Source organism: Wolffia australiana, chromosome 1 (assembly GCF_029677425.1).
Source record: "Wolffia australiana isolate 7733 chromosome 1, ASM2967742v1".
Taxonomy (NCBI): Eukaryota; Viridiplantae; Streptophyta; class Magnoliopsida; order Alismatales; family Araceae; genus Wolffia; species Wolffia australiana.
Window position 1 is genome coordinate 12,194,456 of NC_135835.1, and position 69,621 is coordinate 12,264,076.

The window sequence follows — 69,621 nt, forward strand, 5'->3', positions numbered from 1 at the left end:
GTTTGTAGAGCCGGCCCATCCTCAATCCTCCAACGAGTGGGCGATCCCACCTACGTCATCGACATCCCTCCCTTGTGGAGGACTAGCTCCACATGTAACTTGGCAGACCTGGTTCCGTAACGAGGCCCCTTTCTCCCCCCTTACCCGGCATTTCTAGACCAACTCAGTGTGAGGGAGTTGCCGCGACCACCCCCCGGTACTATCGCCCGATTGGCATGAGTCAGTCAAAGGTATACAGCAAGAGAGAGTTAACTATACAAGGGACGAGGCCTCGCGAAGACTCTTGTTGCAGGGATGAGAATGCACACGTGCATGATCTACGTGGAACCCCAAGGTCGACCTACAACGCCGGTCGTCAAATCTCCATCAGCTGCCGTCGCCTATGACCCCAACTCGTTGGAGCCGTGTTCTTTCGACCTCGGGAGGATTGATGGAGCAGAAGATCCCACTCCATCAAGGACAACGCCAAAGCCCATGGCGTCATTGGCAACAGCCGCCGGCTCGAGCCCCACCAAATCGGCAAGCCAAGTGGAAGGCGAAGGCACTTCATCACTCGTAAGTTTCGGGCCATATCCACTCGCGCGGCCCTTTTCGAACCTTTGTTTTTATATTTAGTATTTGTTTTTGGCTTTAAAAGGGGGGCCCCATGCTTATTGGGCCCCCCTTGTTGGACCTTTTTTAACGGCCCAATTACCATCCCTATATAACGGATGGACGGGTGCCCTAAAACTTAAGTCTAAGTTGAATTTTTGGAAAGACTCCCAATCGGGAAGAAGAAGAGAAAGAAGAAGAGGGAGAAGAAGAGAAGAGAGGAGGGAGAAGAGGAAGAAAGGAGAGGGGATAGGAGAGGGTGCTCGCCGCCGCCACTCGCTACGGCCACCGCCACAACTGCCACTGACCACGCCGCCGATGTCCTGCAGCCCGTGCCATTGACGCGCCGCCAATGTGCCGCCACCTGTGCCACCATCGCACCGCCGCCACCGCCGCCGCCGTCCTGCCCTTGTGATGCAACATGGACGGCCGGGATCGACGGCGCGCGTTGCAACACAGGGCAGAGACGAGGGTGCGGGAATGTCGATACGTAATGCGTGAATGCGCTTTATAAAGATAACAAGAAGTACAGCTATAACCGAAATAGGGCGGCGCCCTGGAAGGATTCCCGTACGCGTCACGTAAGATCCGACTCCTAATAACCCGTTCGATCAATCGATGGACGCCGATGATGCGGGTATCCTCGATCCAACTAACTACTCCTGGTAACGTGGGTGAACAGAATAATCAAGGCAAGTGCTCTACCCAAACCCCAGGGCACAGGTGACGTGTAGGTCGAGCTTCGGCTATGGGGCACGCGAGGATATATTGCAAGAAATAATAATACTCAATAGGGGTTGGGTGTAGCGTTGTGACCTGCCGACGAAGTCCGGTAGTGGCGGTGGGTCGCAGCCAAGTCCTTACTGGCGTAGCGGTCCGAAGCAGCGAGACGGAGGACGGGCCGTGGAGTTGGGCCGGTCGATGGCAGAGTGGTCGTTGACGTCCGAGTGGCGAGTAGACACGCCGGGCGGACGCGGCCGGGGCACGCTCGACTGGGGGCCAGAATGGCGATGGTGGCGACGAGTAGCAGGGGCGGCGGCGTCGGCGGGCGGCGTCGGTGACAGCGATTGGCGTCGGTGTAGGCAACATGTGACGGCGGCGGCGGGGGGCGTCAACGTTGGTAACGTGCGACGGCGACGGTGGCGGGCAACGGCGAACGGCGCAGGCGGCGATGTCCCTTGACAAGCTGCCGCGGGGCAGCGTCGGGCGGCGGCTTCGTCGTCGGCTGCGGGCGTTGCCGGCGGAGGAACAACGGAGGGTGGTGAAGAGCGGCCCTGGCGGCGGTGACGGCGTGTCCATGGAGGCGGCGGCAGCGCGGCGTCGCAGAAATGGGCTCGACGAGCGGCACGGGACGGCGTAGGCGGGCAGCACTGCAGTGGCGGGGTGGGCGGCAGGACCATAGAGGTGGCGCGCGACTGGGTGGCGGTATCGAGCGACTCAGGAGTGGTGCCGGCGGACGGCGCAACAGCGGCGGGGCAGGTAGCACAACCGCAGCGGTGGCGCGCGGCTGAACGGCGGCGGCGGCAGGTCGCCAGTGCGCGACCTAGGTCGTGCTAGCTCCGAACGGACGGAAATGCCCCTCCCGAGGCAGGTAATTACCGGGCGGACCCTTACTTAAATCCGGGTCGACTCAGTCCGATTGACCGAGTCGTGACTCGGTCGCGACGCGGACTGGACCGGGTCAAGTCAGGGCCAAGTTAAGTCACCTGTGACTCGGGGTGCCTCTTCCTCTTCCGGCAACGAAGCTCGACGGCGGCGCCCCGGGCCGCTCGGGAGTCTCCTGGGCGGCGGATGGCGTTCGGACAACGCGTCTACGACGAGGAGGATTGGTTCGTCGGACAGAGAGGCCGTGCGGTCGCACTGACGGATGAGGAGACCTCTCTCCCTGGAGAGGCGGAAGGAGAATGGCGGTGGCGTTGAGGCGTTGGCACTCTCCGGCGTCGGCGGTTTGATCGGCAGAACGACGACGACGGTTAGCAGCGACGGTGTGGCGGCGACGGCTCCTCCCCCTCGTCACTCTAGAAGCCCAGTCTCCACTTGGATGAGTCCTCTCTCCTTGCGATCTGCTAACGAAACTCACGGCAACCTTTCTCAAGAACAAGCGTTAACAACAAAATTCATTCTTCAAAAAACAACAACAACAACAACGTTTTTTCTAATCGGTAGTCGCTTCCCCTTATATAGGGGGGGAGAAAGGGGGAGGGTTACCCTAAGGGTAATCCCTGTAATTGTAGGGGAGGGTGTGGCCCAAAAAGGCCAATTCCCCCCCTAGTGGACCCTCAGAATGGGTCTGAGAATTACCAGGAGGGGCCCAAAAGCAACGGGGGCCCTCCCAAAACACGCACACGCGCACAAGTCTAGGGGAAATTAAAAATGCATAAAAGAAAGAACTCGCCGGGAGGACCGCGTCAGGCTGTATACTTGAATGCAGGGTCCTTCTCATCGGCTTGGGCTTCACGGCGTGGTCGTTGGCGTGCCGCCGCGGGTTGACCTTGTGCTTCGGCTCGCAGATGGTCCCCCATCACCTTGCGCCACCACCCATGCTACCGCAGTCACCTGCACCACCGCCGCTGTCCAACGCCCACTACTGGCGCCTGCGCTGCCAATGTCCTGCCGCCCGTGCCGCCACCGCCGCCCACACTGCCGACGTCCCGCCGCCGACGTTGCTGCATGCGCCTCCGCCGCCACCGCTGCCTGTGCTGTCGACGTCCCGCTGGCGCCACACCACAACCAATGTTGTTGCACGCCTTTGTCGTCACCACTGCTTATTGATAACATGCATTTTTAGTGCCTTTTATTATTATATTTATGCGTCTTTATGCATTAAATTACTCATATTTGCATGTTATCAAGCTTAAAATGATTAAATCTATTTTTAGAACAAATTTCTGAATTTTCTATATTTTTAGGATTTTTCTAATAGTATATTCTAAAAGAATATAATTTTTTGAGAATGAATATGATTTTTATGGAATTTTTGGATATTAAATTTGGAAAGATATGATTTTTCTGATTCAAAATATATATTTATACATATTTTTTGGGTTTTTATTTGATTTAATATGAAATTTTAAGTATTTTGGTTTTTTTATGGCATAGTGTGACGTGGCGTGCGGATGCGCCGCCACGTCAGCATCGAGAAAGATATTTTTTTCTTTGTTTTTTGTCTTTTTGTCATGTACATGTGGCATGGAATGCGAAAAGCCATGGAATACAAAAAGCCATGGAATGCGAAAAGCCACCGAATACAAAAAGCCATGGAATGTGAAAAGCCACGGAATACAAAAAGCCATGGAATACGAAAAGCCACAGAATACAAAAAGCCACGGAATATGAAAAGCCACAGAACACCAAGCGCTTTGACTTCTTAACTTCCAACAGCCATAACTTTTGATCTTCCCCTCCTCTTTCTATCCATACCCTCTCATCTATAAATAGAGGCATGGATCATTGTAAAAATCATCTTGAACTTGCTTCCTACTTTTGTAGGCTGATTGAAAGAGAGTGAGTTTTGAGATCCATCAAGAGTGGTCTTGGTGTCTTGGGTGTGTGGGAAGAGACAAAAGAGAAGAGGGGGAGCTTACCGGCACTCGCAAATCGCCGTGATCCTGGCAGAACGTAAGGATCTAAGGTAAGTGTCTTCACCTTACGTTGTTTCTCTCCCAACATCATCGTTATAATAGTTATATGTTTTCATCAACATTTCATTATCACTTCACTCACTTACGTCCCCATTCTCTCATCTCTCCATCCTTGCCATCGTACCACTCCATATCGAACCACTATCCTCGTTCATACCGTCGTTCATCATCATATCCATCACAATCACTTACTCTTTTCTTTAAGTGAAATTAGCTTATAATTACGTATCTTTTATCGATATCACTAGCTCACATCCTCAAATCTTGCTTTCGTCGATCCTCTCGTCCATCATCACTAGTATAAGAAAGTAATTCCTTAATCATCGCTCCCTGTGGAGACGATCCGTACTCATCACTAACTAAGTACTTTTAAGTACGGTTAAATATATTTTATTGAATAATATCAATCACCAACGACAAATTTTAACCCTAAAATTGAGATTATCACTTGTGTTGTCATCGTTGCCACCGCCGCCGCACCGACGTCGCGCCGCCGTCGTTGTGCCTCGCGCCTCGCTTCCCTTCCTCCTTCACTCCCATGTTACAACTCCTGAGCCAGGACAACACTGCCTATCAAGGGACGTCGTGCCCATCTCCGGCACAGCTCCAGCGACTCCGCCCACCGATTCCTGCATTGACAAGTACCACGACTTCGGGACGACGATACCACAGAGGTACCTTGCTCCCCTTGCCCGCTAGTTTAATTATCTTTTGTCGTATATCTTTTGAATGCACTTCACCGTGCTCGGGTTAGAATAAGTGAGAGGATAAACAGACACGAGAGAATCTACCAAGCATTTTCCCTAGGTTTGGGTCGAGCCCGTCATTATGTGAGAGCACCCATGGACTCAATCTGTTCCATGCCGTAGACATAATCATCGCTCCGACGAGGTTCAGGAGGTCACTGTCACCGTCATCGATCGCCTGCTCTAGAGCCCGGAGCTTGGCAAACCCCACGAGTCGGGGCCTGCACATACATCTGTGTTGGCAACTCCGTGGATCCATACCCGACGGACGACGTCTTTGACGACGTCCGCTATCACCCTGGTATCCAAGTATCAACTCCGTACCCTCGGGACGATGTCACCAACGTCGTCCTACATCAACCTTTCTGCTTTGAGGCAAATGGGAGTTTTGATTTCATAATTCTTATCGACTTTAAGAAAAAAATGAGTCAATAAGAACTTGTATACAGTTATTGTGGGGGTTTTGATTACTCATGTTGGAATCAATGAATTTCTGATTTGACTTATACTTGTATCTAGTGTACTCAATATTTAGTTACTAATTGGAAACTGGTTTTAAATTTTGTTTCATATAAGAAACATTCATCTTTTATATAGATTAGTATTGTCTTGTTTTATTCAATAGAAATGGTATTTTATACTTTTGTTGAAATATTAGGAGTAGGCCCTTCATGTTGAGTGACAATCACAAATAACATGTTAATCTATGTGTATATTCTCGTAGGCATTATCATAAATCCATGTTATGAGAGTTAAAAATGATTTATTTCACCTTTATAATGAATTTCCAAATTTTCTTTTTTTTATAATATTTTACCATAAATTTCTGACATTACTTTCATGAATAAAAATGATTTATTTTCAGACATGAGAAAGTAATTTCTCAAGTCTGAAAATATTTTTTTAAATATTTTAAACAGTTTATTACATTTATTAATATGATATTCTCATTTTTTGTATTTTCTATTATTTTTATTGAATTCTCTGAAGTTAAATTCATAATGCAAAAAATTAAAATTCAGAAAATATAATGGCGAGTTTATTTGAATATTTATAATGAATTAGTTGACTTTTTTCTGCTCCTAGAAGTTTGTGCCAGGCTGGTGATCTTCCATAGGGTTGGTCGTGCGGTTTGGTCCGAATTTTTCAGCTAGTGTGCAATTGTTTCGATTGCACGAAATCCCTGTTCGATGGCCTGTGCGAATTTGTGCAAACAAATTGCATTGCACATCGCACAAAAGATTGAGATCAGAGACAGAGGGGAGAGACAGAGCTAGCGAGAGAGAGAGAGAGAGAGAGAAATGATAAAGAAAGAGAGAATGAGAGAGGAACGAGAGCAAGAAATAAATGAGGGGGGAGAAGAGCGGGAGTGAGCGCTAGAGAGAAAGAGAGTATCCTAGAGGGGGAAGAACAAGCCGGAGAGAGTAGCGAGAAAGAGAGAGAGAGAGGGAGAGGGGGAGAGGGAGAGAGGGAGATAGAAGGGTGAGAGTGAGAGAGCAAGAGGATGAGAGATATGAGCGACAGAGAGTGAGAAAGGCAGAAGATCATGAGAGAGCGATAGAAGAGCAATAGAGAGAGAATAGAGATAGAGGGAGAGAGGGAGAGGGAGAGAGAGAGGGAGAGAAGGAGGGATAGAGAGGGAGAGAGAGGGAGAGAGGGAGAGGGAGAGAGAGAAGAGTGAGAGTGAGCAAGAAAGAGGATGAGAGTGATGAGCGACAGAGAGTGAGAAAGGGAGAAGAGCATTAGAGAGAGATAGGAGCAATATATAGATAGAGAGAGAGAGAGAGAGGAATGACAGAGAGAGACGAGCACGAGAGAAAAAGAGAGATAGAAGAGCGAGGAAGGAGAGAGAGACAGAGGAGATCACGAGAGAGAAAGAGGGAGAGATAGGAATGACAGAGAGACGAGCACGAGAGAAAAAAAGAGATACAAGAGCGAGGAAGGGGAGAGAGAGAGAGAGAGAGGAGACTGCAAGAGAGAAAGAGGGAGGGAGAGGAATTGCAGAGAGAGACGAGCGCGAGAAAGAAAAAGAGAGAGAGGAGACCGCGAGAAAGAGGGAGCGTGAGGAACGACAGAGAGAGACAAGCGCGAGAGAGAAAGAGAGATAGAAGAGTGAGGAATGAGAGAGAGAAAGAGAGAAAGAGGAAGGGGATAGAGAGAAAAGACCACAAGAGAGAAAGGTAGAGAGAGAAATGAGAGAGACACAAGAGAGCAATGAACGAGAGAGAAGACCACAAGAGGGAATGAGGGAGAGAAAGGAACAAGAGAGAAGACCGCGAGAGCAAGGAACAAGAGAGAAGACTGCGGGAGAGAGGAACGAGAGAGATAGAAGTGCAAGGAACAAGAGAGGAAGAGGGAGAGAGAGTCAGCCGTCGCATTTGAAAACCTTATTAAAAATCACGCATAATCACACAATTCGCACCGACCATGGCTGATGTGCGGTGCAAAGTACTGTAGAATTGTCTGATGTGCGGTCTGGAAAATCGAACCAGACTGCACATCAGACTCTTTTCGCACCGGTCGCACGAAAAGATCAATCTTATCTGCCATACAATTTGGAGGAGAGAGAATCAGATGGCCCAAATTGCTTCAAATTGAAACAATGATATCCAGAGATCTAGACGGTCGTTTCACATTTCCCTCCTCTATCCACCCACTATCTTGGATATATAAATAGAACCCCCATCATTGTAAAAAAGACACCCATGGATTGTGTTCCTAATTAAGATTAACATAGTGTTTTGCTCATTTAAAATCTCGTTTGGGTCCATTCTTTTACTACAATAGCAAAGTATTGCAGGAGTGAGGTTCAGATCAAGAAACTTGAGGAAAAAGCACCACTTAGCCTGTTGGGCACGTGACAACGAGGTTACTGTGATATTCGTCTTTTTCTTACTCACATCTTTGTCCTTTTTCCTAGATTATGTTGGGTTCTTTGCCTTGGTTAAACCATGAAAACATGGTTTCCATGATGCAGAAGCGTGTTATCAATTATAAATTGATCTATGAAATCATACAGCACATTTACCTTATGGGAAACATGTTCTACCATTGACCTGCTCATTTTGAGATCGTTCGTGTTTCCGGCCTCCAGAAGTATCTATGCGATCACGTTGCTCTTGGATCTCCACCTCTTTTTCTTCAACTCTCCTTGAAAATATTGAAGATATTATCACCATGAAGACACTCTCCTTGGTTGAGTAGAGAAGAGAGCAGAGTGGAGAAAGGGGGGATTCTAAATCCTTGGTTGGGTGCTTAAAATGAGTGCCCCATACCTATTTATATTTTACTAATATTTTTCTCAAAACCCCATATAGTAAAATATGTTCACCGATGCCCATATTATCTTATGTGTGTGACCCTATAAGCCCATGTATTGTTATAGTTAATAACTTTCGTGTCCCAGTAACAGTTATTAGCCAACCTTATTAATTAATAATATAAACATATAGATTAATTAATTGAACATTGATTTAATCGAATTGATAGGTTAAGTTTCCAGCCCATTGGTTGCCAAGCCACACCTCATGATCTAGAAGATACCGAGCAGTGTTGATTTTTTTCATGGAACCTTTACTATCATCGGTTACCGTATATGTATAATCCATCATCCGTAAAAGACTATTGAATGACTTATTGATGGCGCACTGCATCATGCACCATCGACGACATCGTCCATGCCACCGCCACCGTCGTTGACAGCCAGATGAGGATGCTCGTTTATCGCATTTTGATTTTCATCATCTTCTTTAGTCGAATTTTGTGTTTTTGTACTCGTCAATTTGTTTTTGTCACATTGCAATGCTTCCCGTATGTCCGTGTTTTCGTCGTCATGGGGAGGGTTCCTTAGTCATTTAGACCCCCCTCCCTTGTCTTTTCCCCTTTTCTTTTTATGTTTTAATTTTTCTCCTTTATTTTGTAATGGGGGCCCCATTACATAAAGGCCCCCAAATGGACCCCAATTCCCCCCCCCCCCTTTGATCCTTTAGGGGCCCATTAACCCCCCCTACTTAAGGGAAGAATGGGCACCCTAAGGAAGACTTAGATTTGTTTTCCTTGAAGTTGAGTTAAATTTTCCCAAGGAAGAAAGGTCTCCCACTCCCACATAGGAAGAAGGGAGGGTGAAGAAGGGAAGAGGAGGGCGGCGGAAGAAGGAATCGATAGGGGAATTGGGAGAGGTTTGGGTGACACCGGTTAGAAGGATCAAGCCGACTTGCCTTTTTCACCTCTCCCTTATCTCTTTGTTTCTTTCCTCCCTGCTCAGACACGGCCCTGCGATGGCTCACTGCCGATCACACGACGGACAGTCAACTGACCTTGGATGGCAAATTTACGATTCCCGTCCACACCGTTGAATCATCGCTGCAAAAGCCGATTGCGGCTGATAGACACGAACACCCAACAGACGGAGGATTTTGGGTCTGGTGTAAAATTCAGGCGGCAACTACAGCAATTTCATGGCTCCCGTCCACGGCGTCGATCCGCCACATGGATTGATTCACGGTCGAATTTGGGCGTTGAATTTGGGGCAGAGAATCGATGGGCGTCACTACCACTGCTCAGACTGACTTTTGGTAGACTCTCGAATCCCCAGTGAAGGCTTTCACGATCCCCTTTTGAGATGGGGAGATCCCCTCACGCGGAACGCGGATCGTGCACATCAGCTGTCGTTGATGTCCACGGATCACCGTCAACGATCTGGATCTTCGCTTCTCTTGCTGACGACAGTCAAGTTGAGCCAATCAACCCACCATTGACACAGTTCTCGCTAGATAAGACCAGCGCCAGGCAGGTTGGTGCCAACCCGCCGGTATCGGCCGACTCGACCCCTCCCACGGACGCCACACAAAGGAAGCTACCGTTCAACTCTGGCCGATAGTTGACTCTAGTCAACTCACGCTGGTCAAGCGCGTTGCCTATCGATCCAACGTCAGTCGATCTGAGTGTCGACCACCATGCAGTGTCCTCGCCTACTCGACTCACTCGACCATGCTAGTTGCTGCTGACGACTGCCTTGGCCCGCGTCCCACTTCTGAGACGATCCATCACTCGCGGCCGCCATTTGGACCCGTCCGCACCGCACTGGTCCTCCAGTCAACTCATGCTGCTAGCCGATTCCTTCGCCGCTTGAGCTGAAGCTTCACCTCGTGCCATCCTCCTCAGTCCCTCCTTCACTCTCAGCCGATTTCTCTCCGGCTCCTCTCCATCGCACTTGCTCCGGCCGCCACATCAACGAACAACCTGCACGACGAGCTGCCCGACGACTAGGTACACCCTGTCTCCGTCGCTTGTTATTTTACCTTCTTCAATATATTTTCCTCTTGATTCCACCACACTCAGGCTAGGTAGGTGAGAGAGGAAAGAATTGAGAGAAAACTACGAATGTAGTCGAGCGTCTTACCCATACGGACGAGTCCGTCCGTTACGTGCGAGGCCTACGGATAGATTCTGTTCGGCTGTTTTGACGTATTCGTCCCCCCGACGATGTTTGAGAGGCCACCGTCGCCATCACACGGTGACCCCGTCCAAGCTCGGAGCTCAGCGCTTCCCTCGAGTTAGAGCCTGCACATCTGACATGTAGGACATTCATTTTTCTCATCGTAGTTACATCAACCCAACTAGGTTTTAACCGTTGGATGACGACATTGTCGACGTTCGATACCACTATCTAGGTACCGAGCCATCATACTCATCACCGACTGGACGACGTCCCCGACGATGTCCGGCATCACTTAGGGCATGGTTTATTGTCAAAACCTAATCCATCATTTGATTAGTACTAATGTCTAACGGGGACCATTGGAGAATGTCCTCTCCCATATCCTCACTACCTTGACCAGGGATTTTCTGCATCGTCTTCCTTGAGGCAATCTTTGCTTATATTAAGGGTGGGTAATCTCGTCTTGACCATTCAATCTCCTCCTTGAGTTTCCTACTACATCTGAGATATGACTTGTTTGAATCTCATGATTAAAGGCTCGTAAGTCATAGTCAAAATGTAGTCGTCCACTCACAAGATGTCCTTGGTCTCTCAAGTAAATGGATCACTTACACAACCGTGACATGAATCAACCTGATTGACTTTTAGGTATAATACCATTCAGGGATTCTTAGGATAAATTCAGTGAACTCTTTCTACAAAGAGCATCGACTATCTTCCCTTAGTGTCACCACACTAATAGCCAAATGATCAGTTACACTTATCATATAATTAGGATCAGTTATTGATATTCTATTTGGATAATTCGAAGTCCATTTAGAACGTCCATCAAATAGGAATGTTTAGAATACATTCTTAAAGAGGAGTAATCACTCTATATTGATCGCATCACAAATCCCTATTTCATCCCCTTCCATACACTTCACTCCACTCACGACCATCTTCATCTACCATTGCCTGACTCTCAAAGGTATTTTAAATTAATTCATAATTTTTTACAATAAAATGATACTAAAATGATTTAAATTATTCTATAAAATATGAATAAATTAGGTTAAATAAGATTCATAGTTTCTGACTTTCCGACAAGTATTTTAATTACTCTTGCATAGTTTGTTTTCTTTAAATTAAATGAAATTACTAAAATAACTATAAACATCCTAAGAAAAATTAAAAATATAATTTATTAACTCAATACTTGCTCCATATGGATTCTACCCGTGCTCTATGCAGGTGAGGAAATTATAAATATTGTTGTATAAACTAGAAGCCTTCAATAACATATTTAACCCTAATTTGTGGTTCATCATTGAGTTTCTTTACAAATTTTTTTCATTCTGAAGAAAGGTTAAGGGCTGAACTTTCCACAAAGCCACTCAAATCTGCGCTTGTGATTTAATTTTAAAAGTGTCTGTGATAAAATATTTTCTAGAAATAAAGAACTCGTAGTTTCCTATATCTCAATTGTTTATAGACAAATTGGAGTAAATTTTTTTTTTGTAGGAGCATGGAAACTGGGTTAGTAGAATGATAGTTGGCTCCAATGTTTTCCATGGAAAGTAGTGTAATCAAAATTTACCTTTTTAATCAGTTCGTATAAAATATCAGAATTTTACGCAATATTTTTGTGTAATTAGACAAAGCTTTATCCCATATTTGGTTTATTTTGGGAAAATGACAATATAACTTTCTCCAAATTATCTTTAATGCACTAATAGATCTTTGATCAGGGATGGTTTCATATCAATCATCTGCACTTTAGACATTCAAAGGAAAAACATAAATATAGTATATCTTAAATCCAAATATAGTGCCTTTGAGATATTTTAGAAGGTGTTTGACGCAAGTCCAGTGTCTCAAAAATGGTTGGAGCATTTTATCCATCCATTTTTAAATGATAGGATATATCTGGATAAGTAATTGTTTGAATAAAAGATAGGAGTCCTTTACCCTCTCTCGTGATGTATATATTAAATTCTAGAATGATTTATTCAGATGATATAATGATTCAGTAAGGATTGATAAATAAAGATAAGATGCGGTTACATATATTTTGTTATATGAATTATCATGGATTAGTGCAATGTAGAAGTATAACAAGCAGATGATACACTTTTAGGTTAATGGACTGTAAGTAATTGATAATCGGTGATTTACAATAGCAGTACGTTTTTAAAAAAATATTAAAACCCCTCATTGTGATTAAGAATATTTTGAATTAGATAAGCTTTTAGTCTTTTGAGTATTCAATCTGCAGTGGATTTGAGGTTATGAACCTATTTTGGAGTTATTTCAAAATATTAATATATATAGTATGTATTGATGATTTGTATTATTAATTCATGACTTAAATCTGTTTGAGGTTTTTGAATGCCACGGTAAAGGAAAAGGTTTATGCATCAATTTTGGATGAATTATTATAAATATTTGCTTAACAAACATCCGGTTCAAGGTATAATCTACAGAAAAAGTGTTACTAGGAGAATATTTAGATATTAGAATGATTAAGTCTTGGCGATTGGAATAGAAGAAACTTGGGGTTTGGATCAGAGTTATTATTGGATCAGTCTAACTGATATTAGAATGATTAAGTCTTGGCGGTTGGAATAGTAGAAACTTAGGGTTTGGATCAGAGTTATTATTGGATCAGTCTAACTGATAATTTATATGGATAAAATTATGAGGTTTGAAGGTAAGACAAGTGAATCGAGTAATGGCTGAGATGGTGTGATGTAAGAAACTGATGTATTTTATTAGGAGAATATGGTGTGAATATAATGATTAAGTCTTGGTGATAATGACAATATTCTGCATGAAATCAGGTTTAAAAGTTTATGTGTGAGGTTTTTTAGAATTTATCATGTTCCAAGATTTTTTGGCATTTATTTCAGAAAGAAATGACTATGTAAATTTTAATATTCTTTAAAGATATTATTTATTGACTATAGGAATACAACACTAAGAAAATCCATGTATCGGGCTGTGGAGCTGACTAGTGAGGCAACAATAGAGGGTCAACATGTTGTAGAGGGGTCTGGTAGACTTGGTCATGGTCTATGGATGGAGCTATGCATCAGGCTGCAGAGCTGACTAGTGAGACAGCAATAGTGGATCAACATATTGTGGAGGGCCTTGATAGACTTGATCATGTTCTATGGACGGAGTGGTCAACTTGGCCTCATGCCAAGTGGACTGAACTGCTAGTGGAACAGGCTATTAGGCCACAAATGCAGGGCTGACATTGGTATGCTAGTGGGATTTTGGTCTACAGGCATGGATTGGGCTAATGGCCACACGAAGCAGTTGGACCAGATATGTTGGAATCATCTGTGTTGACTCAGAAGAGCTTCTCATCTGGATTCAAGTGAATGTGTTTAAGTGGTGGAGATTCATAAGATTATGATGACACAATTCGCTCGAGGAAATAACCAGTACTACCCATCTGGTCAAGATGAAAGACAAGCCCATTTTATGCAAAACAAATTTTCATTTCCACAGTGATGGTGGCTGTTTAACATTGTGTGGAAAATCTACACTGAGTCAGGGCGTGCTCTTGTAGTAATCAGATTAGCATGTGCTTTATCCTTCAATTTTGATTACATATACAACATTAAATAAAATATATTTGTAGATTAATACCATAAATTCACCTCATTTTCATTGCTTCAACCTCTCTTGATTTCAAGATATTAAACTCAATTAATCTTCTCGTCAAGTGAAGTTTATGAATTATTTTTTCTTGTACTAATTTCCACATTTTCCCACATATAAAATCATGAAAAAATTATTTTTTTTCAAATATCTTATGGAAAACTTTGTTTCAATACTTTATTTTCTAAAAGCAAGGGTAAGATTTTGGAGGCATGGAGTCATGACATTAGAGTGAAAAACATACTTATATAATATGTACATTATTGTGTTCAGTGGTTCCATTCTTTTGGGGGGTGTGTGAAAAAAGGAGTGTAGGAAAAATGTTTGTTATAAATGGTTTGATATATCTTGGACGCTCCTCAATCATATTCTAAGGCTAATTTTATGTAGATGTTTCCCTTTATCTTCTTTTTTAAAATTATAAAAAATTAAGTACATCAATTTGCATTTTGAAAGAAAACATTACTGTATATATCCAAATATCGTAAATGAAAAAGACAAAAATAGTCAAAATATAAATGTTGAGTCTCGTAAGCATCAGGGATAGCAGAAGATTATTCATAGGTGTCCCTCAATCTGGATACCACAATGCTACGTTTGGAATTTTAGATTGGACGAAGTATTTGCAAGAAAAAATGAGGTTCTTATTGCCCATATCTATATTTATTTTTTAAATATTTCGTATCATGAATTCGAGGTAAATACAGATACATAGAATCATTGACATGGTATCTGTATTTACCTCCAAGCTTTAATGTTTCTGTGTATTGATTCTACCTATATATGATGTGCCCAATATCCTTCTCCTTCATACTTGCGTGACGAAATTTAACTAGCATTCATTTATTGCAAGAGAGACTCAGTTGTCATATTTTTATCGTTGTTAAACAAACTCATCATGAGGTCTAATTTATGCAATAACAACCAAATGAATCCTAGGATCAATGCTGATGTAGAGGCAGTCAACGAGGAAATTGGAAGATTCAAGTCATGGTGATAAAATATGCGCTATAATTCCTCAATAATATAACCTCAATCCCAGTTCACCGCTAGTTGAGAGGATTTCTTGAATATAGTCTTTAGTTGAGATTCCTCCTTGTGATATATTTTGATGTTTTATGTAGTTTAATTATATTTATTTTTTTCGTGCACAACGGTTGCGTGCTAGCTTCTTCGGCATTAAAATTTCCAGCAACACAACGTTATACATTCTTTGATTAGGAGGATATAATTAGTATTGGGAAGTTCGGATCTTACTGCCACTAGATATCATTAATTATGGAAATAGCTGATATATCTTTTAAGTCCCTTTTGACAATTTACGACAGAAAGTTTTCATTCCTAGCTCAAATATAATATAAATAACCAATAGAGCTTTAGGTCACAATTCCACGATGGTCTGCGGCGCTCCTGGATCTGCCTCTGGATTTGTAGATGAATCTGACATGCTAATCAGAATCAATGGCTGCCAAGCAGGCCTTATAGTAGATACGTCAATGTGTTTACGGATTCCGCTTACATTTGTACTGATTTTATTTAGTCACTGTATTCTAGATTTAATTCGTAATTAATTCTATATCTTGATTTTTCAGTGATACTTAATCTTAGTTTTGATCAGTCTCGAGTTATGGGTGTAGAGCCGAACTAGCCTAGTTCAGTTGAGAGAATAGTCAAAAGAGTTGGGCTCATTTAAGAAGAACAAGACGGGGGAAAGAGGAAAATAAGAAACAGAAGATATAGAGACAGAGGGAGAGCCAACCAGACAGACAGAGAGAGAGAGAGAGAGATTTGGATGACCAGAAATTATGGAGTCCGTACTCATTTTGGAGCTGGAGTTAAATGGCCGTAACGGCTCTGGCGATGCTTTCTCAGTAGAGTTGCCACTACCCCAGTCTCGCCTGGAAATAGGTTTTTCGCTGTTCTTCACGTGCCATATTTGATGCTTGGCGCCCCAGTTTGATTGTTCCTTGTTAATTGTTGGATAAATAAGGTGCCGGACTGATGAATAAATCGGTGCATTATGAATGGATAGATATTTAAGTTGATAGTAGTTTAATAGGTAAGTAGGTAGTAGGTAGATAAGTAGATAGGTAAGTGTGTTGGTTGGTAGATAGATCGGCAATAGAAATACTGATGGCTAGATAATTGGATGGACGGATAGACAGAGACAGATAGATATATCGATTAGATAGATAGATAGATAGATAGATAGATAGATAGATAGATAGATAGATAGATAGATAGATAGATAGATATCAGGACCGGGAAGCCCGACGGTATATCTATACCACTGCACCTGTAAGTTTCTGGGACTACTAACCCAGTTTTTTCTTATTAAAAATAAATAAATGGATATATGGATGGATGGATGGTATGTGGGTATATGCATAATTATATAAATTCATCAAGCGATAGGTAGTTTCACAGAGTCATTCATAGACTGACAGGTCGACTGATGAAGAACATATGAATGAAGCCAGTCAGAGAGAAAGCTAGAGGTGTAAACAGAAAGGTTGACAGATGCAAAGACAGTCGAGAGAGGTGTATACTCTTGTGGAGTAATATACAGTTCATTTCTGAGACGGCCGAAGCGCGCGGAGTTTACGTCCCCAAGCGTCGAAAAAGGAAATATTCCTCAGTTCTCTACGGGAATCGATGGCCATTCCCGTCGAAAACGTGCCGATTTACATGTGGAAATTTCAAGATGGACTCCATTTTTCTGCTACTCACTACGCCGAAACTTTTCTCCGGCGATAGCTCTTGAGCAGCCCCGCAAAGCGAGAAACCTGTGACTGCGTGCACACCGTAGTCTCCTCTCGCTTTTCCAAAGACTTGGTCTGTTCTTTCGATCTGTTATGCTTTAAAAAAAGAACTACGACAGCGCAATCATCTACCCTTGATGTGGGATGCTTCATATCCCATGCTTCCACCGCCCTCTTCACCAGTTTCTTCGCCGCTTCTGAGCGTTTTCTGGCAGACGCTACCGTCTCTACGACCTCTTGGTTAGTCATCACGTCCCAGACCTGTTATCCATGACCAGAAAAACCTTCAGCCGACGACCCTAGATTCTGAGTTTTCTCCCCCCTTTCAGCAATTTTTCATCTTTGCTTCAACCGGAGTCAAGCTAAAGAAAAAAAACGAATTGGGTAATAATTATTGAGAAGATATGTTGTTTTCCCTCCCTACCCCATCAGTTGCGAGCACGACGAACTCGTCCTTGTCCGTGAGCCTTCGGTAAGAGACCTGAGGCGTGGAGATGATCCCGAACTCTTTGAGAATGAAGTCTCCGAAGGCCCTCGCCATCGCCAATCCTGGACAGTTCTCATTTGGGAGCCACACTCTCAGGACCTCTGGCTCTTCCTCAAGAGCAAAAACCCTGCCCCTGCACCTCGCGATCCTCGATGCTTCGCCTGCACCGTCAGATCTTCAGTCTAACGCGGACTTCACAACCAGGTTAGGACAGAAGACAACAGGAATAGCTACAAGGGAAGGAAACACCGGAGAAACTTGTAAAGATTTGAGTGCCTATCATTGTGCTGGAAACTATAGGTTATAGGTAAGATGTTGGGGAGATAAGTACGAGAAGATAGGGCTTATGGAAGACGAGCTATTTCTATTCTTAACGTTCAGGAAGGATGTTGATCTCCAACAAAACTCACTTGGCACGTTGGGCTTCAGATCGACAGTGAGCTGGATGGGAGCGAGCCGATTTGAGCCGTCTCGGGTGCAGAGAACTGCCCTTGAATCTCCCAAATTCGCGATCATCAGATGATCATTCTGATTAACCAACAAAAATATATCTTCAGCACACGATGAGAGAATGAGTTCAACTCGTGTTTGATAGCAGAGAACGAACCTGTTTGACCACGGAGACGGCGGTGGCGCCGCTGCGGATGCAATCGATGTCGGTGCCGTGGCGGAGGTGATCGTCCACCTCCTTGAACGCCTCCAAGATTCCCCCTTTCCACGAAAAGAGGAGCGGGTAAGCGCAGCCCACGTGATCCCCTTTCTCTTCTTCGTCTCCGTCTTCTTCATCCAAGCTCCCGGCGGCAGCCATGGCGTCGTCCCCCTCCCACCCCTGTCGTTGCAGCGAGCAATATTTTTCGTGGAGCTTCTCTGGCAGAACATTGCGGACGCAGTGAGCGACTCGGTGGCCGTGAGGGCCGTGACCGTCGAACACGCCGCAGAAAACCGTGCCCTTTTCGCCGGCAAAATTCTGTTCAGCCACTATCATATCTTTAATCAATCTGTTGGTTTTAATCATCTCGTTAATCGACGCAGATAGGCAAAATCATCTCTTTTATCGACCCTCTAGCCAAGATCATGTCCTTAATCGATCTCTTAGCATAGATCATGTCGACCCGCTACCAAAGTTTTTATCTTTAGTCGAGCCATAGCCAAGATCATATCCTTAATCGACCCAAAAGAAGAATTATCGTGTCTATCGTAGAAAAAGAATGCACTACCTTCCACAGAGTCATGGCGTCCTGATTGGCCCCCTTCTCGCCTTGTCGCGTGTACATAGAGGCTAACCGGCACGACCCTTCAATTCTCGCCTTGCCGTCCGCAGCTCTTCTTCTTCCTGCCTTGCTGCAGCCATCTTTCATCTCGGAGACCGCCCTTGAGGAAGGATTGACGTTTATCCGGGACTGTCCACCGCGACGACGGCTTGTAGGTTTATGGGGACAGCTGCTATCCGTCTCTAAGACAACTCGTAAGCTGCATTCATTACGCCTTGTTTCTTAGGTCCTCCTCTTCCCAAACTCTGAGGCAATCACGGAGGGACTGCCGCCGAGAAGGACGCGCAGTAAACTGGAAAGTACTCGGGAAAGAGACAAATTAGAAAGAGAATAAGAGAGCAAACCAAATGAACCACGGTCAACCGTCGAGTTAAAAGAACTTCTAGTTGGGCCTAGGGATTAGTGAACGCCGACCACGCCACGTCTTCCTGTTGCGCGCTGTATCATCTACCGCAGGATTTGCGTTTATTCATTCATTATTTGGCACCATCACGGAAATAGAGATGAGCAGGCTAAGATTGAGGAAGATTCGTTCATTCAATCGGGGGATGAAGCTGAGATTTCCCGGCCGGTTGGGCTCTCCACGACTTTGACGAAGAACGGAATGGGCGGCAGAAGACCTTAGAATAATCTATCTGCATTTAATCTTGGTGGACGATGAATTGCAAGGCTTGACTTAGTATTCTGCTTGAGGGGCCATCCCTGCTCCACGGAAAAGCCGTAAAGACAGAAATTAGGCATTGGACGTCCGTTAGAGGGAAATTCGACCTTGGTTTCGTAAACTGCAGCCGGATCCGCTGACATGGTTAATGCATATCACAACAATTCGTGTCCACATCGCGGGATAAGAACAAGGGAGACCTAAGGTTTTACTTTAGATTTCCCACTCTCCTCTCTCTCACTTTTTTCTCTCTATCTCTCTCAGGACGAGACAATTGAAACGAGAAACAAGGGAAAGATTAGGTTTCCCATACTCCTCTCTCTCTCTCTCTCTCTCTCTCTCTCTCTCTCTCTCTCTCTCTCTCTCTCTCTCTCTCTCTCTCTCTCTCTCTCTCTCTCTCTCTCTCTCTCTCTCTCTCTCTCTCTCTCTCTCTCTCTCTCTTAAATTTACCCCCCTATCTGAAAAACTAAATTTCTCCTTTCTATTCTAAATCTTTTTATTCTACTTCTTGATTTTGTTTTATTCTATTTCTTTTTGTTCTAATTCTTTAAAATGTAATTCAGTTTTTCTTCTTTTTCATTCTAATTCAAACTTAGATTATTAAATTTACTTATTTTTTATGTTTGTTTATAGTTTTTCAACTTCACATTCCAAATCATCTTCACATTCAGAAATTAAGGTCTGACTGAACCAGACCGAGCTGGACCGTGACCCAACCGGACCAAATTTAAGGTTCAGACCATAAGGAATTCCTAAAACCGGACTGAATTTAAGATCTGACCGAATTTAAGGTCTGGCTCTTCATCGTGCAGTGGTGCTCTCCCCCACCGTGCTCATATTAGATTGTCTCACAAGTCAAAGTGTAAAGGAATGTAAGTTTTTCCTTGATAATTTAAATATATTACACGCATCATCAGTTACTATTTTCCATTTGTTTCTTAAATAGGGCTGATGACGAGAGAAGAGTGTTTGGTTCTGATTATGATAGTGATGCTGATTCTGAATATAGTCCATGTGAAGAAAATGAGGAAAGTGATGTGTATACAAGTGATCCCGATGGATACTCAAGTGAAGAATGGAATGATGAATGTGTTGACGGCCAGAGAAATAGAAAAGAACAAGTTCAACAACAAGTATCTGTTGATGGATATCATAGTGAGTATGCTGATTCGGATGATGAGATATTAACTCCAAATGATACTGATGATGAGGGTGAAAATAGAAGGAACATACACAGGGGCAAAAGGTATGATCCTAGATGCCCCATTGAGAAGATTAAATTTCAAGTAGGCATGAAATTTGAATCGCCTTCTCAATTTAGGACAGCTGTGAAGAACCATGCTATATGGAATGGGTTGAACATCAGATTTTTAAAGTCTGGTGAGCAAAAAGTTGAAGTTGTTTGCAAGAAAGATAGCCCATGGAGGATATATGCTAGTTGGGATGGTATGAAGGAGGCTTTTGTTGTGAAGACACTAAATGATAATCATAGGTGCAGTAGGGCTCCGAGGAATAGACAAGCCAATTATCATTGGATTGCAAACCACTTCTTAGAGAAAATTTGAATGAATATGAATTGGAAGGTGGTAGATATGATGTGAGAAATAAACGAACAGTTTGGAATCACAGTTTCAAAGCATAACAGTTATAGTGCTAGATCTGCGCCGCACAAGAAGCTTCAAGGATCTTTGAATGACCATTATCACTTGCATCCTTCTTATGTTATTGAGTTAAAGAAGGTTAATAGGAGTAGTAATTTTGAGTTGGTGATTGATAGAGACACTCCTGATTCTTTGGTTAGGTTTAAGAGACTCTATATATGCTTTGAGTCACTAGCAAGAGGTTTTCTTGAAGGTTGCAGAAGAGTCATTGGTTTGGATGGATGTTTTTTTAAGACCGAAATGAAAGGCCAATTGTTGAGTGTTATGGGCAAGGATGGGAATAATCAAATGTTCCCTATTGCCTGGGCAGTGGTTGAAGAGGATAATCAAGCTTCTTGGACTTAGTTTATTCAACTGCTAATGGAAGATTTAGGAATTTTCGATGGTCATAGTTGGACGATTATAAGTGATCAACAAAAGGTACTTAACTAACTCGTTCATAATATTATAATTGTTTGAAGTCTTTTTGCTTAATGTGGAACTAATTTATTGCACTAATAGCTTGATACTCTCTTACATTGTGCAGGGACTAGAAAATGTAGTGGCATATCTGTTACCACGTGGAGCATAGGAATTATGCTAGACATATTTATGCAAATTGGAAGAAGAAGTGATATTCCACTGAGATACTGAAGAACTTATTTTGGAAAGTTTTGAAGTGCACAACTCATGAAGATTTCCAGAGGATCATGAGACTGATGAGCACATTGAAACCACAATCCGCGCATGACTTTGGAGATATAGGCATAAAGAAGTTTTGCAGGGCTTACATTAGTGAGTGGCCAAAATGTGAGGTGATTGATAACAATATTTGTGAGTGCTTCAATAATTATATCATACAGTCTAGGTCTAAACCTATCATAGACATGCTAGAAGATATTAGAAGTGCAGTCATGCAGAGGATAGTTAAGAATAGGGAGTTATTTTTTGATAGAACTGATCAATTATGCCCTCGGATAAGAGAGTTGCTTGAAGATAACAAGTTGAAGTCTAGGACATGCACTCTTAGACATGCAGGCCAGTATCAATTTGAAGTTACAAACTTGGGAAACAGATTTGTGATTGATTTACTTACCAGAGCCTGTAGTTGCAGATGTTGGGATATAAGGGGCATTCCATGCTCCCATGCTATTACTTGCATTCACTGGATCAAGTAGGATCCTATCAATTTTGTCACTGACTGGGTGAAGAAAGATGTATATCAGCTAGCTTATAGTCATGTTATCCCACCAATGAATGGAAAAAACTTGTGGAACGAAGTTGAAGGGAACCATGAATTTCCTCCTTTCGTGAAGAAACAACCTGAAAGGCCCAAGCAAAAGAGAAGAATTGACATCAGTGAGAAAGAACTTAATGGTCAAAGATTATCCAAGAAAGGCGTGCAGATGAAGTGCTCTCTCTGCCACCAAGTTGGCCATAATCGGAAGACATGCACCCAAACAAGGATACAAGTTGCAGGCTAAGTACGGATTGAATTTTTTGTTTAACTTCGTTTACAAGCAAGTTACAGGTTTGATTGTGGGGTATTGATGTTCATTTCCTCAGCATTGTTGATCTCTTTCTTCCGGTATTTTCGGTTGATAGAGGACATTCTACAGTGCTCTATTGGCCTGCACTAGGACCTTATTTAATCAGCATCACTATCATAATCAGAACCAAACATGGATCCAAATATTCAATATCTAGTTTTGCTATCAATATCATAATTGGATTACGATCCGTATGTACGGATCCAATATTCGATATTTTGACAGAAAAAGCCATATTCATTATTGATATCGCAATTGGATCATAATTAGTGCCGGATCCAAATGGATAGGATATTCTATAATGCTATATATATTTCAATAAGATCACGATATTCATTATTGCTATTGGATCCACAAAATGGGTATTCAGATTGAAATCGGTATTAAGCTCATATTTGATATTTGTTACTGTGACGATAACGAATAACAAGAACTGAATATGGGTTATCGACTATTGTTATGTACAATATGGATATCGACTACCGATGATAATAGAGTAATTGGGAATTCGTTATCTAATCTCTGTCCGGGCATCAAATAATGAACCATGGGTCTGAATATCGAGTATTGATATCGATATCGCATTGGGATGATAACCAACGGATATGGACAGCACTTGCTATTCAATATCTATGTCGATATTTCAACACCGATAGTGATATTTGCTGCTGTTATCCATTCCAAAATATCGATATTCTGGTTGACAACATTATGTACCACATATTATTCGATTTCACTTTATTTTATATTGCTATAGGTTTCGATAAACATCTGATATGAATGGATCAGATATTTGCTATTGAACATTTATATCGATATATTGGTACCGAAAGCGATATTCGGTATCATAATTGTAGCTCAATCTGTCAATGGGATATTGATTTCTTCCTCTCCATACATTTGATATCTCACATTCAGATCAAATATCAACAATTGGGTATCAATTACTGACATAATGATATCAAATACCAAGCGGATATCGATAGGCAACCCTACCTTTGGTCGGAATGCTCGATTTGGTTCGGGCTTTTGAAAGCCTAAAGAATATCTAAGACGATCGCCAATAACCTCCCCCAAGCAGAAAATCTCTCCCTTCCCTCTCCCCTCCCTCTGTCTCTCCCCCCTCTCTCACTCTATTTCTCTCTCCCCCCCACCTCTCACTCTCTTTCTCTCTCCACCTTCCTCTCTCTCTGTCTATGTCTCTGTTTTTGTGCCTCCTCTCTCTCCCGGGCGATTCGATTCAGTCAGGTCTCTCTAGAATGACTCTCTCTCTCTCTAGAATGCCTCTCTCTCTTTCTCTCTCTCTAGAACACCTCTCTCTAGAATGCTTTTCTCTCTCTTATCAAAAAACAAATATCGACATTGAATGTCTCTCTCTCTAGAACGCCTTTCTCTCTCTCTTCTCCAAAAACAAATATCGACATTAAATGCCTCTCTCTCTCTAGAACATCTCTCTCTCACTCTCTCTCTCTAGAATGCCTACCTCTCTCGCTCTCTCTCTCTCTCTCTCAACTAGGTTTGATCGAGGATAGAGAGAGAAAAGGGTTAATCCCGGTTATGACGTGGAATCCATCGTGCCTGCTAGGTGGATTCTGCCCAGGTCAAAATCTGGCTGGAAATCCACCTGGCAGCCACGATGGATTCCATGCCATAACCGGGATATGTCGGAGACTACTTAGAGAGTTTGGGATATGCCGTGCCAAAAAAATAGTTTGGGATATATCTCAGATTTTTGAAAAAGTTTGGGACATTTTGTGCTATTAACCCTTTTATTTAAGCGCCGTGGACCTTCATCGACATAAGGTCCACGGTAAGTTCATATCGTGATTTATGGATTGGAGCATCAGTAGGATAAATTAGTTCCGTCTGAGAGAGTATTTATCCAATGTTGAGAGGGATATGATGCCAAGTTGAAGATATGTGATTTCTACAAAATGTTGTTTCCCTAAATTAATTCGTCATGCAAACATGTCATAAGCCAAATATAAACAATTGATAATAATATTTAGAATAGTTTGGGACAAAGTAAAATCAGGGTTCGAATTTTAATTTAGAGGTCATCCAGTCGATCGACAAAGATGACTGTTTTAAATTTGAATCAATAACTTCAGAAAGCAGTTGCAATAAAAGTGGGACAAAATGCTAGTAAAACAGAAGGCGAGAATAGGACATTCACCAAATCCAAGCCAAGATTGACCTTATATTTGAAAATAATAGATTAGATATCAAATCGAATAAAATTTTCTTGAATATCAATCATGAATACTGGTTATGCTAAAAAATGACTCAAGTGCAATAACAGATGCGAAAGATAAAGATGAAGGTGATCAAACCTAGATCTATGGATTAAATCATCATTTTGGAGCACGGAAACATCTACGATGGGTCCTGGTGGACTGGAAGTTGACCTCCTGGTTCACCTACAAGTCCTGATAGATAGGAAGGTATGGCTTGAGCTCCATGTGTGGTACTAATTGTCAGTTGCTCCCATAGGAGATCTAGTCTAGAAACGGTAATGCTTCAATGGGTCTAAGGAGAAACTAAGCAATGATAAGAATGAAATTGAAAAAGGCGATAGATTTTTCCTCAGAGTAATACTAGAAAATAAGATCACAAAGTGTAAACAGATGTTAGCCTATACAACCCCACATGATAGTGATCATAATTTTTTGGATTGTTCAATGATTGGCCCTGTAGAAAAATATAATAAGATACTATTGAAGGATAGTGTATTTTATGCAACTCAATGTTTTATATGATGGAAACATATAGAAAAAATGACAAGATGGTCGAACTGAGAGAAAAGTATGAAAAAATATTAGAAGCTACAAAAGGATGATCATGATAAGTGGGTTGTAAAGATTTCCTTTTCAAAGAAGGATATCTAGTTCATACATTAAATAATGAAAATAAAGTTAACCAGTTATATATCACATGTGATGCTACATGAAATTTAACCAGGTATCTGAAGTATAAACATTACAGTATGATGAATTTAGTCAATGTAATGGAAATCTATAGATTTAAATTGGAAGAAATCTCATTTGAACATATTCCCTTCACTGTAAAAGGTTACAGTAAGCCTATTATTTGTTGTACAATTTCATAATGTGAAAGAAAAAAGAAAAATCATCTGGTTAGGACCATACTACCATAGACATAGTGGCATTCTCACAATCATATTCTCAAGGTACTATAAAAAGTATATTTGATAGTTAATCCAAACATAGATACTTGAAATATATATATTTATATATATATATGGCCCCAGTAGCTTTTTACCCAACTAAACTAGGTTTTTCATGGACCATGTTCATAAAAAGCAGAGATGACAATGTGGAAATTTATGTTCAAGACACATCACTAAAAATTCCACGTAGATTGATATATTGAGAGACAGAATTAGGAAGGGTTCCCCTATATAATAAAAATATGGGTAGAGGAAGTGATGGTTGACCTAGATTAGTCCAACATCATTAAAGAGTAATAATAAATGATGTATGAGATCATTTTTACCCTTGGCCACAAATTGTAAAGGACATATTTTTATTATATAGGGGAACACATACCTGACTTAAGATTAAGATCATGCCAGCACAAACCCCATAGAGATATCTCAACCATAATGATTTTGTAGTGTGTTTTTTTACTCTTTTCATAAACTTTTCATCAAGTAGATAACAGGTTGACCACCTATAATGCAAATACTTCTCTTTATTGTCTATCATTTGATTGAACTCACTATAGACATCATTCTACCTATTTTATTCAGGTTATTGAATTTATTATAGTCCTTGAACTTATGTGTTCACCGTTTTTAAGTTCCAAAAATTGATCCAAGATTTTGATTGTGATGTGCAAGTATTTCAATATCCGCACCTAATTTTGATTCTAATTGTTTTTCTATAATTGATTAAGCATATCCTTTGTGGCATATGTTTATCCCAGAATAATACATTGGTAAAAAACATTTCGAACCTTATAAATTGATAAATATTGAACTTGGAAAGATATCAGTTTTATTTATCCATGAGTTTGGGGTAACACACAAGGATTTATGACCAAACTTATTATATTTATACAGTGTTTATAAGTACACAAACTTTAGGAACATATAGAATAAAAAATCGATTGAGGGGCAATTAAAATTCATTGAATTTCTTACAAGTCATGAACATGATTGACAAGTAGGAAAGCTGAAACTAATACTCCATTATAACTTACTTTATTGATGAACCTTTACTTCTAATTGACATATATATAAACTTTAATGTTAATACTTGGATTTTTTTTTTGCCACGCATATCTGCCAGAAATATGAGGTATGACTTTAAGAGCTGAAGTTCTGTAGCGCCAATAATTTAATCAAAAAGGTGCAAGGTTACGAGCAGGTTACTAAGCAAAGAAATAAATCATCAAAGGCGCAACTTTAGGAGTAGAAGTGAAACAAATTTAGAACAGAACAGTGTTCTGCAAGGTCATGCTTTGGGAGGATGATCAACAACATTATATGTTAGGTTATGTGATAGCATAACAAATATTCCGAAGGTGATGCTAATGACTTGCCACTTTCACCAGCGAACAACCTAACCCTTGAGACTTTCTTCAATCCCAGGATGGGATGAGTCAACATCGTAGTGCCAAACGACTCTGTTGATAAGAGCTATTGGGAGTCATCAGTTTGTTATCCCTGTCATACCTTTGATCCCTTGAGTGAGAGCCCGTCCACACGGGACCCTTGCATAACATATGGCCGACTTTTGTCTTTGTTCAACCTGTCGGTCTCACAGTCACGTAGGCATTTACTATTATGCTCAGGTAACCCCATTACTCTTTGGGAGATATCTGCCCCAGATAACCCCACCTTACAGTGTCCCCCCTCCAAATAATCGGTGCAGCGATTAGGCATCCTCAGATGAAAGAGTGATCTTTCAGGATTGTTTATCTGAAATCAGATAACCCCATTTTAGATCTGTGAAGTACCAAGAGCTAGATGGTAAGACCGCTTCCTCCTTAACTATAGCTTTGCAGTGACAACCTTGATTAAATGCACACTGCTTCTTTGTTGTGATAGATCCCTTGATTCAAACCTGATTGTATTCATATCAAACATTCATCTGCTATTCGATTTAAGAAAAATTGTAGGTATCAGCTTTAGAAGAAAAATACTCTAAATTATTGTGTATTTATAAATTTTAAGTAAAATGTTAAGTATACCACCAGGCAAATGTCAAAGGAGAGAACACACTTCAAGTGTCAGTACACAAAATGGATGATACATATTCTCATGTTATGGATGTAAGGGGCTCTTGTGGTTCTCTGTGCTCACCACACACCCCAAACTTTAAACTTTATGCAGCATCTCAAGTTCATAGAATGTTTGAGCACTAGAAGGTGACTCTACCATCCCACAACCTATCGGCCCCTTTTACAAATATTTTAAGCCCAATAATTAGTGGATAGTTATAATAATACCCCTTCAAATGTATATCATGGTATTTAAGGTCATAATGCTGTAAGATTCCAAAAACCCCAAAAAATTATTTTGACTTAATGGAAATCCTACAAAATTATTTAACTCCATTTAACATGTAATATTTTCTAGTGTTCATACAAAAATATTATTCTATATAAGTTTAGGCATGATTAGAGTCCACACATGAAATATTAAATTCATATACAAATAACTGCATGTTATAAAGGTAAGTTATCATATGCTTTAGTGTAATCGTTGATTTTAAATTTTCAATTCGATCAAATAGAAACAAGAAATTAGAAAAAATATAATTTAATTCTATCAAGAGTTGATAATTTTGACAGAAAAATATAAATATACTACCTCAAGTGTTTCCAATGAGTATAATAAGGACATGCAACTACACTTTTACTTCATGAATTTGCAGTATTCCTCCTAAATGTATATATTTGTCCTTTTCGTATCCCTAAAAATGCCTCTAGGACAATGGCGGCACGGATCCGCAGCGACAATGGCAAGCGACGGCGGCGTGGCTCGGCGACAGCGGCACGGCTCGGCAATGGCGACGCGACGGCGGCGCGGCCTGACGGTGGCGACGGTGGACGTCAGCGGCGTGACGGCAGACGACGGCGGCGCGGTTCGGCGGCGACGGCGACGGCGGCACGGTTCGGCGGCGGGGATGGCGTTCCACGGCGACACGACGCCAGGCGATGGCGGCGCAGCGGCGGGCGACGGCGCCACTACGGCGGGCGACGGCAACGCGACGGCGGGTGACGACGCCGTGACGGGGGCGCGGCTTGGCGGCTGAGGTGGCGGCGGCGGCGGGCGTCGGCGGCTGAGGTGGCGGCGGCGGCGGGCGTCGGCGGCGTTGCCCGACGGCGGCGACAGCGGACGTCGGTGGCGCGATGGCGGGCGTCAGTTGCACGACGGTGGCGCGGCTCGACAGCGGCGACGGCGGGCGATGGCGGTGTGATTGTGGTGCAACGGCTGCACGGCTCGGCGGCGGTGACGGCGGGCAATGGCGGCGCGTCGGCGGCTCAGTTCGGCAGCGGCGGCAGTGACGGCGCTCCCCTCTTCCCCCGGATTTTCTCTTCTTCTCCTTCTTCTCCTTCTTCTCCTTCTTTTTCCTTCTCTCACATGATCGTGGAGTTTTCTTTCCAAAAATAAACTTTTGACTAAGTGGTTATGGTACCCACTCCATCCCTCACATAGGGATGGTAATGGGCCCCTTGAAAGAGGTCCAACAACGGGGGGCCCAATAAGCACCGAGGCCCCTTAAAACCCAAAACAAATAAACGAACCAAAACAAAACAAAGACAAAAATGGTGGTTCTAAAGGAGGGGGGCATGTGAGTGGATATGGCCCAAAACCTATGAGCAGGGGACTATCTTCACCCTCGCCTTGGCGTGCTGGTCAGGCTGGGCTCAAACCGGCGGCTGTCGATCCACATAGAGGCACATAGGATGACGACGGTGTGGGCTTCGACGATGTCTCTGATGGAGTAGGATTGCTCGCTCCATCAGGTTCGATCCACATAGAGGCAGATATTTAATTTCAGAATTTTTCTCAAGTTTGGAATAATGGAAATGAGTTTAAAAGGGAGAAATATAATTTCTTGTATTTTCTAGATTTATAGTTAATTTATATAATTTCATATGATTTAAATTGAAATAGAATGAAAACACTAAAAATATTTTAATACTAATTTTCCTAATTTTAATTAACACCAGAAATCACAAATGAATATTTTTAGAATTTTTTGGAATTTAATTTACACTAAAAACAACTAGAAATATTAAAAACGAGAGTCAGAGATTTTTTAGAATTTTTTTAGATGTTAAAATCACTAGAAATTTATTCATCTTAATTTTAGGGATTTTTCCTATTTTTTGGAATTTTTAAATGCAGAAAATAAATTTTCCTAATTTTTCCTGATTTAGCCTTATTTTTCTGATTTTTTCATAATTATTCAATGCCAAAAATACAAAAAATTACCTGCTCTGGCGAACACCGGCGGTGGCGGCAGCATGTCTCTTTGGTGGTCGGGCTCGGGTTGGCCTATTGGGTCGGCCTCTTGGGTTTGGCCCATTAGCGTTAACAAAAATAAAATAGAAAAATTTCTGTCTTTAAAGGGCCGGTTCGACGCCAGTCGGACCCGTTCAACCTAGTCGACCCCTTCTTGGACTTAGCCGATTTTTGGCTAATTCCCGAGAGAGAGCACGCCCCTCTGTCCACTAGGCCCGCGGCTGTGCACATGTGCAACTGGTGGACAAAGGGCAGTGCCGGCGCACAGCAGCTGCTGTGCAGCGCACACCACTGCACTATGGCGGCAACGATGGGAGAAAATCAATAATTTTTAAGGCAAAATGTATTTTTTAATGTGATTTTTTGGCGATTGAAATGCGGGATGATGGGGAATCTAGAGAGAGATAGGGAGAGAATTTAGAAAGAGAAAGTAATGGCTTTAGAGAGAGAAGATGTGAAATGAAGAGATGGAGAGAGAAAATGCAGAAGGGGTAGATGGAGTTTGAGATGGAAATTGAAGGTGCAAATGAAGGAGATTTTTTATGAAATTTTGAGGGGATGAACTAGGGATATGGATGAAGGTCTAGGGAGAGAAATAACCGATTATAGAGTGAGAAAATAGGGGAAATGAGTTTTTAGAGTGAGAAAGTGATGGATTTTAAGGGTAAATGGAGGGATAATGATGGAGAAAATATAAATCTAGGTTTCTAAAATCTCAATGGAAGTTTACTGAGCCCTCAATGCTTCCTCTCAAGTTTGGATCCTTATGATTTTCCAGGATCAAGCATTTTTTAATGCAAACAAGAGAAAACTTCAATAAACTTACATTAAGTAGATTGAACAACCTAGATTCTGAAATATGCCTTGTCCTGATGGCAACCACATGCTAGAGCACATCCAAAATGAGGGGAAATGAGGGATAAAAAGTGTATTTATACATTGTAAGAATTACTAAATACCCTTTTGGGTATTTTCTATTATCTTTTCTTACCCTTTTTGCCTCTTTTTCTCCATGGGTTAAGAGCTTCCCCTTGTAATCTTCAACTTCTTTCTTTGGAAGGATTTTGAGAGCCCAATGGGCAGGTCAGGTAGTGGCCCATCTTCCTCAGATTTCTCTTTTGAAGGTCCACAACTCCATTTTATCCTTTCAAGCCCCTTTGTAGAATCACTAAGCTCTCAAAAATTCACCATCTCTTTAAGAATCATCATCTTCTCATTCCTGTAAATTTATGCACATTTGAAACTACAGAATACTCATCAGTCCAAAAACTGCTTGAGTTCAAAGAAGTCAAGGAGTTTAGTCAAAAATAACCATAATGTTCAAAAATTAGAATTTATAGCTTACGCATAAATATTTAGTTAATTCAAGTAATAACGTGATAAATTATGAATTAATATTACCATAATCATCTGAAATGTATCTAAATATCCATGGATTTACTATGTTAACAAGAACCCATTATCTATCCTTAGTGTCTTCACACAAATGGCTACGGGACCAGCTATTCTCATCATATGAGTGAGGTTAGATAGTGTTATTCTATCCGGATACTTTGATGTACGTCTCGAGTATCCTTTGAATAGGAATGTTTATAACACATGCTTGAAGACTAGATATCTGTATTAATATCTCATCATAATTCACTTCATTATAAGCTTCACAAGTGCACCATAATGAATATGTTCTATTGATGAACAAGGAATGAGATATGGAATGTTTGATTGGCTTGCGGCCACATATATTTCCATCACTCCTAAGGATAGTATTTTATTAATATCTCCAGATTATTATTATTATTAAAAATCAAAAATAATTCTTCACTAACCATCTTAATTTCTCCCACTTACTTATGACCTTTTAATATTTAATATTATTTATTATTATATATCATCTTAAATTTTATTTTCCTTTATTTACTTCCTTATACTTGATACTTATCCTCCACATTTTCACTATCTTCTTCCCGCGTCTTATTCCTTCTCTTATTGTACTATATAAATGAATTTCTTTTATTATCTGTATCATCACCTTATAATCATTATCCCTAAGTCAACTATTAGATCTATCTTTAAAGGCTAGTCCCCATGGAGATGACCTCACTCCTAGTATACATATTTGAGGGAGTTTGTATAATCACAAATTTTATTTGATTTAGGCAAAATAAATTTTCAGCAACATTAAAATTAACACCCTGATTTGCCTCCGTCAGATACTAAGGAGAGATAGTGGAATCTGTTTTGTAGAGAGAGGTTAGTGAATTGATTTATATGAATCCATGAATGGTATTATACCAAAATATTAACCAGGTTTAATCACATCACATTTTCGCAAGTGGTCCTTCAACCTGAGACACCAATGACAGTTATGCTTTGACTATGACCTACGAGTTCCTACTCATGGAAATCCAAACACTTTTAGTTTGGATGTAGCAATAATTTCATGAAGATGAGTGAGGTTTTGAGATAGGATTCTTCACCCTTAATATAATAGGAGATAACTAACTGAAGATAATGTGATGAATTCCTTTGCAAAGGAAGTTGAATAACACATTAATACTAACTCAGATGATCGATTAGCTTTTGACGGTTGAGCATACCCTAAGTAATCTTATGAGCATCAAAATGATGGACAACTATATGTAAATGGTAATTGATGACAGAAAGGTCACATGAGTGAGTCAATACACTACTTTGCATCTTCAAGAACATCAGGTATAGTTTGGCACCCCAAGGGATGGAAACTAACCAATGAATTAGTTTAAATCAATATGTGATTAATTAATCTATATGATCATGTATATAATTAATTGTGAAGGAAAATAAAGGTTATTGGGGCTACTGTAGTCATAAGCTAGACTTGTATAGTTAATTTTTTTTCCTTTATGAAAAAATCACACTTAATATAATTAGGGGACAGTATTAAGGATATTCAACATGTTAGAGAGCACGTTGATAAGTTCATAGGTTGGACACATGAACTACTCAATACATCTTTCTACATGAATAAATAAATCACAAATAGTTATAGCATGCACATGTGATTTCATCATAGGTTTTAGCAGGTTGTTATAATTATTTTCTTATTCTTCTGCTGAACAAATCATTTGGGTTTCATCTCAATCAATGCCCTAGAACCCAAAACTATACCACCATTATCTATTCAAATTTGAACCATTTCATCTTGATCTGCGCAAAGCAAAAAAATTTTATGTTACCTTTCATGCTTCCAGACCCACCTTTAAAATCATACTCTCCAACATCATCTCCAACCAGAAAATTTTGCACCAGTGATCCATTAAAACTTCTCCTCCATGCACATTGACCTGATTTAATTTGGCCACCCAGCATGCTTTTAAGATCCAATAATTCCTTAAATAGTGAAAAAAAGAGAAATAAATCCTTAAAATGTGTATTGCAACTTAAACAAGTCATTAAATGCCAAAAATGCTAGAAATTCCCAAATATCTACAAAATTCATCAACTCAAGGAAATTTTAATTTTTTGGGGCTTGGCTTTCTTACCAAATATTTTCATGTAGCTAAAGTGAAAGGATTCAAATTTAAGAATAACAATACTTGTGCGTTAAAAAAATATAATAAGTATAAAAGCAATTGTTTATTTTCATGAAATATTGGTAATGACTTATCAATGCCAGTTGGATATTCATGTTTTCAAAAATGTGTTGGTTATATGAATTAGATATTGAATGAAGTTTTACAATAAAATTTATTCATGAATTGGCCTCTAAGTATCATTCATGCTGGATGCACAAATAAGTTATCTCTTCTCAAGAAATCCCTATGTTGAGTTAAGAAGGTCCCCTTGACTAGGTAACCACGCATCTTTTATTTTAGTTGATTTAATGGCAAACAAACGAATCCATCATTATTTTTAAATAGTTTTCTCAACTCATTTTCTTTTAATGTAAATGATAATATTTTAATTATTGGTTTGAAAACATTTTATCACTTCAAAGTGTTTTTTATGTAATAAATCCATGGGTAATGAAATCACAATGGGTGAAAATGCTGTAGTTCTCTAATAATCAAGGTATGTAGCATCATGAAAACATCTATTTATCATGCATTATATAATCATGCATATATCCCTTCTCAAACATTGCTGCCAGATAATTAATCCCCTAATATCATGTGATGCCACTTACTTGTGCCATGTCAATGAAGCTTTGAAATGTTTAATAATTACTTGGAACAGATTTATCACTAAAGTATGGCAACACATAAACAAATTCTCACACAAATATTGCATTGAGGTTAAAATTTTACTAGATTATTCCTTGATAAAACTTATGACCTTGAGTTGAATATGTATAGTGATACTGATTGGGAGTGTTCTTAAAGTATGTTTTATCAATCAGTAGATATTTTACCTCTTTGGACCTCTATATGATGTGGAACTCTAAGAAACAGACCATTGTGGCATTCCCCAAGTCATAATGTAAGGCAGTAGAAAATGCCATAGACAAGAATATTTTGCAGCTGAAATTACTTTCAGAAATTAACATGAAGTGAAATGTCAAAATCATTCATTTTTAAAATTAACACTCTCTTATTTGATTCCTAACGATTTTGACATCTAGCCTGTCTTCATGATTAATATATCCTGATTTATAATATCAAATAACATTGATAAAATTATGTAAACTATTGATTTTAAAATGTAGATTTATTTGGAAAGTTTATGTAGAATTAATTATTTATATTTTAAATAAGAGCTATTTTGAAGATTTTTTTAGAAATTGTATATTATATTAATCACTTGACTTTGGATTTTCTTTCAACATAAAAATCATATTGACCTGACAAACTGTCAACTACTATTGCATTTTATGTAAAACTTTATCGTTGTAACATTGTGGAAGATTGAATTTATCAAAAATGACTATCATATCATACATTTTAGGGAAATTTTAGTTGTGAATTTTACAAAGATACTAATCTTCCAAGTGTTATCATAAAAAAATACTATAGGATCCTCAAATACTCTTAAATTTCCAAAAGACTAGTATTTTAATTTTTTTTAATCTTGTTCTTACATGAGGGTTCTAAATATTTTTGTGTGTGATTTAGCCTAATCTATATTTGCATTAATCATATTTAAATGTATCATTGAAAAACTTACACATAGAGCAAAAAGGACATCTAAATTATCTTAACATGTTATAACATGTGAGAAATCTATCATTAACTTTAATTTTCTGTATAAATAAAATTAATATATTATAGTGCTCTAAATTTTATGAAAATTGTAGTGCTCTAAAATTTGTATTATTATTTTTTTTTACAAATAAATTATCTCGAAGCCCCCAAAAAGTCATAATGATATTAAGAGTGAAACTTTATACTTGAAGAAGCACTTTAACTTTGTTGACGCGTTGGCTTGGGTTTAAACCAACCCTTTGATTATTGAAACATACTTCCTTTAATTTAAATAGTGAGAAATTTTAGTCCCATATTTATTTCTTATTACAGAGAATTTATGGGTTCGGGCCTTTAGGAATTGAGATCAAATTGATTATTTGATAGAAGATTTATGTTGATTTATTACTTATGTATTATATTTCACATCCTTGATGCATATCTATTGATTGATACATGTTTTCATTAATAAATATGGAATAAATAGTTATTAGTGACTTCACAAAGTGAATTTAATGATTGATTCTGAAACTATTGGAAACAGTTGACCAATACATTATGAATTTTCATGTTGACCCTAGATTTTAAAATAAAATCAAAAGGATTTAAATTTTTGTATTTATCTTTCATACAATAAACTCATGCAATATCAGAAAAATATTTGAGATTCAAAACATTTTTTTCTAAAACCAAAAGTTGATAATATATTATAATATAATAAATTTAAAATGAAGAAACTGAACTTTTATAAGTCTATTGGTGTTAAGAATGGATCTTCATTTGTTATTCAAAAAAAAAAGAATGGATCTTCATGAGGTTGTTATCTCTATCTGATTTTTAATGTAGTTTAACATATATAATACCAGGTTAGTTAGTATCGATACAGAAAACTACATAAGTTGACGTAGAGTTATTTGAGGGAGAAAAGATATTTCTCTTATACTCATTTAGCCTTACCCTTAGGTCTAGCCATCAAGGAAGAATATTTCCTACCCCAATTCACTAAAAGTCCTATCCGAGTACATAATTTTTTTGTCAGGCATTAAGTCATTGTAGAGTGACCAACTCCAATGTCACATAATTTAATGGTTCCTAGTCAGTTCAAATCACATATTCATGACCATCATAACTAACTATTAATATCCCTTGAATTTAATCGATGTTTTTGATAAAGATGTTCAAGCAAAGTACTTAATATCTGACAAAAATAGTAAATAAATAATGGGGTTCAAGCATTAAGGTACAAGTTGCACGATTCAAGCCGATTCATAATTATAGGATTATATTAAAGTAAATTAGATTCATAAAATTCAATCTTTTTTATCTATATGTCATTCTACCTTTGTAAGTATTGTCTATAATGTCTGATCAAAGAATAATTTTAATTTGAATTAATTCTATCATTTTATAATTTTTCTGTATCTTGAGTTGCACAATCAATCGCTGATTCATAATTATAGGATTATAATCGATGCTGTAACAATATTGTACTTGAAATCAAGGCCAAATAGCATTATAAGTTTTATCTCATCAAGGATTCTTAGAGTAACATCTTGATACTAACAACAACAATATTTTTTACATCAATCTTGTATCATACAATTGACATGCTTTATAGTATGTCATCCTTATCTTAATGAAGTATGTGTAAAAATACAAATGTACTAAGAGAACTTGACTCATCTAATTGCGATAGAACCCCTCCACTTCTGATATATATACCAGTTATATATTTCATCCATCCACACATATTTCAAGTATATAAATAATATTCAATCCTCCAGCAATATTTATCTCCTTAGAAATAATTTTACTTGTGAAGAATGTCACACCTAAAATTAAAAATATAGAAAACTGATTTCATTACCAAGCAGGCTACACTTTACCAAGCATTATCTATGTGTCAATTCTCTCTATGATAGTCCCCCTCTTCCTTTCATATTCCTTAAGTTTCAGACAACCCTCTTGAACTCAAGAAGTCTTTGATTTGAATATTTACCCTCTTGATTTCTAGAATGATGGCTCATTTCTCAACTATTACAATTTTTTCAGATCTTCATTTCTTTGGTAGTCTATTTCATATATATTTACCCTCTACTCAGTGTGTGTTCGTGTAGTCCATTTCTCTACCATTTGTATGATATGCAATAGAATAATTCCAAGCATAAAATGCAAACAAAATAACCAAAGGTAAGTTCTCCTTCCAGGAATTTTTTTCCAAAGGCAACCTATCTCCCAATATTTATCCACATAAAAACAAGACATTATTCACCAAACAAAATAACCTAAGCTGTTGTCCTTGACATGCCCTAAAAATTCATTAATGTGTTAAAATTGATTGATTTGATGAACACACATGGAGAGTCAAATGTGGCCAAAACATGGTCAACTAATGGATTTAAGTCTCAAAGCCTTATGAAATGTTACATTTAAAGAAATAATCCAGATTGGAGAAGACATTATCTAATACCTTTTACATTTTCATCAAAAGTCAAATGATAGGAAATGAAAATACTTGAGTCACAAGAGATGCAAGATCCTGAAACCATTATTATCTTTTAAATGTGCAAGCTCCAAGAAAACCAATGAAAGAACAAATTCCTTTTTTGAAGCTCGAGTTTTCATCAGAAATCAGAAATTCCACTCAGGGACGAGGTTAGCCTCTCAGATTCGACAGAGATCAGAGATTCCATCCACGCCGTCCCCAAAATCGATAAAACCAGATCTTGCATGCGACTTCCTCCTCTTTCTCCAACGCGATCGATTCTCAGCGAAGAACGACGCGATCTCCGGTTGTTCTTCCAATCCCGGCAGGCGAGGAGGAGCTTCAATCTGCAGAAAATCGCCGATTTTGGGGCTTTTGATCGTAGAAAATGATGGGGCCGGAGATGGAGAGCCTGGTGCTGGAGGACGAGCACTCAACCTACGGCAGCGCCATGGCTTCGAGCTCGATCCACGGCGATCGCCACCCGCTCACGGCGGTCGGCGGCGATCCGCTGCTATCGCCGCCGATCCACAGCCCTAGCTCGCCATCCTCGTCCTTCCTCGAGCCGCCGTCCTACGCCGACGCGGTCTTCTCCCCGGGCAACCACCCGGACCGCCGACCGACCTCGGGCTACGCCCGGATCGCGGTCTCGGACCCGCAGAAGGAGCAGGGCTCGACCGCCTTCGTGACCTACCTGATCACGACGACGACCGCCGACCCCGACCTCGGCGGCCCCGGCGAGGTCAGCGTGCGGCGGCGCTTCCGCGACGTGGTGACGCTCTCCGACCGCCTGGCGGAGTCCTACCGCGGGTTCTTCATCCCTCCCCGGCCGGATAAGAGCGTGGTGGAGAGCCAGCTGATGCAGAAGCAGGAATTCGTCGAACAGCGGAGATTGGCGCTGGAGAAGTACCTGGGAAGGCTCGCTGCTCATCCCGTGATCGGGAAGAGCGATGAACTGAGGGCGTTTCTGCAGGCGCAGGGGAAGCTTCCGCTGCCTTCGAGCACGGACGTTGCGTCGAGGATGCTGGATGGCGCGGTGAGGCTGCCCAAGCAGCTGTTTGGGGAAGGGGGAAGCGCGCACTTGGCCCCGCAGGAGGTGGTGCAGCCCGCGAAAGGGGGCAGGGATTTGCTCAGGATTTTCAAGGAGTTGAAGCAGTCCGTGGCTAACGATTGGGGCGGATCGAAGCCCCTCGCTGTGGAGGAAGACAAGGATTTCTTGGAGAAGAAGGAGAAGATCCAGGATCTGGAGCTGCAGCTCACCGCTGCTTCGCAGGAGGTAAATTTCTTTCTTCTGGATTAGATTTTCTTTTTCTGGGTTTGTACCATCTCTCCAATTTCTGCTTAATCTCTTGCGTTTGTTACTATCTTGCGAAGAGCATTTGATTCGGTGTTATAGTTCATGCGGAAGAGTAGAATTTGTGAAGCAAGGTTACAAGTTTGTTTCTTGTCTGTCGATTGTTTGTTCTGTAAATCGTGTCATTTTGTGAACAGCATAGTTGTATTGGTAGAGAATATGTTAGTCTTCGTATCTCTATCTAAGTTTGGAGCTGAGAAGTTATTTGCGTACTTTGGGGATTTTATTTTGTTGGGGGAAAATAATGCATGCGGTAGAGTAGAATTGTGAACCAATATCCCTCTTCTTTTTTTTCTTTTTGTTCAATAGTTTGATGTATGCATCGCATTATTTTATAAAAACCATGAAGTTTTCCGGAATATAAATGATAAAAGTACGGGTCCTCAAACTACTGGTATTCACGACCTTTACTTCTATGGTAATTGTTTAATTTGTTTACGGAGAGTACTGCTAAGTTCGTTGGAGCAAAGTGTTACCATTAGTGTCTGTCAACTCTATTTCAGAAGCAAAGGAATAAAATGCCTACATTTTAAATTTTCTAAGCAACGGCGAAAGAACTATTCTTCCATACACCTTAGAATGCCAGCGTTAGCTTTGATGGTACGAAAATGCAACCTACCATTCAAAAAACCGTTCAGAGTCCCTAGAGCTAATTGTAAAGTTTGTTCAAAAACTCGTTCACCGACTTGATTAATCTCGCTTTGTTGTTCCTAAAGAAGCATTTTATTTTTTCTAATTTCTGATATTATGAATGGTCATTTCTAATTTTTTTTCCATGGATAATTGCATTGGCAGATAAATTTGTATTTCTTCAAACGTTTTTTTTTTAAGAATATGTTCTTAATATTTATTTGTGAGCGCTATATTAGTCAATTACATGAAGATTAATATTTTCTTAACACTTCCTGAATCAGGCTGAGGCTCTTGTGAAGGCTCAACAAGATATCGGGGAGACAATGGGTGAGCTGGGACTCACTCTAATTAAGTTAACCAAATTTGAAACCGAAGAGGCTGTATATAACGCTCAGAGAGTACGCGCTGCCGACATCAAACGTGTCGCCACGGCTGCCGTGAAGGCCAGCAGATTCTACAGGGAATCAAACGCCCACACCGTTAAACACTTGGTAATTATTATTATTATTCAACGCTAAGATCTTTGATGAATTCTACTTTGGTCGATCAATGGCATGCCCATAATATTTGAAGTATTTTATTTATGTTGACAGGATACCATACATGAGTATCTTGGGTTAATGTTAGCCGTCCAGAGCGCCTTCTCAGATCGGTCTAGTGCATTGCTGACCGTCCAAACGCTTTTGTCTGAGCTATCATCGTTGCAAGCAAAGGCTGAAAAACTTGAAGCTGCAACATCAAAGATATTTGGAGCTGACAAGTCTCGAACCCGCAAGATGGAGGAGCTCAAAGAAACCATTAGAACGACTGAGGATGCTAAGATGGTCGCACTCAGAGAGTATGAGCGGATCAAGGTGAATTTGCATTTCCATTGAATATCTTTACTGCGTAGAAGTTTTTTTTCTGAAAAAAAAATTACTGAATGGAACTGTTCTGAATTAGTTTTTATTTATTCTTCAAAACTTGTTTTTTTATTATTTTGTATGTTTTTACCAGAACTTATGTTCCTATTTAAAAGCTATCTTCTTTTTCCTGGAGTGTTATGTTTCTGTTAGGGGATCTGTTGAACAGTTAAAGCAGTTTTAAATGTTGAAAATTTGCAACATTATAATCTGCCTGGCTATTTAGCTTTTAATGAATTTCAGAGTTATCCTTTCTCGATAATGAAACTTTGAGGGGTGAGGGAGATTAGGGTGCGCAGAATTGAAATCCAAGCAAAAATACGCGTTTGATTGAAACGTATTTAATGTGTTCATGTGTTCTAGCATATGCGGGCATCGCTGAAGATTTTAATTGTTGAAATTTGCGCCGAAAAATGCAGGAAAACAACCGCAGCGAGCTCGAGAGGCTCGACAGAGAAAGACAAGAGGATTTCTCGGGCATGTTGAAGGGCTTCGTGATCAACCAGGTTTTTGTAATCTTTTTCACTGAATCTATCGCTGTTCCGTCGCAATTCTCAATTCCAATATTTCTTCCCATCCATTCACAACAGGTCGGCTACGCGGAGAAGATCGCGGACGTATGGGACGCAGTCGCGCAGGAGACGAGTTCTTACGCGAATCGTAGCCAACAGTAGATTTCTCTCCTTCGCCGTTGTACATTTTTCACTTCATCCTTTTGAGAAATAATTAGTTTTGAGTACTGAGCAATAAGAAATGTTCTACGCCATCGAAAGAAGGAAATCGTTCTAGCTTGTGGGGAGGGGAGGAAATCGGAACCTGGTCAAACGCGGGCGGCGACGGGGGCGGCGGAGGAGGCGGCGGCGCCGCCGAGGAAGGAGAGGAAAGCGGAGCCGGGGCCGGCGGAGGAGTCTCGATCGTCGTCGAGGAAGAGGTCGTCCGGCAAGCGGAAGGCGGCGTGCAGGCAGACGACGGCCGCCCCGGCGAGGAGCGCGGAGAGGATGACGGAACCGACGGACGTGAGGAAGACGACGACGCCGGAGAGGACGACGAGCCCGGCGACGGTCTCCCGGTCGGAGAAGCGGCGGCCGAGGACGACGAGGGGCGCGTCGGCGGGGCGGAAGAGGAAGAGGAAGCACCAGCCGGCGACCAGGCCGAGGAGGACGACGAGGGAGACGGGGTTGGAGAGCAGGGACGCCGCGATGACGGCCGCGATGACGGCCGCGTAGTTGACGCGGAAGTAGGAGAGGTTCTTCCGCGCGCGCGCGACGGCCTCCGCCGTCGATTCCGGCCGCGCGAAGGCGGAGCGGTCGGCCAGCTCCGACCAGGGCCGCCGATCGGCCAGCGCGCGCCGCGCGGAGTCGACCAGGCGCGCGATGAAGACCCCCGCTGCTCCTCCTCCCCCCAGCGCCGGAGCGCCGGCGATCGGAGCCGATCCGACGGCCGCCGCTGGCGGATCGACGGAGATGGGAAGAACGGGCGGCGACGACGCCATGGAAGACGAGGAAGACGACCACCACCACCGACCTTTGCAAAGACGAGGAAGAGACTCGCGCGGCTTTTTCGATTTTTCGGTTTTCGGCTTTTCTCCTCTTATATATAAACTCCCCCGTTTTAGAAGCTGAGACGCGCTTACTCACCGTCGCGGCCGGTGAAATCCCCAAAAAGCCCCTCTTTGAATAGAATTAATTAATTAATTAATTAACGCGCGAAAACCTCTCCACGCGCTATTCCCAGTTTTATTTTGCAATGAAAATGCAAAATCGAAGTCCCTTGTGTTCCAGTTTCTTCGTCTATAAGTATATGTTAGGCCCCTATCTAGGCGGTGTGTTGAATTGATCTGACATTTATTAATCTATATGATGTTATAGATTAATTAATTTTAAAGGCCAATAAATATTATTGGGCTGTTGGAGTTGTTAACTAGACTAGTACATGGGCCTATACGGTCAAATGCAAATGGTCTTTTGGACGTCAAAAGGTATACTTAAGTTTTAGAGGTTTTATGAAAGATACCCACTTAGTACAAATAGGGGAAGGCCCTGAATGAAATTCACCTAGGCCAGAATTTTTCACGAGCATTCCCTTTCTTCTCTCTTCTTCCCATGGCTCCTCTCCATTCCTGATGTGATCATGATAACTTAATGACAATGACAAAGATTGAACGGAGCTCACCAAGGTGAAGGAGGCGATTTGATGTGTCTAGAACTGTGTGGATACATCTAGAGGCTTCATACATGAGTAGCTTGAATGATCTTGCTCTAGGATTCAAGAAATCATGGATACACTCCGTGCATAGGTGATTTGTTTCATGGTTTTGTTGATGATGTTATGATTCCTTTATAAGACTTCTGTTGCATGGAATCATCACGTTCATCCATATCAAGGACTCTAGAACCCAACAGGAAAAATGGCGAGAGAGCTTTCAAGGATGCAGTGGAGGCCATATCCCCTTGATTTATATGTGCATTGGAAGTTTTCATGAAAGCCCTTATAATCTAAGTGTATGTGTGACCCTCTGAAATCCATGTATTGGTCTAGTTAAAAATTTAATGGCTCAATAACACTTATTGGCCAACTTTACTAATTAAATATATTAGCTTATAGATTGATTAATCAATGACTAATATAATCCAATTGCTATGTTAAGTTTACCATTTGTGGAGTGTTAAGATATACCTCATGCTCTATAAGATACACAGTAGTTAGTAATATCTCTCATGGAATATTAATCGCAATTGTTTATCATATATTTATAATGTTTCATCCCTTGGAAATCTCATCTTGATCCCTCAATGACCTTCGTCTATTTATAACTATATCCTAGCTAAGACTCATTTTAATCTCATGATTAGGAACTCCTATTTATTTAGTCAAAATATAGCCGTCCATACACAAGACATATTTGTGTCTCAAGTATAAGGATCACTTATATAATCATTGCATGAATCAACTTGATTAATATTTAGGTATAATACCATTCAAGGACTCGTGTAGATTAATACACCAAACTCTTCCCAAAAAGAGCACACATCATCTGTAATTAGTGTCTCTACGGTAATATCCATAAGATGAGCCATACTTATCGCATTAGAAGGATCATGTAGTCTTATTCTTTATGGACTTTTTCATGTATGTCTCAAGTATCCTTTGAATAAGACTATTAAGAGCACGTGTTTAAAGGCTATTGGTCACTATATTATGTCTCAACATATTTTACCTAGCTAATGTTCATATTCAAGGACTTCTTATAAACATCACATTAGAATACTGATAAATAAATATTTATTTCAAAATTTTAAACATGATATGGAAGTTTGGCGGCCGCATAATATCTATCAATAGCAATGAGGTTGTAATAGGACTAGCCAAAATAGTGTTGAAAGCATTATTTTTCAACCCAGTTTGGATAATTCTTACATCATTTTTTACGTCATGCACAACAAACCTGAGTTATGATGTCGTTGTTAGGTTTAAAGTCCATGATTCTTTTGATCATGAGATGGCTGACATAGCAGATGGAAACACATAATCCATTAGTCTTCCCTTTATTCATCCCTTTTTCCCCCTACTAATCTTCTTCTTTCATTTGAGTTAATCTTGTAATCCTATTTAACATGGATATGTCCATAAAGCCGTCACCTTCCCCAAGCATGTATGATTGGAAAATATGTTACCTCCACAATGACAAAGAAAATGAAAGTAATTAAAATGGATTACTACTTTTCCTACATTATTCTTGTCTCAATATCCTCTCTTAGTTTTATTGTCTATATTCTTTGACTCTACCTTGATCCATTCTCATCTGCTTTAAATGCAATGTTTGATGGAAATATATGTGGCCGGCAAGTCATTCACATATTCCACATATCGTTCCATGTTCATTAAAAGAACATATCTGTTATAGTGCACGGTTGAGGCTTATAATGAAGTCCATGAATACATGATCAAACTTAGTGAATTATAATGAGATTGTCATACGGAGATCACTAGTCTTTAAGCATGTGTTCTAAACATTCCTATTCGAAGGATGCGCGAGAAGGACATCAAAGTGTATGGATAAAATAACACTATCTAGCCTCAATCATATGATGAGTATGGCCGGTCCTACAACCATTATTGTGGACACATTAAGGATAGATAGTGGGTGCTCTTTAGTGGAAAGCGTTCACCAAATTGATCCGTACAAATCCCTGAACGGTATTATATCAAACTGTTAATCAGGTTGATTCATGTCACGATTGTGTTAATGGTCCTTAGACTTGAGACACCAAAGACGTCTCGTGGACGGACAATTGTACTTTGATTGTGTCCAAAGAGTCTCTAATCATGGTATTCTAAACGATCTTAGTTCAGGTGCATCAAGAAGTTCATGAAGACGATTGAGTGGTCAAGATGGTATAATCTACCCTCAGTATAAGAGGTGAAAGCTCAAGGAAGATGATGCGACGAAATCCTTGGGCAAGGCAGTGAAATATCGGAGAAGAGTTCTCTGATGATTTCCACTAACATCAGTACTAACTCGGATGACCGATTCTGGTTTGACAGTTGACCATACCCTAAGTCGTCCAAGGAGTGTCAAGTGGATGAGGGAATACACATACACGGTAACCAATGACGAACAAGTTCCACGAAGAGAGTCGATACACACTCCTTTATATCTTCTAGAACACGAGGTGTAGCTTGGCACCCCACATGTTGGAGACTCAACCTATCGATTGGGTTAAATAGATCTAAAAATAATTAATATATATGATAATATAGTTAATTAATTGGAAGGCTAATGAAAGTTATTGGGCTGCCAAAGTCGTTAACTAGACTGATGCGTGGACCAAAAGAGTCACTTGCAAATGGTCTTTTACCTAATTTTTGGGGGTTTTTATGAAAAATACCCACTTAGTATAAATAGGGGAAGGCCCTCAACAAAATTCACCCAGGCCAGAATTGTTTAGGGGCCTTCCCTTTCTTCTTCCCATAACCCCTCTCCACTCCCGATGTGATCGAGACAATGTAACGACGATGAAGGAGGTTGAACCGGGCTTGTCAATGAGAAGGAGGAGATTTGATGTGCCAAAGATCAGGTCGATACATCTAGAGGCTGCACACTTGAGCAACTCGATTCATCTTGCTCTGGGATCTATGAAAACATGGATGTGATCTGTGCAAAGGTACTTCATTTCATGATCTCATTAATGTCGTGTGATTTTGCAAAAGTCTTCTACTGTAGATAATTTTGTTTTCTTCATCCAAATCTAGGCCTCAAGAACACAACAATGTTTTCCATAACACATTAAACATATTAAGAGCTACAATGAAATCAAATAACAATGAAGAATATCAAGAAATCAACTAAATAGTCCATAAAGTGGTAATCTTTATAGAATCCAAGTAACTTTCAGCCTATCTACTTCATTCTTAAATGAAAAAATAATTAAATACCTGCAGAAATTGAAAGCTTTGGTAAGAGATCCTTCGGTTCTCAGCACTGATTTATGTCTTATGGAATTGATCCCCACACAAAAGTTGTTGGAAGTGAGCTCATAGGTGGAGAGTGAAATTTAAAATCCTCATAGAGAAATAGAGGGACGTCAGCACTTTCTGAATTCTAAAAATGGGAATGTGAGTATTTATTTTATGTGTCGTTTAGAGTCAGACGATGAAGGGATTGTGGTCGTTGGATGTTATCTAGGACATCATAAAAATTCTCAAGTATCCAACCTTTGTGTTCCTTTTTTCTGTCTTAGTTTAAGCACTCACAAATTTTCCCTTTAGGATATTACTTCATGATTCCTAACACGCAGGGTTCTATTCCTAAGTAACTGAGAGACTATTTTTTTCTTGATTTTTTTTCTTCTAAATCTTTAATTTAACTTCATGGATAGCTCTTTATGTCTAATAATACCACATAGGCAAACTTGACTTCACGTCAAGTCTAACTCATAAAAAAATCTTTGAATTTTTTGTTCTTATGATATTTGTTCTTAATATGGAAAATTCATCAAGACATTGATCCATTTTGAACATTCATCAAGACACTGATCAAATAAATTAAAAAGCAAAGATCTTCACCTCTAATCTTTAGTCTTTACTATACCTTTCTTGGTTCTGCCTTAGATATACACATGATATTCACATCCTCAGGTATCTTCTTAAAGCTACGTGTTCTATTAGTTATTTTGTTCAGTGGTTTTTCATCATAAGACAGGGAAAATAACTGTATCCACTGCATCAATTACCTAAATTCATACTCAATGAAGTACAAAACAAAATGGGCCAAGAAATCTCTAAAAAGGCCCAAATTCGAAGAGAAAGCTTGAAATACCGACGCGCAAAGTCTACATTATTTCCCTGCCATGTTAACGAGCCCTTCGCCGCGCTCCCTTCTCTGCAACTCCGTCGACGAGCTGCGAGCTTGGCTACACTGCCATGGCCGCGGCCCGGCCAAGCTCCTCAAGCAAGCCCATGCTCGCCTCCTCCGCCATGGCCTCGACGAAGACTCCTTCCTCCTCAACCTCCTCCTCAAATCCCTCTTCGAGTCCGGCTGCACCGCCCACGCTTCCCTCGTCTTCTCCCTCGCGCCCTCCCCGAACCTCCACCTCTGCAATACAGCCGTGCGCGGGCTCGTCAACGGCGCCCAATGGCTCCAGGCGGTCCGCCTCTACCGCGAGATGCGGACTCTTGGCATGTCCCCCAACAATTTCACCTTCCCCTTCGTCCTCAAGGCCTGCGCCAGGCTCTCCGACCTCGAATTGGGGAAGAACATCCACGCCAATCTCTTCAAATCCGGCCTCGACCGCGATGTTCACGTCAGCACGAGCCTGGTCGGCGTCTACGCCAAGTGCGGCCGCCTGACGACCGCCCGAGCGCTGTTCGAGGAAATGCCTGCCCCGAACGTCGTCTCCTGGACGGCGATCATATCCGGGTACATGGAAGAAGGGAGATTGGAGGAAGCTCTGGCTCTCTTTGAGAGAATGCTCCGTCTGGGTCTGGAGCCCGACAGCTTCACCCTCGTCAGAGTCATCAACGCCTGCGCGCAGCTGGGGAATTCTCTGGCGGGGAGCGAGATCCACCGCTTGGTGGAGGAGAAGGGCGCGCTCTGCAACGTCTTCGTGGCCACGGCCTTGGTCGACTTGCACGCCAAGTGCGGGGACATGGAGAGAGCCCGGGAGGTGTTCGACAGAATGCCGCACAGAGACGTGGTCACTTGGAGCACGATGGTGGGGGGGTACGCGGCGAACGGGCTGCCCAGGGAGGCCTTAGCGGTGTTTGAGCTGATGGAGAAGGAGAAGGTGGAGCCGGACGAGTTCACCGTTCTGGGTCTGCTCTCGGCCTGCGCAAAGATCGGAGCTTTGGAGCTGGGTCGGTCGTACAGCGCGCGCCTGGACCGGCGGGCTTTCCTCTGCAACCCAATTCTGGGCACGGCGCTGATCGACTTGCACGCCAAGTGCGGGAGCGCGGGTGGCGCGTGGGCGGTGTTCGCGGCGATGGAGATCAAGGACGTGGTCTGCGTGAACGCGACCATCTCCGGGCTGGCCATGAACGGGCATACCAAGCTGTGCTTCGCGCTGTTCGCGGCGATGGAGAGGTCGGGGCTGAGGCCGAACCATAACACCTTCGTGGGGCTGCTCTGTGCGTGCACCCACTCCGGTCTGGTTCAGGAAGGGAGGAGGCTCTTCGAGGGGATGACCAGGGTCTATGGGGTGGCGCCCAAGGTGGAGCATTTCGGGTGCATGGTGGACCTGCTGGGCCGGACCGGGCTCTTGGAGGAGGCCCTGGGTCTGGTCCGGTCCATGCCGGTGGCGCCGAACGCGGTCGTCTGGGGGGCTCTGCTGAGCGGCTGCCGGCTCCACCGCAACGCCGCCATGGCGGAGCAGGCGGCGGAGCGGCTGGTCGAGCTCGAGCCGGGCAATTCTGGGAACTACGTGCAGCTGTCGAACCTGTACGCGAGCCGAGGGCGGTGGGCCGAGTCGGCGGCGCTCCGCCGTCGGATGCAGCGCAAGGGGATCGAGAAGCTGCCGGGCTGCAGCTGGATCGAGTTCGGAGGAGCGGTGCACGAGTTCAAAGCCGGGGAATTGAGCCAGCACCCCCTGAGAGAGGAGATTGGTGGGAAATTGGAGGAGCTGGGGAGGGAGATGAGGAGGAGGGGGTACGTGGCGAGCACGGAGGTCGTCTTGTTCGACGTGGAGGAGGAGGAGAAGGAGGCGACACTGGGGCACCACAGCGAGAAGCTCGCCGTGGCGTTTGGGCTGGTCGTGGTGCCGGTCGGGGAGGTCGTCAGGGTGGTGAAGAACCTGCGTGTTTGTGCCGACTGTCACGAGGCCATCAAGCTCGTTTCGGAGATCTCTGGGAGGGAGATCGTCGTCCGGGACACCAACCGGTTTCACTGCTTCAACCGGGGTTCTTGTTCTTGCGGGGATTTCTGGTGACATTTTTTTTAATTCTGGCTAATTGTGATCTATTCCCTCCTTGTCCAATTATGGATGTTCTGGGTTTGACTGCGTGACAATTACTGCCCACGTGGGTTTATCCATGTGTTAATCATAGCAGTCGCGTGTTTAGCCCCATGTTAAGCACAGGCCCTTGTGAGTTTAAATGATGTCAAATTTTATAGTTATAAGACAAATAATTAGTAAAATAGTTTACCGAAATTCTTCGATATTTTTAATTAATTATAATTTCATCGTTACCAAGTGGATAATATGAAATCTAACGCCGTATTTGAATTTGATATGCTGGTCCTGTTCTTCCTAGGTGAACCTAACCAATGGTCAGATCATGTGGTGGGTCCAAGAGTGGGCCTCTCCAATCATGTCCCAGATTGGATTGCTTGAATGCTCAGTCTGATCATACGTTCTAACGATCAGACTGAATCTCTGAGCTGACCTGGAATTGATGGCTATTTTGACAGTTTGCCTCGCTGATGTGACACAAGTAATGGATTAAAAATGATCTATATGCATGATGTGATGAGAATGATGAGACAGAGGTTGATGGTCTTGTCAATAGTTGTAACTTTTTATAAAAATGAGAAATTCATGAATCATTATGTCATAAGGTTCTGGAATAATATCAATTAATGAAGTTTTCCAAATATTAGTTAGTAATATGGTAATATGGGACATAAAAGACAACTGGGTTTGAGCAAGTAAGGTCCCTTACGGAAGACAACCAGACCCACAAGGCTACTTGAGCGAGTGGGGGTTGCCTTTTGGGTTAGAATATAATATTTATTTCACTTGCACACTTGTTAACCCAACTTTTTAATCCAAACATTAAATAATTTTATATCAGGAAAAATCCTGTATCACGGTCACCTCGATCGACTGCCATCATGGGTATGTGACAAAATGGTTGATGTTGTCAAGTTAATACCATATGGACTTCATCCCATTATGAAATGAATAATGATGGTGCAACGAAATCATTCATGTTTTTGGTGGCTGCCAATTCTAGAGCGGGTAGTGTTTTCTCTTTGATATCTGTCTTGATATCCAACATCAAAACACTACAATGTTTAGGGAAAATAATAGGAGATAAGATGCCAATATAACGGATATCGGGACAGAGATGAGCACTGTGGTAGGCATCAGATATTAGGACAAATATCACCATATGCACACGGTGGCAGATGCTATCATTAGAACTCAGATGTTGGATTTGGATATCTAGATACCAGGAAGTTGCAAAGGACTAAGGCCATTTTCCCACATTAACAACATCAAAGAAATGCTTATAGATACTGATAAGACAAAAGGAGAGTGAACATTTGTGTTGTATTATTGCACTCCAAGTTGGCCTTCATGCAAGTCTCATGGAATCCATGGGTAAGGCAGGTGTAGGGACAGCTTTGCTATTGGGCTAGAGCATGACTTGTACATGTAGAAGTCCAGGCTAGACTAAATTGTCTTCAATTGACTGAGGCGCGGATAGTCTGGCTATAGTTCCGGATCGTCCCCGATGTGGATGATGGACGGGACGGGACAAAGATCATCCTGTCCGAAGTCCGAAATCAGTGCAGGAACACAAATGGGATGTTTTTTTTTGTCCGAGATCTTCAGAGGGGATGGTTTTTTTTATCTGAGTGGACGAAAACCATCCCGTCCGGAGGTCTCAGGATGGACTTCCGTCCAACCTCGCAGACAGGTCAATTTTTTTGTCCTGGGACGACAAAACCGTCCCGTCCGTGTCCCTGCACTATAACTCTGGCCTCAGTCCTCGATGGTCTAACTCCATTTTTATATTTTCCCCTAAGTTTTCTCAGAATAACAATAATATATTTTAACAACTAAGGAGTACATTGGAAATTTAGACATGCTGGAAGGCTGAGTTTGAGATGGATGAAGATATCGGATGTCGGTTGCTTCAGCGACGATAATTAGACTGATGGGTTGATTATGAGAGGGGGAGGGGGTTTTATGGCGAGCTGGGCCTACCAGGGGGAAAAAGGGTTTATAAGGGGATTTAGGGATTGGCTCTGGCATTCAAACGGAGCTTCTTCTTCCTCGATCTCTCTACTGCTCGCAAGCTGCGCGAGGTAGTGGCTATTCGCGCGGCGGATCAGCGGGCATGGAAGGCCGCGGCAGGCGGCGAGAGCCGACGATCCGGCTCTCCGACGTGGTGGCGGACTGCGTGAGCCGGTGGTTCCAGGATGCCCTCAGGGAAGCGAAGAACGGCGACATCTCGATGCAGATCCTCGTCGGACAGATGTACTGCTCTGGCTATGGCGTTCCCCTGAACATCCAGAAGGTAAAATCGCCTCTCCAGCCCTTGCCTCGCGATCTAGACAGTTCCTATTTCGTTTTCGTTCCACCTTCCCTAGAAATCATTGAACAATCACGGTTCCCCCAAATTGAAATCACCGTCGGTCGATTTCTTGCCGTCGGAGACGCAGGGAAAGGCGTGGATCTCGCGAGCAGCGCAATGCCGATCGTCCGCGTTGAAGGTCGGCCATAAGCGTCCCGGTGAGGCCTACCTCCGATCCGATCTCCGCGATTCTTCTTCCGAAAACAGCGATCTGATCCTCTTCCGAACATCCAATCGATCCAGGCTACAACGCCAGCGACTCCGATTCCGACGACGCGAAGGACGAATCCGCGAGTTGAAGGAGGAGGAGAGAGAGATGCATCGACGATCTCATCTTCATCCGGTCAACGCGGATAATTCAAAATTTTCAATTGTCAACTCTTCAGGACAATCCACGTGGCAGATTTCTCTCCCTCTCTATAATATATCGTGCTCGGTCTGGGCTTAATGGGCTTATTGGGCCGAAGTTTTCACGGTACGGTACGGTAAATCGCCACGTAGGCTTTTAAATCCAGGCTGTACAAGTTCTTCGTCGTCCTGGGTTGTACGGCGCGATCGGCGATGAAGAAGGTTCGCGTCGACGGAGGAGAAGCGGTCTTCTTCGAGGCCATGGCGGAGGAGATTCTGTTCTTGATTCTCGATTGCTTGGATTCGAGCTCGGGCGACAAGAAGGCGTTCTCTCTGGTCTGCAGATCATGGCGCGACGTGGAATCTCGCCATCGGAAGGTACTGAAACCCTTCCCTACTGATCTTCTCTCCGCCGTGCTCGGCCGGTACAGCGCCGTCCCCCGCCTCGATCTCTCCCTCTGCCCGCTGGTGTCCGACGATTTCTTGGCGGCGACGGCGATCACCGCCGGCGCAGCTCTCCGCTCAATCGATCTGTCCCGATCGCGGTCCTTCACCCAGGCCGGGTTGGAGACCTTGGTTGCCCGCTGTCCCTCTCTGGCGGAGATCGATCTGTCGAATGCGACGGAATTGGGGGACAGCGCGGCGGCGACGATCGCCCGGGCGAGGAATCTGGAGAAGCTGTCTCTGGCCAGGTGCAAGAGGGTCACGGACATCGGGCTCGTTTGCATCGCCGTTGGGTGCCCGAAATTGAAGGCGCTTAGCTTGAGATGGTGCCTCGGCGTGACGGATCTTTCGATCGGGATCGTGGCGGTGAAGTGCAGGGAGATTCGTTCTCTTGATTTATCCTACGTTCAGGTAGGTGGATTTCTTGCGATTTTCTCCGCTCTGGGTCTACAGTTCTTCTGGGTTTTTTATGCTTTCTTTTCGGCGGTCAGGACTTATCATACGAGTTTTGCACGATTTTCAGGTTACTGGGAAGTGTCTTCCGCAAATTTTTCAGTTGAGGAACTTACAGTTTCTATCCCTCGAAGGTTGCCTTGGGATAGAGGATGCCAGTCTCGCTGCTATTCAAAAGGAATGCCGATCCCTCGTGGTACTTTCCTTGTGCTGCAACTCATATAGAATACTATTGTTCTCAAGATTCAATGAGGTTTATTTTTCCGTTGGATTTGGGTTCGCCATGATTGAACCCAATGTTAAATAACTGGAAATATGATGATTGGTTCTCCTCTGCAGACCTTAAACCTGTCAAACTCCCCGCATTTGGCTCACCTTGGATTACCCTCTTTTACAAGAGGAGCTGTGCGTCTACGTGATCTCAGCCTATCCCACTGTGGCTCTGTGAGTTTGAAGACTTACCACTCCTCCGTTGCAAAATAAGAAAAAATGGATCGAAGCTGACGGCAGAGAGATGCTTTCTCCTCCGCTGGTGCGCAGGTTTCTCATTCTTTGGCGAATAACTTGCAGAAGATTTCAGTTTTGCAATCTCTCCATCTGGATGGTGTCCGATTTTCGAGTTCTGGATTAAAAGCCGTGGCAGATTCGTGTTCGTCTCTGAGAGAATTAAGCTTATGCAAAAGCTTGGGTGTCACCGATGAAGGTTTATCCTTAATCGTGGGAAAAAACAAGGGCCTGGAGAAATTGGACATCACTTGCTGTCGGATGATTACTTCACTTTCTATTGAAAATATTACCAGATCATGCCCGTTGTTGCGATGTCTTAAGATGGAATCATGTACCCTTGTTTCGAAGGAAGCCTATCTCTGGGTAGGAGAGCGCTGCCGTTTATTGGAAGAGCTGGACCTAACTGACAATGAATTAGACTCTGAAGGTTGACCAATTTGACTTATATCTTCGTTTTATTCGATGTTAGTGCTCTCTGGTATTTCATATTCAGATAATTCCATGGTTCCAGGTCTAAAGGCGATCTCAGGGTGTCAACGACTTGTCGCGTTGAGAATTGGGCTTTGCTTGAAAATTGATGATGAAGGACTCGGCCACGTAGGAATGCATTGTCATAGGTTACGGGAGCTAGATTTATACAGGTTTGATATTTTGTCGCCTCAATCGATCTGCATAAAATCGAGAGAAATATTGGTGTATAATGCCATCAAGGGTGGCGGATCACAATACATTCGCCATTGTCATTTTCACAATTTTTGTTTATCAATTGATGGAGTATGATGAAGATGACGGCTCTTGGAAAACTGGGCGGCAATGACGAATCATCATCTTCATTGCAGATGATGAATTGGGGGTGCCGAATTCATCATCATTTGCCATTCCCAAGTGACAAATTCATCATCATCAATGCTATCACTAAATCTCGCCATTATCATGATTTTGACGAATTCATTATCATCACTGTTATTGTCGTTGTCTCGCCATGGTTTTGCTTGGACCAATGATAATGACATTGGCATTTTGTTTATCAACTGCTGGAGGATGATGATGATGTCAGCTCTTGGAAACTGGATGACGAATCTTCTTTGTCCATTTGTCATCATTAATATTCATCTTCGTCATCTCCAAATCCCGTCATTGTCATTTCATCACGCCTGGATAATTTATACATGCTTTTTTTGGGACGATGTTGCCTCTCAATAATACTTACATCCACACTAGACATTGAAGTTTTCTAGTACGTAAAGTTTTAACCGGATTGATGCGGTGGATTACGACTTTCATTCAAAAGAGACGAATCAGATTTGATGATTCCCTGATAATTTGCGCCATCAGGTCAGTTGGGATCACCGATAATGGCATTGGAGAGATTGCCAAGGGATGCCGAGGATTGGAGATGGTCAATATGTCCTACTGCGAGCAAATCACGGATAATTCTCTGCTGTTCTTGTCGCAATGCCCGAAGATGAAAATCATTGAAATCCGAGGCTGTCCTGAGATCTCGTCCCGAGGCCTCTCCTCAATTGCGCTCGGTTGTAAGCAGCTCGTCAAGCTCGACGTTAAGAAATGCGTCAAGATTGACGATTCTGGAATGATCCCACTGGCCAGTTCGTCTCAAAACCTGAGACAGGTAAGCCGATCATCCAGAAACCTTCACTCTTGTTAATTTTCAATTCGTTTCTATTAGATTGCTTTCCAACTGTGCTAAAAGCTATACTTAATAGCGAGGGTGCTACTTTTCATCTTTAAGCAGGATGTTATACTTCGACACTCTTCTAAAAACAGTCATTTTTTTCTCGTGTTTTTTTAGATTAATTTATCACACTGCTCAGTCACGGACGTGGGATTGCTGGCTCTGGCGGGGCTGTCCTGCCTCCAGAGCATGATCATCGTGCACGTGCGAGGCCTGACTGTGTCTGGTCTGGCGACGGCGCTTCTGGCCTGCGGCGGACTCGCAAGAGTGAAGCTGCACGTGTCATTCAAGTCCCTTCTGCCGAAGAATCTCATAGATCATTTAGAAGCCCGTGGGTGTCTCATTCAATGGAGGGACAAACCATTCCAGGTGCAAAGTCATTTATAAATCTTCCTTCGAAATGCTGATTATTCTTTTAGTTTCAACGGTGAAATAATTTCTATGAATAGTTTTTTTTATTGAATTTTATTGTGATGGTAATTTGATTGGACCATTGTATTTATTGGCCACTGATCTTTGATTTTTGCGGTCTCAGGCGGTTGACTCCAAACCCATCAGATTTTGGAAGCTGCCGGCAGGGCCAGAAACCTAACCGATGATTAATTTAATCATGTTTTGGTGATTACTTGGCGGTCGGCAATCCGTTCATTTCCTGACTGGTTCTTGAAGGACTTCCCTGAGAAAGAGAGTGGGTGAGAGAGAGAGGAGTTGAGAGAAAGAGCAGTAGATAATAGTAGAGAGAGATAGAGAGGAGTTGAGAGAAAGAGCAGTAGATAATAGTAGAGAGAGATAGAGAGAAAGAGTAGTAGATATTTGAGAGAAAGAGGAAGAGATAATAGTCGAGAAGAGTGGAACAGAGAGAGGGAGAGTGTTAAAGGGGTGTAGAGAGAGTGTGCAGTGGAGAGTAAAGAGAGAGAGAGAGTGTGTAGTAGCTAGTAGAAAGATAGTGTGTGTAGTAGCGAGTAGAGAGAGTGTGTGTGTGGTAGAGAGAAAGGGGAGGAGAGAGAGAGTGCGTGGTAGTAGAGAGTAGAGAGAGAGTGTGTGTAGTAGAGAGAGAGTAATAGAGAGTAGAGAGGAGCAGAGAGAGAGTGGGAGGAAGTATGAGAGTGTCTGTAGCAGATAGAGAAATAGTCAAAGAGAGAGAAGGTGGTAGAGAGAGAACGGTGGAGAGAGAGAAGTGGACAAAGAGAGAAGTAGAGAGAGAGAAAAACGACCATACGTGAATTGGTCAGGTCAGAAATCACAAGCCGGTCCTCCTGCGGACAAGACAAGAAAAGATATTGACTCTCGCCAATCTCTCAGTCCCTTAATGTCCATCTCTATCTCTTCGTCAATGCCCATCTCAGCCTCCGTACATCACTTCCCATGTCCGTATCTCTCTCCCTCTGTCGCTGATTCGCTACACATCCATCTCTCTCTCTCTCTCTCTCTCTCTCTCTCTCTCTCTCCGTTGAAATATTCAAGCCATGAGAACGGACTTCGTACCGATACGCGGACTCCGGCCAGAGCCACAAGCTTTGACTCACCCATTCAACGGTCAAACCCCGGCTCCACCTTCTCAGAAGATACCCACAAACGCCCATTAAAACCAAATCCCTTCTTCCCAGTAGTCAATCCAAACTCTTCTCCTTCTTCTTCTTGTTATTGTTGTTGTTGTTCTTCTTCTGGAAATGGGTTCCTCCAGCGGAAGCGGGGAGGCTGCAGAAAACTCGGACATCTTCTCTCCCTCTCATTTCTCCGTCTCCTTCTCCGACCTTCTGAAATTCTACGACCAAGACGGGAGGCAACAACCGTCGATTCCTTTCACCCCGTCGGAGTTCTTGGATTCCCCGCTCTTCCTCTCCTCGTCTAATGTAACTCCCACTTCGCAAAATCCACTCTAGAACGATTGCTTGGTTTTTTTTTTTTTTTTTCTTAACTCGGTTTCTGCAGATCCTGCCGTCGAGCGAGGCGAGCTTCCAGCAGCAAGCAGTCAAGCAGGAAGGCAGTGGATTCAATGGGGTTTCTCTCGCTACGGGGTCGGCTGAAAGGCCCGCTTCAGTCTTCAACTACTCCCCCGGGCAAGCTCTCCAGGTCGGTTTCTACTCTTCTCCGTTGGAGTTTCCTTTCCTTTCGTTTCCCTTCCTTGAAGGGTGTTCTAAGAAGAAGTTTGTGGCAGCAGCCATGGGCGACGGAGCTTCCTCGTTCTATCCATGGCGCGCAAAGCGTCAAGGATCAGATATGTGAGGACGGGTATGGCTGGAGAAAGTACGGGCAGAAGCAGGTGAAGGGGTGCGACAACCCGAGGAGCTACTACAAGTGCACCCACCGGGACTGCCCGTCGAGGAAGAAGGTGGAGAGGAATCTCCAAGGCCAGATAACGAAGATTGTTTACATAGAAGCTCATAACCATCCCAAGCCGCTGGCCGCGAGAAGGGGCTCTCTTGCGCAGTTTCTGGCGCCGGAGAACTCCGCCGTCTCGTTCGAGGAAGACGAGGTGGAGATTTCCTCTCTGAGGAGCAGGTCGGGAGAGGAGGACTTGGACGACGGCGAGGCCGAGGTTAAACGGAGGTGAGTTTTGGAAGTGGATTTCGATCAAGTTGGGCGTGGTGGGGTTAACTTGGGATAGTCTGCAGGAAGCAAGAGGGAGACGACGAGGGGTTTTCCGGGTCTGGGAATAGAACGGCGAGAGAGCCTAAGGTCGTTGTGCAGACCATCAGCGAGATTGATATCCTCGACGACGGGTATAGATGGAGGAAGTACGGGCAGAAAGTGGTGAAGGGCAATCCTAACCCGAGGTTTGGAGCCAGTTGTTTGCTTCTAGCTTCTTATTCGTCCAGACTCTTCTTCTTCTTCTTCTTTTATTTCTATCTTCCTCTTCATGGTTCATCATCATCATCATCACCTGCTTCTTTGGTTCGTCTTCATAATCACCATCGCCGTCACCATCACCATCACCATAACCATTGTCTTCTTCTTCCTTATCGTCATCATCTTCTTCTTCATTACTATCGCTATCGTATTATTATTGATCTTCCTCTTCCTTCTCTTCCTCTTCTTCTTCCCCTTCTTCTTCTTGTTCATCATCCTTCTTCTTCGTCCTCCTTCTTCTTGTTCAAAATCCTCCTCCTCCTTCCCCTTTTTGTTCTTCATATTCTTCTCTCTTCTCCTTCTTCGTCCTCCTCTTCTTGTTCAAAATCCTCCTCCTCCTTCCCCTTTTTGTTCTTCATATTCTTCTCTCTTCACCTTCTTCTTCATCCTCCTCTTCTTGTTCAAAATTATCCTCCTCCCTCTTTTTCTTCTTCATATTCTTCTCTCTTCTCTCTTCACCTTCTTCTTCCTCCTCCTCTTCTTGTTCAAAATTATCCTCCTCCCCCCTTTTCTTCTTCTTCATCCACCTCCTCACTCTTCTTCTTCTTCTTCTTCTTCTTCTTCATCATCCACCTCCTCTCTCTTCTTCTTCATCTTCATCCTCCTCCTCCTCTATCTTCTTCTTCTTCTTCTGTATCCTCTTCTTTTTCATCATCATCATCCTCTCTTCTTCTTCTTCATCCTCCTCCTCTCTCCTCTTCTCCTCCTTTATCGTCTTCTTTTTCATCATCATCCCTCCTCTCTTCTTCTTCTTCTTCATCCTCATCATCCTCTCTCTTCTTCTTCTTCTTCTTTATCCTCTTCTTTTTCATCATCATCCTCCTCTCTTCTTCTTCTTCTTCTTCTTCTTCATTCTCCTCCTCATCTTCTTCTCCATCCTCCTCCGCTTCTTCTGTTTCATCATCCTCCCCGTCCTGTAGCGTCTTCATTCTCCATCTAACCATCTTCTTATTTTCGTCTTGCTCTTCTCGTTTGATCATCATCATCATCATCACGATTATCATCATCATCATCTGATCAAACTCTCCTCGCTCTTCACTTCAGGAGCTATTACAAGTGCACCAGCCTGGGGTGTCCGGTGAGGAAACTCGTCGAGAGGGCGTCGCAGGATCCCAAGGCAGTCATCACGACCTACGAAGGCAAGCACAACCACGACGTCCCGCCAGCGCGCGGCTACGGACTCAACCACATCACCCGCCCCGCCATCGAAAACCTTAACAACGTCGCCATAAGACCTTCCCCCGGTCTCGGAATCCCACGCTTTCCTCCACCGTCAGATCAAGCCTCCTCCGGGGACAAACCGTTCGATTTCGCTCAGCTCTTCAACGGCGGATTCTCGCAGCAAGAAACCCGAATCGCGTTCCCCCCGGCGAAAGCGGAGACGGAGGACAAGTTCTTCGAGTCCCTCCGCTGAAGAGTAATCTCAAGCTTGTATAATCTGGGTCTCTGTAGAATATTATCGTAGATTCGTTCGTTGTATTCTTTTCTTCCTCCTTGCCCGGAGAGAAGTCTTGTTCTATAACGCTTGGAACCAGTATTCTTTGTAAAGAAGAAGAGATTCTCTAGTCATAAACGACACAAGAGATAATCTTGCTCTCGCACTATCTCTCTCTCAATAAACTCGCACAGACTGACAGAGGTCCTGATAAGACAAAAAAAGAGAGAAGATGATATCTGGGTGAGATCTCAAGCTTGTATAATCTGGGTCTCTGAAGGATATTCTCGTAGATTCGTTCGTTGTATTCTTTTCTTCCTCCTTGCCCGGAGAAAAGTCTAGTTCTATATCGCTTGGAACAAGTATTCCTCGTAAAGAAGAAGAGATTCTATAGACATAGACGCCAAAAGAGAAAATCTTGATCTCGCTCTCTCTCTCTCTCTCTCTCTCTCTCTCTCTCTCTCTCCCAGTAAACGCGCACAGACGGATAAAAAAATGAGAGAAGATGATAAGTGGGTGAGAGAAAAATAAAGAACCCAGATGTCCGTTTGTCCTTAACTTCGATAAAAAACAGCGGGCAGGAAAGAGAGGACAAATACTGGGTGAGAGGAAAAGAAAGTACCCAGATGTCCCTTTGTCCTTAACTTCGATAAAAAACAGCGAACAGGAAAGGAGAGCGAAAAAAGAGTTGACTTTGAGAAGAAAGATGAAGACTTTGGTTAAAACTTGCAAGTGAAATGTAACAGGAGACAGGATCAGAGAAGCCATCCCATTGTTTCTCTTCTGTTTCTAGATTATTGTTCGTATTCACATACAATGAGACGGCGATCATGGCAGCCGCTCTAGCGGGGCTGCTGAATGGGGCGTGGGCTGGGCACCTTCTTCACGATCCTCGGCACCTTCTCCGCGTACTTTGGAATCCTCCCTTGATCTCCTCTTCCATGCCATTTGTCCGCCCCCCTCACAATCATCTCCATTCCTTGCCCCTTCTCGTCCTCCTCCTCCCCCACTTCTTCGACCGCTTCGCGACGAACAAACCCAGAAATCAATAACCCAAAATCGAAAGAAAACCTAGGGTTTTGGAGCGTTTCTGCTCACCTCGATCGTAGCTTTTGAAGATCTCTTCGATCTCGAGAAGCAGGGCTTCGTCGTCGTCTTCTTTGGCCTGACACTCGGCTTGATTCAAGAAACATTCGCGAACCCAGTAATCACCGAACCAGGGCGTGGTCTTCACGAGAGCCCACCAATCGTCGGAGAAATCTTCCACCGCTCGATACGCCATTGGAACGAACAACGGAGCGTGCGGATTAAGAACCGACGCCGATCTCCCAGACATCACCTCCATGGTCAGATCTCTTCTTCTTCTTCTTCTTCTTCTTCTTCTTCTTCTTCGTCGATCGCAGATCTGATCATACGCTTCCTCTCCGGGCAATTTAAAGATGAGGGAAGAAGGAGGAGTTGATCGGACGGCTGAGATTAGATCTTACGCGTCTCAGCCGCGTGGATAAGGGCTGTCAGAATCTAAGCTCTCGACCGTCGGATTCAGTCGCCGGTGTTCGACGGCTGAGATCACTGCAGACGAGTCTGAAAATATCTGATCTGACGAGGACAAGTTCCACGTCGTCAGTCTTATCCGATTGAGGTCAACCGTTGGCTCCTTTTTTGACTTGTTAGTATCTGTGTCCATTTTTCCGTGTTTCAAAAACATCATTTGGATTATTCGTTGAAGTTTTAGAGTTTTTTAATTGTCGGGATAGCCCATTAAATATAAAAAAAGAATAAATGCTGTTAGGATGAGGCAATCAACCAGGATCAGCTGGTTGAATGTGGGGTAGAGTTTAGGAGTTTGACCATAGTGCTTGTTCAAAGTATAGATAGGATGGGCCCATGATGAATACCCATATTATGTGGTTATCAGTTCCAATCCAGAATTGGGTTGGCCAAATCACTGGGTAAGACATAGAACTGGTAAATATATGGCAAAGATGGGAAGTCCCAACTTGTAAGTTGACCCTTAATCTCCATTGTATGTAATGCTCAAATAAATATATTTTACATCTTTTGTAGGGGGCCCCGTGAGTGTCTTTTCATTAGTGCCAGATTCTTAGGTACATTAAATCTCCCTGAATGAGTGCGACCACTGGATACCTCTTGTCTGTGCAATGTTTCATTTGGATGTGAGAGACATGTATATGATGTTTCAAAAACTACAATGATGCCTTTCCCATAATAACTGTTTGGTCTCAATGTTTCTCCCCGCATTGTGTAACCTTTTGAAAATTTTTATGAATAAAATATGTAGATTATACCCAAGCTTAGAATTTGGTATATATTAACTTTATTTCCATGGTTTATTGGACGAGAAATAATGTAGAAAAGATACCAAGCATCAGTTAACATCCTTTGTTTCACCATCAAGCTCAAGGTGAAAATAAGTTTTGTTGCAAACCTAAACACTTTTTTTCCTAAGAGGTTGTGACCACATTAGACAAGCAAGATGTCTCCGCAATCAGATAATATTATAGTATACCATACATAAGGATAATATCTTACACAATGCTTTGAGAAACTCTTGTTGTCGTTATGGATGACACATAGGTATAAAGTAATAATATTTTGACATGTTAGATTGGTCAATTAGGCCCAAATATCTCTCTCTCGCTCTGTAAGAGATTATGTTATCCATATATATTCCTCGATCAAGTTTCACATGTCTATATTGATTCACACAGTATGATATTTGGACTTATTCTAAGCAGATTACATTTTTTGAGGCATTAAAATAATTAAATATGCCCATTATCAAGTTAAAAGTGATTAAATCTATTTTTTAGAGATATATTCTGATTTGTATAATTTGTAGTACTTTTTATGAAAATTTAGACATCATACTCTGGAAGGTATTAATTTTTTGAGTTGGAACCTATATTCTATATATTTTTATGAATTATAATTTATTTGAATGGAATTTATTTAATATTTCATTAAAGCCGCACCCGGCATGCCTTCCCATTTGATTCGATTGAATGACAACCAATCATGAGTGTTGGCAATGATTAACATATCTAATTATTGCAAATATGTGTCATTATGGCATCTCTAATTGCAATGCCATAATGACCGATCATTAACTTATGACTTATTATTCTTTAATTTAAGGGAATGATGTGGACCGATAAAGAAAGATTGATTTAAATAGCAATGAATGTGATGCAAAGGTTGACAAAAAATATATTAAAATGTTAGTCAATTTATTCTTTGAAAAGTAAACAACTAGAGTGCGGCACTCGCACATCCACGTATGATTGGTGAAAACAGGAAAAGTGATGTAATACGATGTCGGCCGGGATCGAGCGGCTCGTATTACGTCACAGGGAATGAATGGATGCATGAGATGCAAGCTGATGAAGTGAAAGAACGAATGAGCAGTTGTAGGTATCGTTGGGTGAGAGGTGTAAGTCACGCCGGACAACGAGGGGAATGATCCTAGGATCAGACTCCCAATGACCCGCTAGACCTACTAGACGACTAATTAGTGAGGGGCGTTTTACGGCCCACGAATGTTCGGAGTCTAAAAATCAAGCAAGAATCCTTCAACCTCAAGAATTCCTACACTCGACGACGGTGGCTATCCTATCCGAGATTTATGACAACAATAATGGCAGAGGACGCGATAGCGGAAGACGAGACTGAAGAAGATAATAATGATGGAAATATGGAGGGGAGACGAGACTGACCTTTGGGTATCGCTAGTCCAAGGCGTTCGTGTAATCCCGTCGAGTTGAAGGCGAGATGTGGACGACTCGGGTCGTACGATCGATTAGCGACGACACGTTCCGGTCAGCAGGTTTCCTAGCCTGGTGGCGAAGGCACTCGGTGATGCTGGGTCGGCCGACCTTTGTTGCGCACGCGGGCTGGCGCCGCCGTGGGGCGCGCGCGCAGGTGGGCGCACGACGCTTGTCGTGCGCAGCCAGAAAGGCGCGGTGGCGCGCGCGCAGGGAATTTGGCGGGGTGGATGACGCGGGCGAGCGAAGGAGAAGGATAAGGGGCGAAGGGGTGAGGGCGGTGGGGTAAGAAGTTCAAGAAAGAGGGAGAGGGCGGACAGTCAAGAAAGGTTGGAAGGGAAAGGGGAAGGGGTGCAAGGGTGAAGAGGGTCAAGAATTGGGTGAATCAAGAACGTGGGGAAGGGGGGGGAAGAAATGGTCAAGAACGTGGGAGGAGGGGATCAAGAACGCGGGGAAATGGATCAAGAACGTGGAAGAAGGGATCAAGAATGCGGGGAAATGGATCAAGAACGTGGTAGAAGGGATCAAGAACGCGGGGAAATGGATCAAGAACGTGAAAGAAGGGATCAAGAATGCGGGAAAATGGATCAAGAACGTGGAAGAAGGGATCAAGGACGCGGGGAAATGGATCAAGAATGTGGTAGGAGGGATCAAGAACGCGATGGGAAGGGGAATGGATGGTGGAGGTGGGAAAAGGTACCAAGAAATGGCTTTCTTGAACTGTAACAACCAAGAACCCTCCAAGGAAGAGGAGTTCTTGATGGATCTGGGGTGTGCTCCCTCGGCGGAGCAGATTTCCCCGGTTGATGGCGTGTCGGCGACGCTTCTTGAATCTCCCAAGACCCCCGGAGTAATCTCGACGAAGGCCTCTTTCAATTCTTGATGGCGGCGGCTTCTTGAAACTCTTTCCTCGCACCGGAGTGATCTCGACGGTGCGCTTTAACACGTCTCCCTCTTAGTGATCTCGACGGGAGAGACGTGGGCTCTACCCACGGAGCGATCTCGACGTGGGGTGGGGCTAGCCAAACCCCCTACACTACTCTCTACGATAAGGGGGAGACAAATTGTGAATAAACTTTTCAACAATGACTCCAAGGTGTTCCTTGGGCATGCCATCCCCTTATATAGTGAGGATGGGTGCCAAGTGAACGTGGGAGAGGACGAACCGTGGCGAGACGTGGTTCGGCCTCTCCTTACAAATTCAAAATACAAACATAAAAAGTAAAAACGACGAGGACGGGGCCTAACAACATTGGCCCAGTCCACGAATCTGAAAATACAAACACACATGAAAATGAGCATAAGTAAAAAGATAAAAGTTCTTAGGCGGGGTACTTAAACCCCGGGTGGCAAGCGTCGGCGCGAGCTGCTCGGCGTGGCTGAGGACGTCCCGTCGCATCATCCTCGAGATGGTTCTATGTCATCGTGGCGTCGTCCTCGAGATGGTCCTCCATCAAAAAGACATTAACGTAGCGTCTCAGTAAGCATTACAAAGTCATACCGTGATTATATAATTTTGTCTTTTATAACATGAATGACACTCATAAGTGTGTTATTTTTAACAAAAAAATAAATTGCTGACATGGTGCACAATGATGCGTGGCTATTTCACACCTTGATTAATTAAAAATTTTACCTTTTGCCTTAGCCTTGTTGGATATTATGTGCCTATCAATCCAATCACGCTTCCATGTTTTTACTTAAGCTCATTGAAATGAATATTAGTTCATTATCATTTTTGTGTCATATTATAATGAAGTATGTGAACACGTGTAATGACTTAGTGGATTATGGTGAGATCATAATACAATGATCACTAGTCTTTATGCGTGTATTCTAAATATTCTTATTTGTTGTATTCTAAATAACACTTTATGGTCCTACATAAACGATGAGTGTGGCTGATCATGTGGCCATTAGAGTGGAGACACTAAGGACAGATGGTGGGTGCTCTTTAGAGAACTAGTTCACAAAATTGATCCATATGAATCCCTTCATATATTATCAGCGTCAGTGAGGTTGATTCATGTCGCAGTTGTATAAATGGTTGGTAGACACTAACTTTATTTCCATTGTTTATTTGATGAGAAATAATGCAGACACAACGCCAAACATGAGTTAATATCATTTATTTCTTCATCAAATTCAAGGTGGAAGAACATTGTGTTGCAAGTCTAAAAAATTTGGGTCCTTAAAGGTGGTGAGTTAATATCATTTGAGAAACGAGATGTTGTCATAACCAGATAACATTTTAATATGCCATGTACATGGATAATATCTTTAAAAGTCTTGAGGTAATTCTTGCAGTCCTTATGGATGACATAAATGTATAAAGTAATTTTTTTGGTGCGTTAGATAGGTATATAAGGCCCGAATATATCTTTCAAATCGGTATAAGATCATGTAATCCATATTTACTTCTTAATCAAATTTACTCTCTCTTTGTCTTTCTCTCTATATATATTGATTCACATATAGCCCACCTGATAACACATGAACTATTGGGTTAATTCTATGACTTTCTGGGCAGATCGCAGAGATGGTGAACGAGTGGTGGCAGGCACCCCGTGCGTGAGGCGGTTGTGAAGAAAGGTGAATCGAGGTGGATGATCCTCGTGGGATGAGGAGGGCAACTGATCGGGGCAGTCGTTCCACGCGCAGGTGGTCGGCCAAGGAAGAGTCCAGGAAAAGAGGTCGCGGCCTGCACACTCGGTGGTCGAGCGGCCGTTAGATTCCGCACGAAAAGGGCGACTGTGAAAGACGAAACCAGAGTGGCCGCGATCGTGGCCTCGGCGAGGGGCATGGTGACCAGCGGTAGCAAGAAGACCCTGGCAGTGGTCCGCGCGGGTGCACACAGACGAGTTCGTGCCCCGTCGGACAAAGGGTTGGCGGTCGCTCGCGGTCGATGATCCAAAGTTGGCCACCTGGTTGGGAGCGATCCCTGGCGAGCGATGATGAACTCGCCAATGGCCTCGACTGCCCTGTGACGTGTCGGCCGGCCACGGGGCATCAACAGGAACCGGGGGGGCAAGGGTTGGCGGTGGCCCTACGTCAAGCCGGGGGTGATAACAGGGGCATCGACAACTACGTCGGTGGCCTGATCGAGAGCAGCCGAGATAAGGCAGGCCGTCCGCGAGCGACGATAATGCGGTAACGATCAATGAGCTACACAATCCGACTAGCGCACAAGGATGAACTATTTGATAACATCAAATTAGATCAGTAAAACAATTTTATACTTAATTTTTACCTCATATCTTTAGATTTTCACTACCATTATTCACCATTTAAGGATAAAATGAGAAATTTATGATTTATTTTCCTAAGCTCTATTTTTATATATTTTATGAGACTAACCCCACTTGACTCTTTAGAGTCAAGTGGATTTCTCACATCTTCTTGGAGTTTTATTTGATAGACAGGACTTAGGTAAACATAATGTTGAATTTGAGATACAAATGGGAGGAAATTAGAAGTCAAATGGATAATGAGAGGAGGCCCAATACATAAGAAGCCCATTCTAGAAGTCCATTCAGATTGAGTCAACTAAAGACAAGAATTATGGAACTAACCCACAATTTGAATTTGAATGGTCTATTTTGAAATCTGAGGAGGGGGGCACGTGGGTCCAGACAGGAAATCAAGAAATCTTGGCCCTCCAATCCTTTGGAATTAAATCCAATGGTTGGGAGAGTTAGGTCAATTATAATTATTCTCTTCTCCCCCTCTATTTATATCTCATCTTTGATTTCTGCTCCCAACTTATTGCTGGAGGCATAGTGCACCAGATTTCTTTGATCCATTCTTGTTCTACAAGAGTTTGGAAGAGAGAGTTCAAGGGTGATCAATATTCTTGGACTAAGAGCACCACTTGGCCCTTTGGGGAAGTGACAACAAGGTTTGTGTGATCTCATGAATATTTGATTTGAATATTCTCGACATTTTGTCTAGGTAAACATTCCAGAGGGTAGCCTACACTTCAAGCTTTCCAACACATCAAACATCACAAACAGTTCCTGCTGTAACAAAAGTTACAGTGCTTTTCGTCCACTACTCATTTCTGCCTCAATTTCATCGCGGGAAAAGCGGCCTAAGGTTCTATTTATCTTTAAAGTTTTTTTGCCCTGGAATAATTCATAAAAATATTAATAAATTATTCAAACTTATAATAAACAACATAAAGACTTATTTTATTTATTTTAAATAGTTTTGACTAGTTTTCTATCATTTAGTTGATTTTCTCTTTAGAAAATAGTTAACAATACAAAAATATATAAAATCACCAAAGAAATTTATTTAAAAATGTATTTGAATTACAATTTACTCTCTCATTACCTGCTCCTTGAAGATTCAACCCTTACCTATTCTGAGGAAGGAAAAATTTATAGATATTGTTGCATAAATCAGAGCCTTAAACAACTTATTTAACCCAAATTCTGGTTTATCAGATGTCGGCGGTGGGTGGCGGTGGGTGGCGGTGGCTGTTCTTTCGGAGGTGGCAACGACATGGCGGCGGTGAATGTGGCGGTGGCGGGTCGTCTGGCAATCGTCGTCCTTGGTGGAACTCTAGAGAACTATAGGGTAAACCTCCATGACGGAGAAGATGGGAAGCCCTCAAGAGAGAGAAGAACAACAAGATTCAATTTCTCATAAGGATCTACAATGAACATGAGGGGCATACCATCCCTTATGGGTGGTTGCCCTAATGGGTCAAAATAGGGGAAACGTCCAAAGCGACGAGGACATTCCCTAATGACCCGAATCGAACTAAAAACACAGAAAATCATACTAGGGGAGCTCGAAACACAGGGGCACTCTATAAAGTCCATAAAAATGCACAGAAATAAAATGAATGTTACGGACATGTCGTCAATATTGATATTTGAAGCTCGAGTTCTTTGTATCAGCTTGTGCTCCACGACGTGACTGCTGACGAGCTCAGATTTAGTATTCTGGATGGTCTTCCATCACTAATCATACTCAGTCATTTGAGAGTCTTTCTCGGACGAAGGATGATATAACAAATATACAGTAACTGATGATGGATAAGATTCCATAAGAGAGGCCAAACACTACTCTATATCTCATAAAGCATGAGATATATCTTGGTACCCGGCGTGCTGGAAACTTAACCTATCCATTGGGTTAAATTGATAAGTGATTAATAAATATATGTGTTGATATAAGGAATTAATAAGGTTGGAAAATAAATGTTATTGGGACTTTAAAGTTATAAACTAAATCTATATTTGGGCCTAAAGGGTCACACACATAATAGTAAAGTACGTTAGAAGATATACTTCATTAGTATAATTTTTTAGGAAAAAAATTCTTATAATAAGTATAAATCAAGGTGGGCACCCTTTTTAGATTCCCCATGCCAACCAGACTCCCCCTCTGGACATCGCCCCTTTTCGTCCTTCTCTCTTTCCTCTACTCATTCCACAAGAGCTTCTAAATGGTGAGGAGATCGACAATGTCTTCAAGAGGAGCTTCTAAGTTTCTGATGCATTGGATTTTTTTTTCCACACTCCAAACTATATCCCCATAGCCCAACACATCTTCTGTGCAAGACACATGGAGCTCTTAGAGCTGCTCATTATGAAAGACAAGGAATAGTCCAATTATTAAATATATACATCTAGGGGACTTTCAACCGCTAAGGAAGAATGCAAAAATGATAGTGATGTTGATGAGGAGAGAGAAAAATGGATGGCTAGGATCTGTCCAACTTCAAATCTTGATATTTGATGATCTGAAAGGTCGATGGAGCTTGAACTTTGAGGGTAGTTTCGTTTTTACCCCTTATTTCCATTCATGTCCTTTGAGCTAAAAAATATTTCTATAACCACCAGTAAACTTGCTTCCTACATGTGTGGGTTGATTCTAAGTTCCATCAAGCTCGTCATTGGTGTCCTGGAGGTGTGAGAAGAGGCAACATAGAAGGGGAATTCACCTACAGTTGCGATACTAGCATAATGTAAGGATCTACAGTAAGCATCCTTCACTATATATTGGTCCTTTTCATTATCGACTTTAGCATACATCTCATCTCATCATCCTGTTATATCCATCACATCACACCTTTACACATTTCGACCATGTCTTAAGCCTTTCACATCACTATCTCTTCATCATGCCCCTTACGCAAATCCTTCTTTTTTATCACATCTCTACCATCCACTTAGTTTCTGATCTCGTTAATGCCGCTCCCTTCTTGCTCTCCCTTGTTCTTTTAATATCTTCATTGTTACTTTCTACTATAATCATATTAATCTTATTAATAATTATTACCTTCTCACCTAATATTTTTCTCATCTCTAGACTAGTGTTTGTCCGTCCAATATCCGTTCGACATCCGCTATCAGACATTCGATATCCGATATCCAGAAAAAAATGGGATGGTGTCTGATATCGGATGATATCCGTCCAATAGGTGAAGACGGATATCAGAAACGGATATCGAATGGGTAGGGACGAGACGGATATCTGATACTGGATATCGTATTTCGACATCCGGATATCGATATCCGATATCAACAACAAAATTGATATTTATCATCATCTTGGATACTCTATGTTAACAACGTCATATGTTTTTAACATGTGTGATATGTAGAGCTTAAACTTTTTATTTTTTTCCATATGGGATAACAGGATTCGGAGTTTAACATTAACTCCGAAACCTATTGTCCCATATGGAAGAAAACAAAAATTATGAGCTCTATATATTAAACGAGGTAGGAAATATATTGAAAATATAATAATATTTAAATAAATAATGACTCCATTATTAGTCCGTAAATGCACAAGGTATTTTATTAATTACATA

The 69,621-nt window shown here is 42.2% G+C and overlaps 7 protein-coding genes and 1 pseudogene across 12 annotated transcripts; 5 read left to right on the plus strand and 3 right to left on the minus strand.

The window, feature by feature from the left end:
- Positions 1–16,445: 16,445 nt before the first annotated feature.
- On the minus strand, positions 16,446–18,911 carry LOC144706824 (putative protein phosphatase 2C 73). Of its 2 annotated transcripts, none has more exons than XM_078579892.1 (5): positions 18,536–18,911; positions 17,926–18,285; positions 17,729–17,846; positions 17,256–17,479; positions 16,446–17,092 (listed from the first exon to the last, which is right to left on the minus strand). In XM_078579892.1, the coding sequence occupies exons 1-5, from the start codon at positions 18,674–18,676 to the stop codon at positions 16,799–16,801; spliced, it is 1,137 nt and encodes a 378-aa protein (XP_078436018.1). In that variant the 5' UTR covers positions 18,677–18,911; the 3' UTR covers positions 16,446–16,798. The 2 variants fall into 2 exon arrangements, with proteins under 2 accessions (XP_078436018.1, XP_078436025.1); XM_078579899.1 differs by having other exon boundaries at positions 17,926–18,316; positions 18,536–18,675.
- An 18,794-nt stretch (positions 18,912–37,705) lies between these two features.
- LOC144706842 (sorting nexin 2A-like) lies at positions 37,706–41,240 on the plus strand. Of its 2 annotated transcripts, XM_078579913.1 has the most exons (5): positions 37,707–38,861; positions 39,854–40,063; positions 40,166–40,426; positions 40,894–40,980; positions 41,065–41,240. In XM_078579913.1, exons 1-5 carry the CDS (start codon positions 37,974–37,976, stop codon positions 41,146–41,148), a joined length of 1,530 nt encoding a protein of 509 aa, XP_078436039.1. In that variant the 5' UTR covers positions 37,707–37,973; the 3' UTR covers positions 41,149–41,240. The 2 variants fall into 2 exon arrangements, with proteins under 2 accessions (XP_078436034.1, XP_078436039.1); XM_078579908.1 differs by having other exon boundaries at positions 37,706–38,861; positions 40,894–41,240.
- LOC144706859 (PRA1 family protein B1 pseudogene) lies at positions 40,776–42,040 on the minus strand (annotated as a pseudogene). Of its 2 annotated transcripts, none has more exons than XR_013582335.1 (2): positions 41,291–42,040; positions 40,776–41,179 (listed from the first exon to the last, which is right to left on the minus strand). The product of XR_013582335.1 is annotated as a PRA1 family protein B1 pseudogene, transcript variant X2 (transcript). The 2 variants fall into 2 exon arrangements; XR_013582333.1 differs by having other exon boundaries at positions 40,776–41,186.
- Positions 42,041–46,824: 4,784 nt separating this feature from the next.
- Positions 46,825–48,945, plus strand: LOC144700838 (Pentatricopeptide repeat (PPR) superfamily protein). The gene has a single exon (XM_078572428.1). It carries the CDS (start codon positions 46,825–46,827, stop codon positions 48,895–48,897), a length of 2,073 nt encoding a protein of 690 aa, XP_078428554.1. The 3' UTR covers positions 48,898–48,945.
- Positions 48,946–50,940: 1,995 nt separating this feature from the next.
- On the plus strand, positions 50,941–51,728 carry LOC144706898 (uncharacterized). Its single transcript, XM_078579984.1, has 3 exons — positions 50,941–51,217; positions 51,363–51,432; positions 51,518–51,728. The coding sequence occupies exons 1-3, from the start codon at positions 51,038–51,040 to the stop codon at positions 51,571–51,573; spliced, it is 306 nt and encodes a 101-aa protein (XP_078436110.1). The 5' UTR covers positions 50,941–51,037; the 3' UTR covers positions 51,574–51,728.
- A 107-nt stretch (positions 51,729–51,835) lies between these two features.
- On the plus strand, positions 51,836–55,373 carry LOC144706870 (RNI-like superfamily protein). The gene is made up of 8 exons (XM_078579941.1): positions 51,836–52,477; positions 52,590–52,715; positions 52,859–52,963; positions 53,060–53,453; positions 53,538–53,667; positions 54,362–54,656; positions 54,837–55,088; positions 55,255–55,373. Exons 1-8 carry the CDS (start codon positions 51,836–51,838, stop codon positions 55,309–55,311), a joined length of 2,001 nt encoding a protein of 666 aa, XP_078436067.1. The 3' UTR covers positions 55,312–55,373.
- A 141-nt stretch (positions 55,374–55,514) lies between these two features.
- Positions 55,515–59,103, plus strand: LOC144706880 (putative WRKY transcription factor 26). 2 transcript variants are annotated; one of them, XM_078579951.1, is made up of 5 exons: positions 55,515–56,572; positions 56,652–56,792; positions 56,878–57,269; positions 57,335–57,496; positions 58,614–59,103. In XM_078579951.1, exons 1-5 carry the CDS (start codon positions 56,390–56,392, stop codon positions 58,981–58,983), a joined length of 1,248 nt encoding a protein of 415 aa, XP_078436077.1. In that variant the 5' UTR covers positions 55,515–56,389; the 3' UTR covers positions 58,984–59,103. The 2 variants fall into 2 exon arrangements, with proteins under 2 accessions (XP_078436077.1, XP_078436087.1); XM_078579961.1 differs by having other exon boundaries at positions 56,881–57,269.
- A 594-nt stretch (positions 59,104–59,697) lies between these two features.
- Positions 59,698–60,418, minus strand: LOC144706889 (protein EARLY RESPONSIVE TO DEHYDRATION 15-like). Its single transcript, XM_078579972.1, has 2 exons — positions 60,103–60,418; positions 59,698–60,025 (listed from the first exon to the last, which is right to left on the minus strand). The coding sequence occupies exons 1-2, from the start codon at positions 60,347–60,349 to the stop codon at positions 59,847–59,849; spliced, it is 426 nt and encodes a 141-aa protein (XP_078436098.1). The 5' UTR covers positions 60,350–60,418; the 3' UTR covers positions 59,698–59,846.
- Positions 60,419–69,621: the final 9,203 nt, after the last annotated feature.

Excerpts from the sequence above, each read along its gene's own strand:
- LOC144706824 (XM_078579892.1), bottom strand. The coding sequence starts at position 18,676 with ATGAAAGATGGCTGCAGCAAGGCAGGAAGAAGAAGAGCTGCGGACGGC. Across the intron at positions 18,286-18,535 it reads ACGCCATGACTCTGTGGAAG|AATTTTGCCGGCGAAAAGGG; the intron begins GTAGTGCATTCT and ends GTGGCTGAACAG. Across the intron at positions 17,093-17,255 it reads TCGTGCTCGCAACTGATGGG|GTCTGGGACGTGATGACTAA; the intron begins GTAGGGAGGGAA and ends CATGGATAACAG.
- LOC144706842 (XM_078579908.1), top strand. The coding sequence starts at position 37,974 with ATGATGGGGCCGGAGATGGAGAGCCTGGTGCTGGAGGACGAGCACTCA. Across the intron at positions 38,862-39,853 it reads TCACCGCTGCTTCGCAGGAG|GCTGAGGCTCTTGTGAAGGC; the intron begins GTAAATTTCTTT and ends TTCCTGAATCAG. Across the intron at positions 40,427-40,893 it reads GAGAGTATGAGCGGATCAAG|GAAAACAACCGCAGCGAGCT; the intron begins GTGAATTTGCAT and ends CGAAAAATGCAG.
- LOC144700838 (XM_078572428.1), top strand. The coding sequence starts at position 46,825 with ATGTTAACGAGCCCTTCGCCGCGCTCCCTTCTCTGCAACTCCGTCGAC.
- LOC144706898 (XM_078579984.1), top strand. The coding sequence starts at position 51,038 with ATGGAAGGCCGCGGCAGGCGGCGAGAGCCGACGATCCGGCTCTCCGAC. Across the intron at positions 51,218-51,362 it reads TTCCCCTGAACATCCAGAAG|GGAAAGGCGTGGATCTCGCG; the intron begins GTAAAATCGCCT and ends TCGGAGACGCAG. Across the intron at positions 51,433-51,517 it reads GGTCGGCCATAAGCGTCCCG|GCTACAACGCCAGCGACTCC; the intron begins GTGAGGCCTACC and ends CAATCGATCCAG.
- LOC144706870 (XM_078579941.1), top strand. The coding sequence starts at position 51,836 with ATGAAGAAGGTTCGCGTCGACGGAGGAGAAGCGGTCTTCTTCGAGGCC. Across the intron at positions 52,964-53,059 it reads GCCTATCCCACTGTGGCTCT|GTTTCTCATTCTTTGGCGAA; the intron begins GTGAGTTTGAAG and ends GCTGGTGCGCAG. Across the intron at positions 53,454-53,537 it reads CAATGAATTAGACTCTGAAG|GTCTAAAGGCGATCTCAGGG; the intron begins GTTGACCAATTT and ends CCATGGTTCCAG.
- LOC144706880 (XM_078579951.1), top strand. The coding sequence starts at position 56,390 with ATGGGTTCCTCCAGCGGAAGCGGGGAGGCTGCAGAAAACTCGGACATC. Across the intron at positions 56,793-56,877 it reads CCCCCGGGCAAGCTCTCCAG|CAGCCATGGGCGACGGAGCT; the intron begins GTCGGTTTCTAC and ends AGTTTGTGGCAG. Across the intron at positions 57,270-57,334 it reads GAGGCCGAGGTTAAACGGAG|GAAGCAAGAGGGAGACGACG; the intron begins GTGAGTTTTGGA and ends GATAGTCTGCAG.
- LOC144706889 (XM_078579972.1), bottom strand. The coding sequence starts at position 60,349 with ATGGAGGTGATGTCTGGGAGATCGGCGTCGGTTCTTAATCCGCACGCT. Across the intron at positions 60,026-60,102 it reads CTTCAAAAGCTACGATCGAG|CGGTCGAAGAAGTGGGGGAG; the intron begins GTGAGCAGAAAC and ends TTCGTCGCGAAG.